Below are 72089 nucleotides of genomic sequence, written 5' to 3'. Positions count from 1 at the left end.
CATAGAATTCGAAATCCAAACTTATTCCTTTTTGATTTGATCCAAACCATCTTCCATGTAAGAAAGAAGAGAGGAGACCTTTTGTGAACGTGGGAGAGACCTGGGAGAGGGCTTTTATCGCACAAAATAAGTGGAGATTGGTGTTGAATAAGAGAGAGGGCATGGGGAAGGCTTATGTGGCGCAAAGTGGAATCCTAGTCTTACTAGGATTCTATCTCATGACTTGTTTTAATTTGGTTTCTCAAACTAAATCAAACCAAAATTAGATCAACCTAATTAAAATAGGTCTTAACCCATTTAAGAACCTAATTTAATCAGATTAAATTAGATTTAAATCTGATTTAATTTTCTAATCAAATTAGAAATTAGATTGACCCAAGTCCTAGTTGAACTAGGACTAGTTTTTTCTTGCACTTGGCTTATCTAATAAACCAATTGGACTTGATCCAATCAAGCCCAAAATAAATCTAATTAAATTATATTTAATTAGACTTAATCTCAGCCCATTGACTTAATCAAATTAAGTCAATTAGCAATCAAATTGCTAATTAATCCTCCTACAACACTTGCACTAGGTCAAATGCCAATCGTATTGATCATTTAACCTTAGAATGATTCTTAATCATTGATCAACCATCCGATTGGATCATGAACTCTAATGTGTGTGACCTTATAGGTCCGAACCTAAGCCGATAGTACAGGAATAAATTTCTGTACCAATCGAAGTGACCATCTAGCAATGATACCGGACGACCGGATAGGTCGAATGTGTAGAACAACATCCTTAGAACCCATGCGGATATAGTTTCCATATAATTCATCCCCTTGACCAAAATGATCATAGGACACCCCAGAGTTTAACTGTCAACTCTGATCAGGTTGTCCACATTGTATTTCAAAATATCAAATCCATCTAATGAATTACCCTGGTCAAGATTTTGCTAAATTGAAATACAGCGACTCATTCTTCTCCAACTCTTGGAGTGGTCAATCCCATCTCGATCACACTCTGACTTCGCAAGTACTTGACTGTGCCCAGAAGCCTTCCGTCTCTGAATTAGAAATTCAGTTAGTCCAGTACCAAAGCACAGTGAGTTGCTTGCAAGTCACTGAGGCGATCTCAAGTCTAAGGGACACTTATACCTATATCCCATCAGAGACATTCTCGACAGCAGAATACTCTGGAGTTGGTCACGTTCAATGATGATGTACCCTTACATCTCACCTATATGCCATACCAGTGTCTCCACACTCCTTGGTTAAGAGGACAACCAACCCATATGGCCTACAGTGACCTATGCTTGATAGAAGCTGTCGTCCTTATTAACAGCTTATCATTTGGTCGTGAACAGTTTTAAGGACTAATCGATAAATCCTCTCTTTATCGAACTTAAATAGTTCTAAGGAATTCATCATAACAACGGAGTTCATTAGAAGATGAAAGCTTATGATGAAGATGCCAAATATATTTTATTTATTAACAAATCAATTACAATATTTGGTTGCTCAACCGTCAACAGCTTGACGATTGGCTTTTTGAGACACATTTCCCAACACTTCCTTCCCTCCCCCCCCCACCCCCCCACGGGGACCCCTCCCAACTTTCTTTTTCTAAATAAGTCTTGGCACATGATCAAGCATAACATATAATGTCATGGCGTTTGCAGCAGCAGATACTCTAATCCATGATGGTAGTTGCCGGGTGACAAAGTTTGCACTTCAGAGTTGTTTGCATAAAGAAGAAAATTATGATGCATTACACGTCAAAGATTTATCTATGGTCTTGGTAGATAGAGTTGAAATGACATATAACGATCTAAAGCAAACCAGATACATGTTTCCATAGCGTATGTTATACAGATAATGCATTCAAAACACATGTTAATTACAAATATGTAGAAGAGGATATATAACTCATCCGAGCATATTCACAACATGGTTCCCATAAATGAAGAAGAGACTAAAAGAGTCAATGGCAATGAAGTTTGAAATATCTCATTTTCTGGGTTTCAACATGACATTAATCCCAAGAAAATTACACTAAGAAAAAAAATTACACTAAGAAAATTATATTAATAATCGAGCAAATTAACGGGGAGGGGAGGAGGCACTGGTGCAGCATAGTTGGTTGGGCTAGGGGAGGGGGTGCCAGTGTCACAGAGAGGGAGGGGGGTTGCTATTGCCAGAGAGGGGAGGAGAGGCTGTCACAAGCGAGCGGGCCAGGGGGAGGGGGCGGTGCAGTGCAGCGGGTAGGGCCGGGGGAGGGGGCTGCTATCGCCGGGGAGGGGAGGGGAGGCTATCATGGGCAAGCGGGCTAGGGGGGAAGGGGTGGTGCGGTGAGATGGCTAGGGCCGCAAGAGGGGGGAGGGGAGGGGAGGGGGGGCTACGGTCGTCGGGGAGGGTAGGGGGCTGTCGCGGGCGAGCAGGCCAGGGAGGACAGTGGCAGCTAGGGCTCGAGAAGAGGGCGTAGCGGCTAGGATTGGCGAGAGATTGATCGTCAATGATGGGGTGAGCTGGTGGCAGTGCTAGATCTGGGGGGTTGCGGGCGACGGTGGGGTGGGCCAGCGGTGGGGCGAGGTGGGCCGGCGGTGTCAATAAGAGGGGGCTAGGGTTTGGGTAGAGAGTGAGAGACAGAGAGTGAGAGACAGAGAGTGAGACCGCAAAATGTGGTGGGGTGGAGTTGAGCCTATCCTATGGCAGCGATTGAGTAATAACCACTGCTATAGGCCTACGGCAGCAGTTGAGCAACTACTGCTATAGACCTATAGCAGTGATTATTACGCAATCGCTACTATAAATGTAGAATATAATTTTTTTTATTTTTTTAAATAATATAATTTTAAAATTTAAAGTTCATCTTCATTGTTCATTATCTAAATAATTATTGTTAGAGTATCATCAGAAAAGACTGTCTCGATCCAATAGCCCTAGCTATGTCGATCAATAAAATTTGATTTCGATGGTCATGAATAATTGCATGATAATCTGATATATACAGACCATTGATGGATCTGAAAACTTATTGCGATGATGTCAGTGATATTTATAGTGCACTATCAAAATTTTACGTTAATCGGACATCATTATCATGATCAATTTAGCATGGAATGATTTTGATTGTTAAATGAAAAATGAGTGATCAAAAGGCCAAACAGCATCCGATTATAAGATAATTTTTTCGATAAATGATTTTTGTTACTACTTTAATCATTTGTATGGTGGTAATCATAAAATTTAAATCACGCATATATGAATAATCCAAAACTATATGTCTCTTGTTCCTTATTCTTAAAATCTTTAAGTAATTATACTTATGCTTTTATAAGATCTACTTAATGTGGATGGTTCATATAGATATAGTTTGGATTTTATGATCACCACCGTATAAATGATGAAAGAAGTAGTAAAGATCATTTATCTAAAAAATTACCTTAATCAAATGCTATTTGGCCTTTTGATCATTCATTTTTTATTTAGTGATTGAAATTATCTCATGCTAAATTGATCATGATAATGATGTCTAATTGAAGTTAAATTTTGATAGTATGCTACAAATATCACTCATCATTGTAAGTTTTTGGATTCATCGGTGGTCTCTATCTATCAGATCATTATATGATCGTTTGTGATCGTCGAAATTAAATTTTATTGATCGACATAGCTAGGACTATCGGATCGAGGTGGTCTTTTATAACGATACTCTAATAATAATTATTTAGATAATGAATGATGAAGATGGACTTTAAATTTTAAAATTATATCATATTCAAAAAAAATAAAAAAAATTATATTCTGTCTCTATTACAGTGATTGCGGAATAACTACTATTATAAGTCTATAGCAGCGATTCTGTAACCGTTGTCATATACTTTATTGCAGTGGTTCATCAACTGCTGCTATATCTATAACCTATGATAGTGGTTATGTAGAACCGCTGCCATATTTCTAACATATGGCAGCAATTATCACTAACCATGGCCATAGGTTCTAACCTACGGCAGCGATCACGTATAACTGCTGCCATAGGTTGAACGATAGCAGTCACATGTAACTACTGCCATAAGCTGACCTATGATAGCGGTTATCTACAACTGTTGCTATATGTCCAACATATAGCAGCAGTTGGTGATAATCGTTGCCATAGTCCCTATGGCAGCGGTTTTATAACCGCTGCCATAGTAATTGCTATCATAAATTTTTATTATAGTTGTAATTCTTTTTCTTTTTGCAGATGATGATCTTCTTGTTGATATCTTCGTTGCTTCAATTGATGATCCATCATCCTTTCTCTCATTTTGTATGAAGGATTTGAGACTATTTCATTATTTTCTTAGAGTAAAAGCCATTTGATCTCCACTAACACTCTTTTTGGAGTGATAGAATTGTAAAAGTTCCAATCGGTGGAATGATAGAATGAAGGGGAGTGTCATAACGACAACTAATAGGAGTAGTAACATTCCACATAGAAATCATGAACTTATCATCAAAATGATTTAAGACTATATAAATTCAACCCTTTATTGCAAGAAAATGTGGGGGAATATATTAGTGATGAATAATCTACCTTTTTCAGCAACTATTTTAAAATATGTAAAGAAAGATAACATAACTAGTTTTAATAGAATAACTAGTGGTTAAATGTTGAATTGTTTACACTGGATTGTAACATATTATGAAAGTATAGTTCAAATGAAATCAATTTCCTCCAAAATTTCAAAATTATTTGCATATTTCAAATAGAATAAATGCATAAAAAAATATAAAAATCCTAAATGTGACAATAATTTGGATAACTATTCCTCTATCTATGCAAATTATTTTGGTTGTGACAACTAATTATAAAAAAAAATTGCCACTACATTTCATAAATTTCATGTAGAAAAGCTAACATCTTTTGGACACCAGATATATATTAAATGAATTTCACATACCGATCATGTGAGCAATAGAGGAAGCTTATTGGATACCAATATAATATTTTAATACTTTAAAATTTATAACTAGACTTGAGCATATTTGGTTGCTCTTCTTTGTATCATAGTTTTCATAATTCTAATATATAACACAATATTACATAGTACATCAACAATAATAACTACATTTATAAACACTGTTCTGTTTTTTTTTTTTTTTTCCTACTCTGAGACACAAGAAAGTGCATTCACTGAAATAATTGCATAACCATTTTACAATAAATTATTAGCCTCAAAGAAGAAAATATAGTTTAGGTCTACTAGAAGATGTAAATTTTTTTTCCACTCTGGACTTTTTTTTTTCATATATAGCAAACTTTGATAATTAATATTAAGCAATTTACTAGGGGACATAATTCTTATCTCAAAGTTTGTTATGTATGATAGGCAGACCTAAAACAAAAACTTAGTTTTCTCTTGCTAGAGGGTTTGAACACAACTTTGGTGAATTAAAAAGGAAAATACTTCTCCTTCTCCTCATTTACATTTGTCAAATTATTCGAGTCATGTTCAAGCCCCACCAACACCCACCTACCTCTAGTTTCATGCCATTTCTCAGTTGCCACATAGAAATAAATAAATGAGTGGATAATAAAGCAAGAACAATGCTTTAAATAACCACATTATAACCATTATAACAATTGTTATAATAATTTCAGTATCCCTCCTCCAATAATATGGAAAGGATAATGGTTGATATAATGTAATTAATCGCTCTTATTTTCATTTGTAATGTTCTCTCAATTAAAAAGCATTTCTTCTCCAAATTAAATTTTTTGCATCAAATTTTCCTTCAAAAGAAATTGTATAGTCTAAAAATAATAATTTTATATAGTGAATGGAGGAATGAAAAATAACACCATTATTTTCCTATGATAACATATTATTTTTCACCGTAACACTAAATGATAGTGATTATTTTAATGACAAAAATTTGAAAAACTAATTTTTGGAGTAAATAATGGCTGTTAACTATTGTGACATCTAACAATGGTTTTAGTAGGAAATTGTTATGATAGACTCATATGGTTATTGAAAACTTAAATGAGAACTGTTATAATAGACTTATGTGGTTACTAAAAAATTGAATGAGAATGTAGGTGTAATAGTACTTTTTGAAAAGGCCAAGAATCTCACTATATTTTAGGCCAACATGTAGCAAGGAAATCTTTTGATATTTACACCACAAACCTAGATCATGAGCTACTTTGGGTTCTAAACTAAGGAACAAAAGGAAGAAAAGTAGCAGAACACCATGCACTATCTCTATCATCTGGCGCACCTCTATGCTTAGGGGTGGAGTCATGATTTTTATTTTTTATTTTATTTTTATTAGGTAAACATCTTTAGAAGATGATTTTCAAATCTTGATCAAATCCATTTTAGCAAAAGTCAGTCTATATAAAAGCATCTCAATTTCTTAGTTTTTCATTCATAAAAATACCCATATTTAGATCTTTACATTAAAGATTAAAAATATTTTTGTAGTAACCTAAATTAGACTTCTCTCTCAAAAAGCTTAAAATATGCTAAACTATTATAGAAGGAGGATTTAAATGTTGTTAGACTTCAGAAATAAGAAAAATGGTCGAAACTATATGAAAAAACAAATCCACTTGTTACCTTTAGAGCCAAAAAGTGAAGAAAAAAATTTGATTTATCAGGAAAGAAAGAAAATCTAATTTAGCAAAAGAGATACTTTAAACCAAGAAAAGAAGGTAAAATACGATGCATATCATCATTGAAGATAAAAATGTTTAATGTTGAGTTAATTATTTTCCAATCCTTTTATAATTTAGACTTTTTAGAAAAAGCACTTAAGACTTTAATTCAATTATCTCAAATCTAATGTATTTAGTAATTATGTTCTAGGTGCACATACATTACTATAACTAGTGATATTTTCATAATATAAACTAATTTCAACTAATTTTTCCACTAGTTTTTACCATAAAATATAATTTCAACTATTCATAAATAGAATAATAGACTTCGCAAACATTTCTTAATAATATCTTAAAAATCTAAGAAAATAAATAAAATATTGAATAATTATAAGACATAAGCAGGAGCAAATAATGCCATTATTGTGCTTTTATATTAGCCAATATTTTCTATGTAAAAGGAAAGGAGGAAAAGAAATCTTTCAACTAACATGAAGATGGGATAAATTGTTCCCAAATGAAAAGTCAATCACGAATTAATTATTTTATGATTTTTTCTATAAAATTTTGATTGTACATTATAACTACTAATAATTTCATATTGGAAACCAATTTTACATATTAATGGTTGGAATAATGCTATTCTTTAGCATTATAGCAGCCTATATTTTTCTTTAAAAATTAAAAGTCCCTATCTGGTAATTAACGGCCCTTGTTATGCATGATAATGGCTTGGAAGGTGGTTATTTGAAAACCTATCCCAAATGACTGAAATTTATTTTATTTTTTTTTAATAAGATGGAGGAACCAGAGGTTATTCATTTAAAGAAGAAAAATTGAACAAAGATCGACCCCTCGTATACAACAACCTATAAAGACCTGGATGAAATTAAGGGGTTGATAATTTATTACAAAGCTAATACAAAGTTAAAGTAACACAAAGACCTGACAAACATCAATGACAACCGACTTGAGATAACCCAGCAAAATGATTGTAGAAGCTATTAGCAAAAGGCCTATATAAGGAGTAGAGAAACATGCAAAGCAAATGTTCAGCCAAGACAAAAGGAAGCATGATATACAAGTCACTTGAGCTGCTACAGTAGTATGAACTTTTGGAGAGTAGAAGAGGCCTGCTATAGTTATGATGAAGAAAATATTCCATTTGCACAAGAGGCCATCCAAAATTGCTAAATAGGGAAGTAGCATAAGAAGAACATAACAAAGTAATGTCATTTGATCACCCAAAAGAAATCCAAGTTGACTAAAAGAAATGTATTGATGGAACTTGAACTCAATGGCTATTTGTTACTTGAGAATGTTGTAAACAACTGAATCATTAGCAACAATGGAAATTAAGAAATAATTTGACATGAGATCAAAGTGTCCATTAAAAGTCCATCGTGAACCAATATCAGAAAGTAATATCAGAGAAAGCCGCAGTTAAAGACATATCAATATATTTGTTGTGAGATATAAACCACAGATGAGAATCAAATCCCACCAAGCAAAATGAAGAATCAAACCTGTTGAAGCTTGAGCTGATTGAAATATTTGAAGAGATGGAAATATTGTTAAGAGTAGTTGTATGCTGTGGATTTGAATACAATAGAAATAGAGATAACAAATGTTGAAATCTATTTAGGACGTGCTTGGTTAGAGAGAATTAAGGTCTAAAATGGAAATGAAAATAGATGACTCCTATTCCAGTCATTTGGTTTGGAGGAATCCCATTTCAATTTTGATTTCAAGAAGGAATGAGAGTGACTCAATCCCTCTAAAGCCCATTCTGGAGTCTATCCTATGGATTCAAAGCCCATTCCAGTACGTAACAAATTAGTTTCCTAAAATATCTCTCATGTTTAATTATTTTATCAAAAAAATCTGTTGCCTTGCTCCCGTCCCCTAAAAAAATCCAATGGACTCCCACGAACCAGAAGAAAAGATGGGAAACCCTAGCCTCTAATGGATCTCACGGCCCTCTCCCCTTACTCCGATGACCTTGCTCCAGCGACCAAAAGATAGTCCCCCACTCCATATTAGGTTTTTAAAAATTTAAAGTTAATTTTCAACTATGAGGATTATTTAATAATGAGCAGAAAAAATGTGAAGAGTGAAATTTATACAAGGTGTAGAAGTTGGATGCAAGAATGCAAGAAGATAAAGAAATTTAAAAGGAGAGCAAGTAAGCACAACACAAACAAAAAGATTTATAGTGGTTCGGTGCCAACCTTACACCTACATCCACTCCCCAAGCTCCTATTTGGAAATTCAAATCTACTAAACCGTATTCAACCCGAATACAACATCAGAACCTCTGAATCTAGCTATTCCAAGCTAGAACACTTATTTCTTGGGTACAAGCCAACCCAATACAATCCGATTCAAGGTTCGGATCAAGCTTTCCACATTTTAGAACCCTTCCAAAATAAAATATCAACTCAAAATAGAGTATAGCAGTTAATCACATAGAAATACAGATGTAGCTCCTTTAATGAGCGAATAAAGCTTTAAATACACTTTACATAAAGAGAAGCAAGTTTTTCTGATTTTCCTCAAGGTGGTTGAAGACTTGAATGAACTCTTGAGGGGTTGGTGAACTTGAAATAAAAGCTTCTTTAATTTCAAAAGGGCTCTTGCATAGGGTTGAAATGAATGTTTGAAGAACCTTTTCAAAACCTAGTTGATTCCCTCCTTTAAGTGCCTTTTATAACTTCAAATGATGGTGGAGAGTAATCTGGACTGAAATAGAGCCGTTAGAGCACATTAAATGGACATTAAATGCAGCCAAAATGAGCTGAAAACTAGCTGTTGCGAAATTTTTTCGTCGTAGGGGTCGACTCATGCTCATGAGTCGACTCATGGGGTCGACTTCTGTGGTACAGAACAGAAAATGACTATTCTGTAATTTTAACCTACACAGCAGTAGAGGTCGACTCATAGGGTCGACTCATGCTCAAAGATCGACTCACAGAATGTGCCAGCCAAAAAAATAACGTGCCGTTCAGCTCCTTTTGACATGAGTCGACTCATGGGGTCGACTCAAATTTATAAATATGATTTTCTTTCAAAATATATATCCAAAAATATTGAAATTACCTCCAATAGATTATAAATCTTCTGCTCTTGCTCTTGAGGCTTCCGAATCAGAACTTGATAAAATTATGATTTTACCTCTGAAATATAATAATTTTTTTTTCAAGCCAAAATCATTAGTAACCCCCTCAAATGCTTTGTAATCATCAAAATTAATTCAAAGAGTAACACTTCTGTTCTCCATGAGGAAGGGTCTGCCCATATTTATCTCCTGTGACCTCCTTGCCTCCATCCCATCTCTCGACTCCTATCTTCTTCACATCAACCTGGATCACCGATAAGTCTCCCCTCTCTTGATCTCTCTCTCTCGATCTCTCTATATATCCCGATGGATAAGAAAGGTATTTGAGGAAATGTCTACTTATTTTTATCAAAAAAATATTTATTATTTGCCTCAGTTAGAGATGTTTACATAGATTTAACTATATACATGTTTTCAATTTTTTATTTTAATGCATTCATTCAATGTATTTTGAATGTGCTGATTTGCTAGTGGCTTTAGTTAGAGTAGTAGAAATCAAGAGCCTATGGCAGTATTTATATGCTTGTTTGCTTGTATGTTGCATGTAGTGTAGAGCTAGGTTGAAGACAATTTCATCAGATGAGAGGACAATTTCATCAGATGAATGATTTTATCACATTGGACTTATTTTGTTCCTATTGACATAAGCCACTATTGTAGGGTTGGTTGGATAATAAATTGAAATGATCAGGCAACTTTCTTCAGATGTTGTTTTCTCCATGGGATACCTATAGGAGTATGACAAATTTATATATTTTTTTTTCTTATAATTCTTTTTTAAGTTTTGATTGAATAACTCTTCATCATACTAATAGTTTCTTTAGGTTTTCTTGAATCTTAAACATGAATAAAGCTTGCTATTTTTTTAGATTTTATGTTGAACACTGGAGACAGAGCCTTCTTTCTTTATTCAAATATTTCTTTAGAAAATAAAATTTTTATTTTATTGGTGTACTTTGCCATCAAATATTTTGCTATTTGAAACTTGTTCTTGAGTGCATATTTTGTCCTCCTTTCACACTTTCATTAGGACTAAGGTATGTACCCAGCATGCTTGATTTTAGTATTAGATATATGTCTTAGAAGCCAATACGGCTGACACATTATAATAAATCTAGGACATAATTTGATACTTAATACATTGATTTGATCAATAAAAGAATAAATTTTATTTTTATTTAAATATGATATATCTTTGAATCATTTATGGAATTAATATTTCGATATATATTCTAAAAGTGTTAAAAATTAGAGGTATGTATAATTAATTCCTAAATACTTCTGACTATAGTATCATCATAAGGATGGTGATTGATCCAGATAGACCGACGTACAGATCACTTTCTTCAAGATAGATGAATCTCTGATTTATAGTGTAGAGACACTGAGCGATGAGTGTGGATAGTTGTTAGAGAATAATTAGTACTGAATATGATCATATGAGAGATCACTTGAATTTTTACTCGATCGTCAGTGATCATCTTGATGCTGTAGTTGTGTGAATGATCTTTTGATCTGTGATGGTATGATTGCTCATAATGAAGCTGTTGAAATTTGACTGACACATAAATATGATCTCGTTGAGATCTTGTAGTGGATGTTAGCAACAGTTAGTCCACTATAGGAGTAGGATGCACATTTAGATGAAATCTATCGACCTCGATAGAGAGAAGTAGTTCTATAAAATTTGAGAGGCTAAGTTTGACAGTCTGTGGCCATAGTAGTGTGATTAATGAAAAAAAATTTTCATGAGGATCATAATTGAACTTGAGCTAATTGAATCTGTCATATAACTGATGATGAGATTTGATGATTTATCCATGACTTTCTATCTAGTCTTGACTTACCATAGAGGGACTAAAGCACATATGAACTACACCTTGAGGTTCTATTTCGATTCTACTGAGTTTCTACTACACACTGCTGGTGTTACTGATGGATTGTGAGAGCTCACTAGGGTTGCTTAGGGTCGACAATCCTTGATGAGTTAGAGTAAAATTATTCTGACTCATTGAAAAGAGTTTCAATGATACTATGATAAAGATTATGGCATATCTCACTACCAGATAGAATTGAATTTATGTAGTCACACAATAAAAAGATTAGATTTAGAATAAGCAATTAAGCTTATGAAGTCTTAATTGGGTTTAGAGAAATCTTTTGGGTTCTGGATAACCTTGCTAGCACATGGTTGAACCAAATTTTCTCTTTGTACTTGAATTATTTATTTAATAAAATTAATTTAAATTAATTATCTAATAATAATCTAAATGAATTAGATTCATTGGGCTTCAATTGTTTGGTACCTAGGATTTTGGATCATATGTATTAAGGGTTCAAACCCTTAATCAAATTTCTTGATTGTTTGCATTGGGGCACCACTTGATTTGATCAAGTTGAGCATGCCCACATGATAGAGGACGTGTAGGATCAGTAAAGGGTGTCCCTTAGGCCCCATGTGGTATGTGAAAAAGTGGATGAAAAGATTCCAATAGTTGGCACCTTATGGATCTCCTAAAGGAGGTCAAATATCTAAAGCTACAAGGATTCAAATATTTTTCCTATTTAAAGTGGCCTTCTTTAAGGCTTTAAGCATTAGATTTTCAGTAGCCCACACACCTCCTAAGAGTTCCCCATGCCTCTCCATTTTCTCCCTCTTGTTTCTAATGCCCAAAGGAGTTTGAGTTTTCCATCATCTCCATGCCCAAGGAAGCTTGGGCAGTACCTCTTGGTGGCTGATTTTTAGAGCTTGATTGCTGCATAATCAAGAAAAGGAGAGCAACAAGAAGAAAAGAAAAAGATCAAGGAAATGATCAAAGAGTTGATCGTGATCCAAGCTTTATTCAGATTTGCAGGATGATCATTCTTTGAGAAAAAAGATCAACATCATAGAGGACTGTTTCAGATTGATCCTACCCATAGAGGTCGGATACTTGTACGGCTAAAAGAGAGCCTGCCTTCTTCCAGATCTAGATTCAAAGAAAAAAATTATGAAATAGATATGTAATTTGATCATATATTTAATTTCAGCATAAAATTCAATATGTATTCAATTTTAGCATATGAAGTAGATCCTTGTATTCTATATTTTATATGTGCATGATTTAGATTAAAAGATATTTTAATATTTTACTCTACTATATTATTTAGAAAAAAAATTAAAATATATATGCATGTTCCTACACAAAATTTTAATAGTGGTATCAGAGCCACGGATTCATATGCATGAAATTGATATATATATTTTGAAAAAAATTTAAAATCTAATTTTTTTTAATACATGAGATATATAGATAATTGTTTTGAATCTAAAATTTATTTTAGATTTAATTTTTGGATCATATATTCGATATGTGAAGGCATGCATAGATCTAAAATTTATTCTAGATAGAATTCTAGTTTATGTATATGTTATATATAGATGCATGCATAAATTTAAAAATTATTTTGACTTAATTTATAATTCATATATGAGATATATGTTTGCATATTTAGGTCTAAAAATTAATTTTGATATGATTCATGATTTGTATATGAGATATATGATATCATGTTATGTTCTAAATTTTTGTTTAGATCTAAATTTTATATACATATATGAGATATATGCTTGTATGTTAAATCTGAAATTAGTTTCATAATTTAAAACTTATCTTTCATGCAAAAAATTTAGACCTAAAATTTAGTTTTAGAATCTAAAATTTATATTTGTGTATGAGAGTTTTGATCATGAAAAAATTAATAATTAGATCATGTAATTAGATTACATCTAGAATTTTTGATTTGAATATAACGGGTCTAATTCAATTAAGTAATTGATCAAACTGAGTTAAATATTGATTAGGATTAGATCAATTAAGTTTTAAGATCATATAATTATTGTTGATCAAATCAATTAAATTTCATATGTAGAATCGATTAACCTAAGGATCTAATTAGACTCGATGGCTTGAGCCTAATTCGCTTAAGCTAATATATTTGGATCAATTAATCTATTGATGTCTAAGGCAAGTAATTAAGAGGTGGTTATTTGATTAGTTCTGTTCGCTAATCTAACCAATTTATTAATATCTAAGGAAAGCAACAGAGGGACCCCCACCGATTTTCACTTACCTGGCCAATTTGAAAAATTGAGTCTTGAATAAGATTGGTTGATGGTTTGGTTTAGTCTATGTTAATTAGATTGATCATATGATGATTAATTAGATGAGACCTAAATCGAAATCTCTTCATAAATATTAAGTCCATATATCTTCCACCATTGTAGATGTGTGGATATGGTATTGGTATTGATTGTTCTTGGCTGGTCACAGTAATTCAGTTGCACCAGGAACACGCAACCACTCTATTAACAAAATATTACTCCAAGATGGAGATGGGGTTAGGCTCAATAACTATTAGGTGAGGGATCCAATGACGGCTTTGCACCTGCTTGTGAATGGTGGGTCGGATTTAACTGAGTGTGGTCAATAACTATTAGGTAAGTCCACATAACTTAGAGACTAAGTCACTGCAACATACTTAGAAAAGCATCTGGACAAAGAGTTATCTATGCATCAGTGTGCATATTATCAATAACTATTAGGTGAGGTGCATGGCATCGGTGGGACCGCAGTACCCACTAAAAATTCAGTTATCACGTTAGAATTTTTGCTTTCCACTCAGAGAGTGGAGGGATCTAAAAAAATAGTAAGAGTCATTATTTTGCTTCTTAAAATCTCTAGAGCAAATATAAATTTAAAGTATAAAAGTCTAACTTGAATCTTTACTCTCACAGTTAAATCATATCGGCTTCAAACCCTCTAACCCACATCTTTGAGTCCAATCATTTGATCGAAACTAATTTTAAAAATCAACTAAGAAACCTCCAGATTGTTCTGACTTCTAAAAAATTAAGTCATGTACTTGACCAAAAATATCTAACATTACCAAACCATCCTACTGCTGAGCAAAGAACAACATATGAAAAATGGATGGATGAAGATAGTCGGGTTAAGTGCTATGTGCTGGCTTCTATATCAAACGAGTTGTAGAGCTAGCATGAGTATATGTCCATTTCCAAGGCTATGAACACTCACCTATAAGAGTTGTATGGTGAGCAGAGCCATACAATGCACTTCGAAGTATCCAAGAGACTCTTCAATCTGAAGATGTGTGAAGGACAGTCGATCCATGAGCACTATATGACAGTGATCAAGGATATTGAGGAGATTGAGAAGCTCGAGCTTAATATGCAAAAAGAATTATCGATGGATTTGATCCTTCAATCCTTTATGAGTTTATATAGTCAATTTATTATAAATTTTTATATGAACAAACTGGATTGTACTATATCCAAACTGGTCAATATATTGGTTACTGTTGAGAAAATCTTGAAGAGTTCAAGAGATACTGTTCTCACTGTAGAGCAGACTTCTTCATCCAAGAGAAAGTTTGGTTAGAAAAAAAAGAGTAAACCCACGAAGAAACAGAAGAAAGAGTGCAAGATAAAGAAGGACATTTCGAAGAAGGCTGAAGCAAAAGAAAAGTATTTCTACTGTGATGTTGATGGCCACTGGAGGAGAAATTATTCACTCTACCTAGAGAGCCTAAAGATAAAAAAGGATGACAAACCTTCAGAAGGTATGCTCGTAATTGAATCTAATCTTATGATTTCTTCTATTTCTAGTTGGATATTAGACTCTGATTTGAGTGCTCATATCTGTACTTCAATGCGGAGTCTAATAGAAAGTAGGAGGTTGAAAGAAAGTGACATGATCCTTCAAATTGGCAATAGAGTAAAAGTTGTTGCAGAAGCCGTTGGTATTTATCCTCTTCGATTACCGTCAGGATTTAGATTAGATTTAAAAGACTGTTATTTTATTTCTATAGCTAGTTGAAATTTGATTTTCATATCTATATTAGCACATGATGGTTTTGATTTTAATTTCAATAAAGACTTTTGTTCCATTTATTTATGAAATAAATTGATTGCACGTGATCTTTTAATTGACAGTCTTTATCACTTGCATGTGGATATGAATGTGAATTTAAACGAGCAAGTAGTGAGTGCCATAGGTTAAAAGAGACCTAAAGATAAAATTAATCAAAAGTACTTGTGGCATTATAGACTAGATCATATTGGAGGCATCATAGATTAGATCATATTGGAGAGGATAGGATAAATAAACTGAAAAAGAATGAGATCCTTAGCTCTTTTGATTCAGAGTCATATCTAGCTTGTGAATCTTGTCTTTGAGAAAAAATAACCAAGTTATCCTTTGTGGGATATGGGAAAAGGAACATCGAGTTATTTATCCTAGTACACACCGATATATGTGGGCTATTTGATGTGCAGACCAAGGATAATTATATCTATTTCATCACCTTCATCGATGATCTATCACGATATGGGTATGTATATCTGATGAGACACAAGTCTAAAGTCTTTGAAAAGTTCAAAAATTCAAAAATGAAGTAGAGAAACAAACAGACAAACGCATTAAGATTCTTCGATCTGATTGAGGAAGTGAATACCTTAGTCAAAAATTTTTAGAATATCTTAAGGACAATGGCATAGTCTCTTAATGGATTTTTCTTGGAACATCTTAGCTCAATGGGATATCTGAAAGGAGGAATAAGATTCTGTTAGATATAATCAGGTTCATGATGAGCTTTACTGATTTATCCTTATATTTTTAGGGATAAGCTTTATTAACTGTAATTCACTTATTGAATAGAGTTTCATCAAAATTTATTTCTACCACACCATATGAGATATGACACAGTAAGAAATTGAGTATAGGCTATCTTAAGACTTAGGGATGTTCGACCTATATCTAGAGATAGATTTGCTGATAAATTAAAGGATAGATCTGTAATAGCTCATTTTATTGGGTATCCAAAAAAATCAATGAGATACTACTTCTATTTTTTATAAGATCACAATGTGATTGTGAATAGAAACATCATATTTCTAGAAATATAATTTATCCAGGATGGTGGTAGTGGGAGATTAGTTGAGCTTGAAGAGAAGGTCTCTGAAGAGCAAAGAGCTATGGATTCTCAAGAACCCATTATTCATGAGCTAGTAGTTGATGTTCCTCCACCACTTTGTAGATCTAGCATGATCTCTCATTCTTCTGAAAGGTACATGGGTATACTTATGAAGAAAGTAAAGAAAATATTTTTTATGGAAGATTAAGATCATCGTGATGATCTTAATACTTTTGATGAGGTAATGTCTGATATGGATTTTGAGAAATGGTTAGATACAATGAAGTCAGAAATTAACTCAATGTACTTGAATCAAGTATGGACCTTAATGGATCTACCTGAGGATATAGTATCCATTGGGTATAAATGAATCTACAAAAAAAAGATAGGTGCAAATGGTAAGGTAGAGACCTATAAAGCTAGGCTTGTGGTAAAAGATTATAATCAGTGCGAAGGCATTGACTATCAAAAAATTATCTCATCCATAGCCATGCTAAAATCTATCTGCACTCTATTTGTTGTTGTAGCTTATTATGGTTATGAAATCTAGCAGATGGATGTAAAAACTGTCTTCTTGAATAGATATCTTGAGGAAGATATCTATATGAATCAATCTTTGGATTTCACATCTGATGATGGTGATCACCGAGTCTGCAAGCTACAAAGGTCTATATATAGATTAAAACAAGCTTCTCAAAGTTGAAATCTTCATTTTGATGGAGCAATCAAATCATTTGATTTTGTCAAAAATAAAGAAGAACCTTATGTAGATAAGAGGGTCAGTAGGAGTACAATAATATTCCTCATACTGTACATTGATGATATCTCCTTATTGAAAATGATATTTTCATACTGATCTCGATCAAAAGATAGTTGTCGAAGGAATCCTCCATAAAAGATCTAGAAGAAGCATCCTATATTCTTGAAATAAATATCTATAAAGATCGATCTAAAAGAATGCTAGGCCTGTCACAAAAGTTGTACATAAAAAAAGTACTGAAGAGGTTCAGTATAAAAAACTCTAAAAGAGGATTCTTACCTCTTAGGCATGGTATTCATCTTTTCAAGATGATGTGTCCGACCATATCTAGAAAAATTCAGTGCATGAGTAGAATTTTTTATACCTCGATCATAGGGAGCTTCATGTATGCCATATTGTATACTCGACCTGATATTACCTTTACTGTGAGTGTCACGAGCAGACATCAGTCGAATCTAAATGAGGAGCACTAGATAGCTGTGAAAAATATCCTTAAATACTTGGAAAGAAATAAAGATTTATTTTTGATCTTTGGAGGAGCTTCTGAGTTGCGAGTCGAGGGATATACTGATTCAAACTTCATGTTTGATCCTAATGATAGAAAGTCTACATCAGGATATGTGTTCACATGCAATGGTGATGTAGTTGGTCGAAAGAGTTTTAAGTAACCCATTATAGCAGATTCGACCATAGAAACTGAATATATTGCTGCTTCAGATACTGCAAAGGAAGACTTCTAGTTCAAGAAGTTCATCGCAGAGCTTGGGATAATGACATCGGATGCCATACCACTTTATTGCGATAACAATAGAACCATAGTACTTGCTAAGGAGCCGAGGTCTCATCAAAAATCAAAGCACATCGAGCAGTGATTCTATATCATACGCGACTACCTCGAAAAGAAACATGTCAAAGTATAAAGAATAGACTCCACAGATAACATGGCAGATCTATTACCAAAGCAATTAAGCCAGCTAAAGATGGAAGTCCATCTTGAGAAAATTGGACTTAAATTGGTAGCTAATTAGCTTTACTCTAAGTGAAAGATTGCTAGATGTATGTCCTAGAAGCCAATATGCCTGAAATATTATAATAAATTTAGGATACAATTTTATACTTAATATATTAATTTGATCAATAAAAGAATAAATTTTATTTTCATTCAAGTATGATGTATCTTTGAATCATCTATGGAATTAATACTTCGATACATATTCTCAAGGTGTTTGAAAATTAGAGGCATGTATAAATAATTTTTTAATACTTTCGATCATAGTATCATCATGAGAATGGTGATCGATCTGGATAAACTAGTGCACAGATCACTTTCTTCCGAATAGATAAATCTTTGGTCTGCAATGTAGAGATATTGAGCGACGAGTGTGGGTAGTTATTAGAGAATAACTAGTACTGAACGTGACCATATGAGAAATCATTTGGATTTCTACTTGATGTAATAGTTTTGTCCTCCTTTTTTTTTTAATTAGGACTAAGGTATGTACCCAACATGCTTGGTTTTAGTTGGTAGTATCTAGCTTTATGTGCCCAAAGGTTACATGCATGCTTGGTCTTTTAGTTATCTTACTTCCTATTCATATATGATTGTTAAAAGATATCCATGCAACTCTTTGTTTTGGCATTTTCTTTAGCATTATTACACTTGTCATGCTATCTATGGGTTAAGACAGGTACTTTGTACATAATTCATGCCTTTTCTGGTTCCATTTTGATGCTTTGCCTTTGGCTATTAAGATTATGTTCTCTTCACTAGAAATATGTGTTCTCCTATAGTTATCTTGCTTTCTATTAGTGATATGATTGTTGTCCTTGTGATAGTTCTACTAATGTCCATCTAAAATGACATGTCTATCATTTATTTTGGATGAAGATCCTTAAGTATGTTGTTATAATCATTTCTTTTTTTTTTGATAGAAAGAGTATGTTGTTATAATCATTAAAGTCATGATTTATAATTATTATAGGATAGAATTTGATGAATGTAGCCAAGTTAATCATGGTAGAGGAAAGAACTATGAAAAAATGATGAGGATGCGGTGTTAGTGGAATGCCTTCAGGAGTTGTCCACTGATCCCATTTGGAAAGAAAAGAGTGGTTTTAAGAATGTATATATGAACAAGTTGGAGAAAATGATTGAAAAAAACTTACTTGGTTGTGGTTTGAAGGTTACTTCATATATAGAATCTAGGATAAAATATTTAAAGCAAAAGCATAGTGCTACTGTAGAGATATTATTGCAAATAGGATGCATATGGAATGACCAAAAGAAAATGATCTCTTGTGATAAAACATGATATATGGAGTGGTACAAGGTATATTTTATATATATTATTTTTGTAATTTAAATAATATTGGTTTATTATTCATCTCTTACTCAATATATATGATTTTTTAATGACAGGTGCATGAGTCTACCAAAAGTTTATGGAAAGTAGCTTTTCATCATCTAGATATACTTGAAGAGATCTATGAGAAGGATGGGGTGATGGGAAAGGGTGCTGAAACATTTACAGAAGCTATTGAGAATATAGAGAGAGAAAGCAGACAACTATTTTGGATGATGAAGATCTAGTAGACTTTAGCATGGATGAGGATGATGGAGGCCACTTAGATATGCAGCCTCTTTCCATAGAGAGGGCACCTGGTATTAATTCGAGGAAGGCAAAGAAGTAGAAAGTTAAATAAGGGATGGAGGTAAAGATGGCAAGAGAATCCGAACCAATGAAGGAGACTTTAAAAGCCTTGTCTATGACTCTTGGGATATTTATATCGCACATGGATACTTATTTTGGTACCATAGCTAAAGCAATAACACATGAGTGGGAGATGGCTAAGAAGAATACAGTGAGAGTAGTGGAGGAGCTACTTATATTAGAGGCATTGATTAGTGGTGAAGTGATAAAGACGGTTGATATTTTTGCAGTAGAGCCTAACAAGAGCGTAGTATTCTTCTCCCTTCCACCACATTTGAAGAGGCAGTATGTGCTTGGCCTTCTTGACTTAGGCATTGGTGGGTCAAGTTTTAGACATTAGTATTTTGTATGATGCTATTGTTGATGGAGTGCTTAACTTTTTTTATTAGATTTTACGAAGTTCCATTTCTATATGTTGTTATACAGAGCAAGCACAGCTATAGTAGCTTTGGTTCTTGGTGATTAGGCTTTTTTTATGGTTTTGTCAATGTATTATACTTAGCCTTGTAGAATTATTTGTATCAACTTTGGAGTTTACTCAATTTTTAATATATCACATTTTCATATATTCAGTATATCCTTCTTAGTTTTCAATGTATATAGTACAATGTAAATAGTTTTTGTCTCTAAATCAATAATGCCAGGAGCTCCTTATTTTGTTTTTGGGTAAAATAAGAGCTCCTCACTTTATCCAAAAAAATACAATACTTCTAACTAGTAAATCCTTTACTAAAAAAATCTAACTAATTATCATATTAAATTATATGCAAATTTCTTTAAAAGATGCTTTTGATACTCATTGTTGAGTGTTTTAGAACTAAGTTGGAGAGAACCACCTACATAGATTAGCCCACTAGTCTATTAGTTAGATTTTCTAAATTAATAAATTATAGTTAATTTCAAATTTTTAAATTAATAAATTATATTTAATTTAAAATTTCTTGATATATATTTTTTAATATTAAATAAGATGAAAATATTAAAAATATTTGAAAATAATCATGTCTTGGTCAGGAGACAAGAATAGAAGAGAAGAAAAAAGAATGAGAGAGAAAATTAATACTTTTCCTTAGTTGGTAGATTTTTCATAAAAGAAAAGAAAAGAAATGGAGGGAATACAAATCCCCTCAAATTTGTAGTTTTTTCTCCTCCAAATCGAGCATATTTGGAGAGAAAGAAATTGGAAGTTAGTAAATTTTTAATAATTCATATCTTATCCTTTTAATAATGAAGACTAAAATTAATATTATATTTCAATCGTATGGCTTATTTCAAGTCCACCTTAAAGCCTCCCATTGATTGAGACTCCTATGGATGGAAAAAATTATTAATCCTAGATTGATTATGATGATAACAAAAGCATTATAAATTGTTAAGTTTCTAATATTATTTATGAAGATGTGTAGTTTTAAGTTTCAAGAAGCTTATAATTTTCAACTATTTTCCAACATTCAAATGAAGAATTACCACCCAAGATCCTAGTTATGAAACACTAGATTAGACATACCCTTCAAAGAGTTTTAATGAGGAATAAATCAAGTTTAGAAGGCAAGTCTATCCTAGAAATCAAATTGAAGAAGAAAGACTGAAAAATAATATTTCGCATACAAACTGAGCCAATCTAGTCGAAAATTGAGCCAATCTAGTCTAAGTAGATACAGAAAATAGAAAGCACAAAAAGTCAAAATTCAAGATCCAGGGGATTTAGCCGATCTAGTTTTCAACTGAGCCGATCCAGTGAGCAACTTAGCTGACTCAGTCAAAAAGATTGCCGACCAAGTCTAAAAATACATCAAAAGATAGAAAGCCTATTTTTCAGTCTGCTGTGACTAAGTTGATCTAGCGAAGAATAGAGCCGACCTAGTGAAGGACTGAGCTGACTCAGAGAAAAACTAAGCCGACCTAGTATCTGTAACGGCTAATTTTTGAAAAAAATAGTTTTTTATCCCATGCGCCCTACAACGGCTATCTTTATATCTTCAACTGGTAGAACACTTTTCAGAGGATCTCCAGATGATTTTAAGTGGTGGAAAATATTAGCATTATATAAGAAAATCTTTGGAGCATTGAGGAGTATCTTTTTGAACCCTAGTGAAGAGCTTTGAAGTATTTTTTAGTTTGTGAGCTGAATAGTGAAAGGAAGGAGTGTTTTATTGATTTTTTTTATGTCTTTCTACTATCTTCAAGTTAAAAGAAGTCAGAGAATCAGCATTGAAGATCTTCACCCACATCTCTCAAGTATTCAAGGAGAAGAAGTCAAGCAACCATCAAGTAATTTAGATTTTCTTCTCTTGTGCCTTATTGTGTTCATTTTCTGAACTTTTATTCTTGTATTAACTATCTTTAATTTTAAGTTTCTTAGGATGAAAAACTTGGATTGGTCCAAGCCTTGAGTTGGATATTATATTGGTTTGATTGGTGAGCCAAGGTTAAAACCAATCGTGGTTGATTGTTAGTCCAAAAAAACAATCATTTTAAGGTTCTAGTTAGTGAGCCTAGGTCAAAACCAACTGGATTGGATTGTAAATTCAAAAAAAATATTCTGACTGTAATTAAGCTTAGTGATTATAGTTGAATTTCTAAGTGATTTATTTAGAGAATAAACATAGATACTGAGTTTGGCACCGAACTACTATAAAATCATTATGTTTGTGATTGTGCCTTTACTATTCTCATTCACTGTATATTTTATATCTTATTTCATTAAGCACTTAAGTAGTATAATCTGCAAAAGTATTATTTAAATTTTTTTTAATACCCAATTCATCCCTCCTCTTGGGTAGCCATCTTTGGACAATAAATGGTACCAAAGTAGGTGCTCTAATATTAGTTGTTGATTCAGTGGTCAAAGAGCTAAAGATTAAATAGCAATTCTAATTGAGACTTCATTGGTTGAGAGGCAATCAACCAATAAACCTCCTCTTTTCAATGAGACTAACTACACCTATTGAAAAGCAAGAATGAGAATATTCATCCAAGCACAAGATTATGACATGTAAAATATCATAATGATAGAACCACACACACCCAAGGTCATTGTTGATGGAGTGACAATCTCCAAACCCGGAAAGGATTGAGATGAACATGACAAGAGATTAGCTCAATTTAACGTCAAGCAATGAATGTTCTATATTGTACTTTGGATGCAAATGAATTTAATAAAATATCAATATGTTTATCAGCCAAAAAAAATTGGGATAGACTTGAAATCACCTATGAGAGTACTAATCAATTCAAAGAAACAATAATAAATATATTGGTATATAAATATGAGCTATTTAAAATGAAACCACATGAAATAATCATCGAAATATTCACAAAATTCACTGATATTTTGAATAGTTTAAAGAGTCTCGGAAGAGACTATACTAATAGTGATGTTGTGCATAAAATTCTTAGATCTTTATCAAAGAATTAGGAGCCAAAAGTGGCTGCTATTCAAGAGATGAAGGATCTAAATAATCTTACGATAGAGGAGCTGATTGGTTCACTCATGACCTATGAGTTGAACATGAACCAGGATAAAAAAGAAGAAGTGAAGAAAAAAAAGAGCATTGCACTTAAAGCTGCTGCCATGTATAAAGAAGATAGTGACTCCGAAAAGAACTCGAAGGATGATGAAGAGATGGCACTAATCACTAGAATGTTTAAGAAATTCATGAGAAGGAAGAAGAAATTTCAACCAAGGAAAAGAAGTTATAGCAAGGGAGAAGGTAGCAAAGAAAAGAAAAAAAAAAGGATCAAGCTCTTTGCTATGAGTGTAAGAAGTCCAAATATTTTCTAATAGACTATCTATTATTAAAGAAAAGCTCTAAGAAATCAAGGAAGAAAGCACTAAAAGCAACATGAAGTAATGATAAAAACTACTCTTCAAGTGAGGAAGAGTGTCAAAGAGAAGAAAAGATAAATCTTTGTCTTATGGTGTTGGAGGATGAGGTAAACAATGATGATTCAATTTCTGAATTTACTTTTGAGGAATTATATGATGCTTTCAATGATCTACTTTATGATTTTAAGAAGCTATCTCATAAGAACAAAGAACTAAAGAAAGAGAATCAATCCTTAAATAAAGATAAGGCTAAAGTAGAAGAAGATATGAAGAAACTGCAAAGTAAGCTAGATGAATTAAATGAGAAGAATGAATCCTTACAAGATGAGGTGACTAGATTAAGATCTATAGTTGATAGATTTATGCTAAGTTCTAAAAATTTGTAAATATTGATTGATAATTAAAAGATAATTTTTGATAAAGTCAGTATAGGATATAATCCATTAAGAAGGCAAAAACTTTTAAAGAATATACATGCAAAATCTTAAAATTATGGTAGAAACATTACTTGTTATAAATGTAATAAGATTAGATACAAACTTATAAAATGCAAAATCTTTAATTCAAACAAACCAAAGATAAAATAAATTTGGATTTCAAAAGAAACTATTTGTGCTAATCTTGAAGGATCCAAGTTAGCTTGAGTACCTAAATTTATTTGATTGCTTGTGTAGGTGTGCTTGGCATCTGTGAGAGCTAAAAGAAGGTGGTACCTTGTAGTAGATGCTTAAGGCACATAACGAGAGATAAGTCACAATTTATCTCTCTTGAAGCTAAAGATAGAGATGTAGTAATTTTTGGAGACAATAGTAAAGACAAAATAATTGATCTCGATAATATCTTGATAACATCCTCTACTTATATTGAAAATATTTTGCTAGTAGAAGATTTAATGCATAACTTACTTAGCATTAATCAATTATGTGATAGAGATTTTAATATTTCATTCAAATCATCTCATTGCATTGTAACTAGTTCATTTGATGAAAGTATTAAATTCATAGGAAAGAGATATGGCAATATTTATATTATTGATCTTGATGAACTTAAAAATGAAAATATTGAATATCTTGTTATTATGAATGCTAAAGTAAATGAATCTAGTTGAATTTGGTATAATAAACTAAGTCATGTAAGCATGAATTCATTGACTAGATTAATTAAACTTGACTTAGTAAAAGGTTTACCTAAAATAAATTTTGAAAAGAATAAAATTTACAAAGCATGTCAACTTGGTAAACAAACAAAATCTTCTTTCCAATCAAAAAATATTGTTTCAACTAGTAGGCTATTAGAATTACTTCATATGGATTTATTTGGATCTATTTTAACTACTAGTCTTGAAGGAAAAAGATATAGTTTTGTTGTAATTGATGATTTTTCAAAATTTACTTGAATTTTATTTCTATCATGTAAAGATGATGCTTTTGATATGTTTATTGATTTATTTAACAAAATAATAAGAGAAAAAAATATAATATTTTAAATATAAGAAGTGATCATAGAATCGAATTTGAAAATCATAAGTTTGAAAATTTTTGTTTTAAAAATAAAATTAATCATTATTTTTCAGCATCTAAGATACGCTAACAAAATGTGATAGTAGAAAGAAAGAATAGAACATTAATTAAAATGACACAGATCATGCTTTATGAAAGTAACCTCCTAAAATACTACATGTTATGTGCTAAATAGAGCATTAATTAGGCCAATCTTAAAGAAAACTCCATATGAACTCTTTAAAGAAAAGAAACCTAATATTTTATATTTTAAAGTTTTTAGATGTAATTATTTTATTTTAGTAAATGATAAAAATAAACTAAAAAAATTTGATGCAAAATCTGATAAGAGAATCTTTCTAGATTATTCATCTCATAATAGAGCATATAGAGTATTTAACAAAAGAACATTGACAGTAGAAGAATCGATGCATCTCATTTTTGATAAGACTAACTTTCTTAAAACAAGAGAAGAAGTGCTTGATGTGGATACAGAAAATCTTGAGAAGAAGTTGAAGGACATGAATATTGAAGATACTCCTTAAAAAAAAGAATATGTGGAGCAAGATGTTGAAGAATAAGTGCCATAACCTCAAGATGAGCAAGATATATCCAATTTACCAAAAGAATGCAGGTATGATCCCAAACACCCTAAGAAATTAATAATAGGTGATCCATCTTATCGTGTTAAAACTAGAGCATCAATTAGAGAAGCTATGAATCATGTTGCATTTGTATCATATTTAGAACCTAAAAATATAATAGAAGCTGAAAAGATCCTAATTGAATTTTGGCAATGCAAGAAGAGATAAACCAATTTGAAAGAAATAAAGTTTGAAAATTAGTTGAAAGATCTAAAAACTTTTTAGTAATTGAAACTAAATAAATTTTTAGAAATAAACTTGATGAGAAGGGCAATGTAATTAGAAATAAGACTAGATTGATTACACAAAGATATAATCAAGAAGAGAAAATTAATTTTGATGAATTTTTTGTACCCGTGGCTAAACTTGAAGTTATTAGATTGCTTTTAGCATTTGGTTGCTTTATGAATTTCATACTTTTTCAAATGAATGTAAAGAGTGTATCTTGAGTGGATTAATTGAGGAGGAAGTTTATGTAGAACAACCTCCGAGTTTGAAAATAAAAATTTGTTTAATCATGTATACAAACTTAAGAAAGCTTTATATGAATTAAAATAAGCATTTAGGGCTTAGTATGATAGATGGAGTAAGTTTTTACTAAACAATAATTTAAAAGAGAAAATATAGATAAAACATTATTTATAAAGAAAAAATCAAATGATTTATTGATTGTGCAATTGTATGTCAATGATATTATATTCGATGCTACTAATGAAGTCTTGTATAGAGATTTTACTAGATTTATGTAAGGTGAGTTTGAGATGAGTATGATAGAAGAGCTGAACTTCTTCTTCGGACTATAGATCAAGCAATCAAATGAGGAGATCTTTATCAATCAAAACAAATACATCAAAAAAATATTAAAAAAATTTGAGATGGAGAATGTCAAAGGAAGTGGCACCCTATGAGCACAAGTTGCAAGCTTGATTAAGATCTAAAAGAAAAAGTAGTAGATCCTAAGCTATATTGAGGTATGATTGGATCTTTGCTTTATTTAACTACAAGTAGGCTGATATAATATTTAGTGTATGCATGTGTGCACATTATCAATCAAATCTTAAGAAATCTCATATAGCTATAGTTAAAAAAAATTAAATATTTAATAAATACTCAAGATGTAGGTTTATGGTATTCAAAACAATCTTCATGAGACTTAATTGGATATAGTGATTTTGATTTTGCTGGTTGTTACTTAGATAGGAAGAGTATAAGTGGTAATTGTTAATTTTTAAGAGTTAATTTGATCTCATGGTTTAGGAAGAAATAAAATTCAGTAGCCTTGTCAGTGGTGGAAGTCGAATACATTGCTGCTGGAAGTTATTATGCTTAACTCTTGTGGATCAAACAGTAACTAGAGGACTATGGTATTACTTGTAATAATATTTTTATTCGATGTGATAATATAAGTGCTATAAACTTAACTAAAAATCCTATATTTATATTCAAGAACAAAACATATAGAAGTTAGACACTATTTCATTAGAGATCATATACAAAGTAATGATATAACCCTTGAGTTTGTGCCAACTGAAAATCAAATTGTAGATATTTTTATAATACCTTTAAATGAAGAGAGATTTTGTGCAATAAGGAAACAATTAGATTTATTTGATCTAATTTGTTGAATTGTTGTGTATAAATTTTATGATAAAATGATTGCCTTTAATATGATAAATTTTTTGAATTATTCATGTTTTAATTGTATTAGAAAAGACATATTTAAATTGCATTATCATTGGCCTTGAAACTTAGAAAATTCAAATTTATGCCAGACGGAGCCGGCTAATATTTTTATTCATGAAAAATTTAGTCATCCCAGTACTTAGTCAACTCACAATTATTTTGAGCCGACTAAGTAATTGGGGATCTTGTTTTTTAAACGAGATTTCCGTAAGACCTAGGGTGTTTTGTTTCTTAGCCGACCAACCTCTAAAACTCTAGAAATCCTAAAATCTTCTTCTTAGAACCCTAATCCACCTCAAATCAGAGAGATTTTTGGATCCACAGTGCCCAAGAAACGTGTTGCTCCAAGATTGAAGCATCATTGCCCCTTTTCACCATCAAGATGAGGGATTCACAATGAACGTCGAACCAAGTATCGTGAAGACTGCCCTGAGCCATCTCAGTCTTCTCCTCCTCCTTCGACAATGCCCACTCAGCCTCCTCCTCCGATCTCTCCACCATCTCCACCCTCTTCTGGGTCAAGGTCTGTCCGTTTCTCTTCTAGGACTGTTACAACCGGAAGAAAAATAGATTTTGATTTTTTAAAAAGTGAGGGTTTTAAGATTGATGAATGCTTGAAATTTCAAGAGTGAGAATAACTCTATTCTGATATTGAACTTCCAACCTATCCAAATTTAGTGAGAAAATTTTATGCAAATGCCATTATCAGACCAAAATCCTTTGAAATAAAAGTGAAGGGGGTTAAAATCAATTTATCTCAAGAAAAATTAGGAGTTTTGCTTAGAGCACCCACTGAAGGAGCAGAAAGATTAGATAATAGAACTATTGGGTTAAGATTTCTATTTGAAAGTAATGATGTAATGCATTTTGAGGAGATTCATGCTAGAGATTTATCTGTGGATAATAGACTTTTTCATCACATTACTACTAGAATCCTCCTTCCTTGGATTGAAAGATTTGATTTTTTCACGAAAAATGATATTGTTGTCATGTATCACATCTTAAGAAGAGAAAAATTCAATCTTCCAACTCTGATTTTAAAGAAAATGCAAGAAGCCTCTCAAAGGAGAAAGCCAACTTTGCCGTATGGAATATTTCTGACTCTTATTTTTTAAGATTTTGGAGTTAATTTGAAAGGAGAGCATATCAAAAAGCTTCAGCACTATGACACCTACAACTTGAAGTCAATGAAGAGGATGGAATTTAAGAAGATTGATGGGCAGTGGGTCAAGATAGATGAGGAAGGGGAAGAAAGAGATGTGCCAGAGCTTGTGTCACAGCATCCTGAGCCTGTTGCATCTTCGTCCATTGTTCGACTTGCTGAGAATCAGATTGAAGAGATTGTGCGGCATTTTCTGACCGTGTTTTTGATCATGTCTCTGGGTGTCTCTCTTCATTGATGGAGAATGCAGTAAGAAAGATTTTTGCTGAGCAGCATGCTTCTATACCTATGATCTAGCATCCTCCGCCCCTCTTGAGCCTAGCATAGATTATGTTGCATATAGGATGCATGTAGTTACATGATATTTTGAGCATTTTTGTTGTCAATGTTTTGGTTATGTAATGATCAAGTTTTTTTTTGGACTCAATGTATCTTTCTTTATGAATGAATGAAGTTTGCCTTTGTTTTATATAAAAAATGTTTCATTTATGTGTGTTGTATAATGTTTGATTGTGTTTATCTTTTTGATAATGACAAAAAGGGAGAGAAAAATGAGTATAAGAATAAATATCAATTAAAATTAAGAATTGAGCATTGAACATCGAGTATCAAATTGAAATTACAATTGATAAAATATAGTAATTTGAAACATTTGGCACATAGTATTGATTGAAATTAAATTTAAGTATCAATTGAAACTATGTTTGATGAAACATGAAAAATGTTAATTTGAACCAAATTATAATCTTAAATTATTAATTTGAAACTAATGGCACGTAGTAAGGGGGAGTATCACAAATTTTGACAAAATTGAAATTGAATTGAGCATAATTCTCATACTCAGGGGGAGCATGTGTAAATTGATAAAATTTGATTGTATATGTTGTGTATGCAATTATAGAAAGTGAAATTGATAAAATCCAAATGCATATATGCAGTAATTGAAAATAAATCAATTTAAAATTTGAAGGAAAGGTTATACTCAAAGAGTTTTGTCATCATCAAAAAGGAAGAGATTGTTGATCCTGGATTGATTTTGATGATAACAAAAGCATTTAAGTATAAATTGTTAAGTTTCTAATATTGTTTATGAGGATGTATAGTTCTAAGTTTCAAGAAGCTCATAATTTTCAAGTGTTTTCCTACATTCAAATGAAGAATCACCGCCCAAGATCCTAGTGATGAAACTCTAGATTAGACACACCCTTCAAAGAGTTTTAATGAGGAATAAATCAAGTTTAGAAGGCAAATCTAGCCTAGAAATCAAATTAGAGAATAAAGATTGAAAAATAACACTTGGCATGTTTGGCACGCAAACTGAGCCAATCTAGTCGGAACCTGAGCTGACCCAGTTTGAGTGGATACAAAAAATAGAAAGCACAAAATGTCAAAATTTAGGATCCAGAAAATTTAACCGATCCAGTTTTCAACTGAGTCGATCCAGTGAGCAACTTAGCTGACTCAGTCAGAAAGATAGCCGATCAAGTATGAGAATACATCAAAAGACAGAATGTTTATTTTTCAGCCTGCCCCGACTGAACCGATCTGACAAAGAACTGAGCCGACCCAGTGAAGGACTGAGCTAACTCAGAGAAAAGTTGAGCCGACCCAGTATCCGTAACGGCTAGTTTTTGGAAAAAGCAGTTTTTTATCCCATGCATCCTATAATGGTTATTTTCATATTTCCAATGGATAAAACACTTTTTAGAGAATCTTCAAATGATTTTAAATGGCGGAAAATATTAGCATTATGTAAGAAAATCTTTGGAGCATTGAAGAGTATCTTTTTGAACCTAGTGAAGAGCTTGGAAGTGTTTTTCAGTTTGTGAGCTGAATAGTAAAAGGAAGGAGTGTTTTACTGATTTTTTTATGTCCTTCCACTATCCTCAAGTTGAAAGAAGTCAGAAAATTAGTATTAAAGATCTTCACCCACATCTCTCAAGCATTCAAGGAGAAGAAGTCAAGCAATCAGCAAGCAATTTAGATTTTTTTCTCTTGTGCCTTATTGTGTTCATTTTTTGAACTTTTATTCTTGTATTAACTATGTTTAATTTCAAATTTTTTGAGGTGAGAAATTTGGGTTGGTCCGAGCCTTGAGTTGGATATTGTATTGGTTTGATTGGTGAGCCAAGATTAAAACTAATCGGGATTGATTGTTAGCCCGAAAAATAATCATCGTAAGGTTCTAGTTGGTGAGTCTAGGTCAAAACTAACTAGATTGGATTGTGAATCCAAAAAAAATAATTTTACTGTAATCAAGCTTAGTGATTATAGTTGAATTCCTAAGTGGTTTACTTAGAGAGTGGACGTAGGTGCTGAGTTTGCATCGAATCATTATAAAATCATTGTGTTTGTGTGCCTTTATTTTACTGTTCTTATTCAATGTACATTTTATATTTTGTTTCATTAAGCACTTAAGAAGTATAATCTGCATAAGTATCATTTAAATTTTTTTAATATCCAATTCACCTCCCTCTTGGGTAGTAGGGCTGGCAAAATATGATCCGACCCGCCAACCCAACCCGTATTTGACCCGCCATAAACATGTTTGGATTTAGACTAAACGGATTCATGTCATAAATGGGTCGACCCGTTTAACCCGTTTAATAAGTGGATCGGATATGGATTTTAGATATCTGACCCGTTTAATCCATTTGACCCATTTAATATTTAGGTTGGGTTGAGTCAGATAATTCATTTAACCTGTTTAACCTATTTCTGACCCATTTAACCTGACCTATTTAACATGTTTAATCCATTTAAGATCCGTTTAACCTGTTTCTGACCTATTTAACTTGACCCGTTTAATCTGTTTAATCCATTTAATCTGTTTAACCCGTTTAACCTAATTTTATTTATTTAATAAACGGGTTAAACGGATCGGATCGGATTACCTGTTTAATAAACAGGTCGGGTTCAAGTTTGCTGTTTAATAAACAGGTTAGGTTTGGGTTGATCATTTTCTGATCCGAACCGTTTATGATCCGATTCGTTTATGACCGGTCCGATCCGCTTGCCATCCTTATTGGGTAGCCATCTTTGGGTAACAAAAATCAATGAAAATAAAAAAAAATAGAAAAAAATTAAAAGGTAAGGTCTTTTTTTTGGATCTCTTTATCGGGTTTCTTAGATTCTTTTGAAGAATATAATAATAATAAAAAATTGTAATATTTTTTTTTTCTTTCTCCTTTACTTTCAACGAAGAAGAAAAGAAATTATTATTATTTTTTTTAATTCTCAATCAAGAAAAATTTTTTTTTTATAGTTCAAGAGTAAAAATAAAAATTTGAATTGATATCAATTTTTATTTTTAAATAAATTAAATAATAAAAATAAAAATTATTGATTCTAATTTTAATTTTGATTATAAATTAAATATTTTGAAAAATTTAATTATTTTAATTTTTATTTTAAATTATTTTGATTACGATTTCAATTGCGAATGGGTGTAGTATCCGAGGTAGAAGATATAAGTTGAATGTACTGCGGTGCATCCAGGAAACAAGCAGATTACTGTGACAGATTTGTACTGTGGTGCATCCAGAACCCTTTTGAACCAAGCAGATTACTGTGACATAATCTGTGACAATTTGTGCAGATTATTTTGTTTTATTTTACTTTAAAGGAGGGCGAATAACGCAAACATGGGTTCGATAAAACCAAATGGCTGCCCGAGTGGATTCGCTTCTGTTCTCGATCTTTCCCCACCGAAACTCACTTCCCGTTCTCCGTCTCTTCCATTCCCTGGGATCCGCGAGCAGCCGTACCATCGACCTCCGTCGCAGTAGCAGTAAACTGGTCTCCAGACGAATGGCGTCGGCGTCCAGCGACTCCCGAGCCCCTCCTCCGCCGACCCATACCATCACCTTGCCTGGTGGAGACGCCGTCCAGGTCGTGGCCGCCCCCGGCCTCTCCAATTCCGATCTCAGGTTGCCTTCCGATTCCATTTTATCTCAATCTTTGCTGTAACGGTCGCTCAAACGGAATTCGGTTCTTAGATTGTGGGCGAGAAATCGGAAAACGAGCCATTGGTGGATATGTACAGTATGCGTCAAAAAATGTGCTCTGATACCCAATGATATGAACCTCGTTGCTCATTGGAAATTACTAGAATTTAGATTCAAGGAACAGAAGGAAATATTGAGGAGCAATCTCTTATGCTGCTTCAAGATTCATGTGGGAGAAATTATATTGGAAAGGTGGATTAACTTTTGAGGAATTAAATTCCAAGATGATTTTGGATTTAGTCTTCCTTTTCTAGAAAGTCAGGTGATATTGTTTTAAAGCAAAAACAACACAACCCACTCACATCACAAGATTTTTTATTTTTTGTTTGCATTGTAGCTTTGGAAAATTTAAGTGTCTTTGCATGTGCAGAAGGTAGTGTATTCTTTTTCTATATTCTATTAGGTACCGCTGGATTTTATCCTTGCTTCTTCTACTTGTTTTTTCTTTTCTTGGGTTTCTTAATGGTGTAGATGTTGAGAGTTTTAACTTCCATGGAATGAGTAATATTAGTTTATGGTGAAGGAGATATGCATCATATAATCGAAGATCAATGCCTAGTAGCGGTTCTCGATTAGAGAGTTTTAACTTCTACTACCCTAGCGCTCCAAAATCCTCATTCTGCTGTAACACCTAGCCACCTACTTCTTGATTCTCTTGGAAACCTTTTGCTGGTGCACTTTTTATTACTACGACGTTCATCAAAATCAGTGTTTGTCCAATCACAGTTCTACCTTCTTTTATTTATTCCTTTTTTGAACCGCTCTATGTTTTAGATTATAGTAAAGCAACCATATAGGTAGTTTTTTTGGGTTATCAAAATCAGTATTTATCCAATCACAATTCTACCATTTTATTCTTTTTTTTTGTTTTAAATTTAGTGCTTTTTTATTATTTGAGTCCATTTAGGCACCCTATAGACTTACACAACCACAAATCAATGATCCCTTCATACTGAAAGGTAGTTTTCCTGTTTTGTCACCAATGTATGTGACTCACTATTTCCATCATGTGAATTTATCTGTCCATGTGGGTAAAGCCCTTTGGTGTTGCAATATGCTCCCAAAAGAAAGACCATAATGACCTCATTTTGGCATGCCCAAGAAAAGTAGAATCCTAAAGGGCCTTATGGTCTACTATATCTATGATCTTGCTTGTGCTTTTGATGTTTGTTACTTTGTTTGTAGTTGCTGCTTTTAATGCATTTAATGGGACTCAAGATCACATTCCTTATTTGAATGATTCCAGTTTTACTGAATGGAAGGAAACTGTCATGTTTACATTGGGGTTCATGGATCCAAAATTGGCTTGCTGAGTGGATGAACCTAATCCACTTATATCTAAGAGCATGACCACTTAGAAGGCTGCCTTGAAAAGTTGGAGTGTTCGAATAGGCTTAGCCTCCTGCTCATGCAGGCTTATTTAGGCAAGCACATGCCAGGCTATATTCCTATTTGTGAGGCTGTCAAGGAATGTATAAAGGTAAATGAGGGCTAGTTCTCCGGTTTAGAGAAAACTAAGGCCAACACCTTGATTTGCAAACAATCCCTTTATTTAGGCTCCCCAACTCTATCGACTCTTGGCATTTCCCCTTTTCTTCGTTTACTTGTTCCTCTAGTTCTTCATTTTTGTCATTTTTTCTCCAAGTTGGTTTGGAATTGTTCATTGCATTTGGAGGGGTTTTGATAAGAGAGAAAATTCTGGCTTGTGGGAAAAGATTTATACTATATTGGCATATTTTAGGTTTCTTTAATTTAAATTTCAGATTATGATTCTAGCTTATCTTTTTTCGAACCAAATTGTATTTTCTTTTGTAAATCTATTTAGGTTGTTTTGATTTTTTTATGCCTTATAAGATAGCATAGTAAAAGTTGTATAAAAGGAAACTTGTGGGTTTGATCTTTCAATTGAGTATTGTGTTGATGGAGAAGTATATGGAATGAATTCATTTCACAGCTTATGTCCTTTGGTCTAAAGGATATCTTGTCAATTTATGTGTGTGCATGGTTATCTATTTGTCGGTCCATCCATTTGTCTATCATTCTGTTTTCTCATCCATTCATTAGCCATCGCTCCATCTTTTTGTCCATCTATGGGTCCATAGGTTTGCCCATCAATCCATTCATTTGTCCACCTGTTCATTTGTCCATACATATACATATACATATACATATACATATACATATACATATACATACTTAGTCAATTCTTAATACTAATTTTATAATAAATTATTATTTTTATCTATTCAAGGTTCACGAAACTGGTATTGGAGCGTGTATTGGCTAACGATCGCTTTGACATAGTATAGGTCAGTATTGTACCATTCTAGGGTATGCTAATAATAGGGAGAAAGATGGGGAGAAGGAGAAAATGATAGAGGAAGAGAGAGAGGGAGGAAGGGGGAGGGGCCCTCTAAACCCTAGTCCTAACCCTAAGTGAGAGAGAGAAAGAGGGAGAGGGAGGGAGGGACAGGGAGAGGGAGGGAGGAAGGGGGAGGGGCCCTCTAAACCCTAGCCCTAACCCTAAGTGAGAGAGAGAAAGAGGGAGAGGGAGGGAGGAAAGGTGAGGGGCCCTCTAAACCCCAACCCTAACCCTAAGCAAGAGAGAGGGAGGGAGGAGGGAGGGATAAAGGGTGAGGGCTTACTGTTAAGGGGGATCGAGTAGTGTCCGACCATTGAAGCCCTCGAATGGTAGAGGGGGGGGGTTGCGAGTGGCCTGGAGGGGGGAGCGGGGTGCACTTCGAACAGTCATTAGCATTGGGGGGATGGGGAAGCATTGCTCTCAAGCTCTCTCTGGATGATTCGAGAGAACAGATAAATGGAAGTGAATTGAAAACTAGAATTGGCCAACTCTAATATAGACTACAGTGAACCATTTGGAGGGGTAGAATTGTGCCGATAATCGATCAGCCTGGTTCGATATGCCTTGAATTGGCCGGTTTGGTGATCCTTGGTTTTAATCTATTATTGCATTTGAGACTTGAAATTTGAGGCGTATTGGGAAATTGGTGAGTCTATTTGTCTCAACTTTGTTTGAAAATCATGCTGAGTTGCTAGTTTTTGTGTTTTCAGACATTACACATTGCTCTCAACTAGATCCTGTATCGTTCGATTGGCGGTACGAGTTGGTACGCCCTCGTACCAGATCATATCATACTAGATTTAAACCGACATAGAAATGAGGGATGAATCAGAGAAGAAAAGAGAGAGAAAGAGAGGGGGAGGGAGGGAGAGGGAGGAAAGGAAAGGGAGGCCAGCAGAGACATAGATGGTGGTCATCGGAGGGCTGTCGAGGCCTCTCGGGCTCCGTGGTCCTCCGCGAGAGAAAATGTAAGAAGAGAGAGAGGGGAAGGGAGAGAAGATGAGGGAGTGGAAGACGGAATAAAGGCCTTTGGGTGGCTGCTTTGGCCGTCGGACAGTCCTAAATTACCTCGTGGCCATTGCAAGTTCGAAATAGGGGTTCGCCCCTATTTCATTGTACTTTTTAAAAAACATGGTGCATTGTATTTTTAAAAAAAATCCATTGTTGGCTAATTATATATTGTATTTTTAAAAAAAAATGATGAAACAGGGGTTTGGTGAACCTTTGTTTCGAACCTACGGCAGCCGTGGGGCAATTTTGGGCTGTTCGATAGCCTCTCTGCCGCCTTCTGCTCTCTTCTCTTCTCTCCCTTCCCCTATCTCTCTTTCTCTCTCTCTCTCTCTTCTCACATTTCATAGAAGATCGGGAGCCTTGGAGGCCTTTGTGGGCCACCGCCGGCCTTTCCTTTTCATTCCTTTCCCTCCTCTCTCTCTTCCTCTTTTTCTTTCTCCCTTGCTCCATCTTCGCCGGCGTTCCGAGTTGAACGACTAAACTGCATTGGTGAACTATCGGTACGGTTCGGCATGCCCCGAACCATTCATTTGGGGGTGATTTGGCAAACCCTGGTGTAAACTTTTCAATGCCACCTGAATGGTTCGGGGCGGTTGGGCGAACCTTGGTGTAAATTTTTCAACACCACTTGAATCATCTCAATCGGAGCTTTGATGAAGAAGATATGATCAATAGAGTGAAGTTGTATCAATGCAATCAGTCGCTATGTTGGTTGAATAGATTGTGTTAGTTGAACTGACAGTGTCTTAGTACAATTCAACTGTAGTGTGTTAGTACAGTCATTTGAGTGATGGTGTGTTCAGGCAATGCATGGTGAAATTTTGTGTCAGTACATATTGTGTCTGAGTTCAACTATAATTGGATCTACATTGTTGATGGCTTGACACCATAGTAAGTGGCATTGGAAGGTATGGATAGTGTGATTTATGCTATCGAAAAGACTTTTCCTTCTAGAAAGCCATGCACGGTGACCTTTTCTATTCTAGGCATCTTTGGAGTTGTTTTTCTTTCTTTTTTTTTTCCTGAACTCCGAGGGTGTGTAGATGTTGTTAGCTTTGTAAGGGATCCTAGAGCTTGAAAATACCCTCTCTTGTTCTCAATTTTGATCAATTGAAAATTAATAAAGCTTCTCTTTTACTGGGTATACTTTGGTGTTCTCTTTCTGCATAGTGCATTTTGCATTTTGGGGAATGGCAATGCGGCTAGTAGGTAGAGTTCTTAGTCATGGAGCATCTCTCAAATTGGTGGAGTCCTTGGCATTAATGAGGCCTTCAAGGTGCGAGGCAAGAAGTTACTAATTATCCCTCTTATTTATTTCTTAGCATCTAGATCCTTGTCCATTAAATTTAAAATTCTATAATTTCTTTCAAAGTTCTTGGTTTAGATTTAATTTAATTGCATATCTTGCTTTAATATTCTGCTGGCTAACTAAATCTTGCACTAGGCCTCCAAGTCTAGGTCAAGAGCACCACTCACCTTTAAATCATAGGATTTTGTGGAATCTTCCATTCTTATGTTGAAAAAGATAAACACATGGCAGATTCCTGAACTTGTGAAAAAGGGTAAAGAATGGGGAAGGGCATCGTTAATAGAAGACAACCAACTCCCATAGAGAAACATGAATCCTTCTTGATTCCACTGCAGTTTTGTTTTGGATGCAAGAGGGAACCAAAAAAGAGCTAACGGTAGAAGAGTGTAGGCATCAAGAAGTGTGGACCAAGCAATCATAATCACATCCTAACTGATGGAACAAAAAACTTAGTAGAACAGGTGGATGATCAACACACCACCATGACAGCACTGCCATCAGATTATCTTCGTCACTACATTCCCTTCTTAGCTGGAGTGGTGGCCTCTAAAAAGTTATTTGATATCTTTGTCACTACCTTCCGTTCTTGGCCTGAGTGGTCGCTCCTAAAAAGTTATGTGACTGTTTTTGATTTTCCTTGCGAAAATATTTTTATGTTTCTATTCATAAAAAAGATTAATAGAGTCCTCAATTTTGGCTGAAACTCAATGTTTTGGTTTAAGTGAATATGCTTTTTCCAAGGTTGGTCTAATCCTCAATTTTAAACATTGATCACATTGTTCTCTGTTTTGTCAATGGCATTAAAAAATATAAATTCAGTTTTTTTTTGCAAAGCTAAATAGCTGAAATCTTCAGCTTAGGGTGGTCCATGTACTTTCAATAATCTTGATCCTGCTCTTAAAGTGTCTTATAATTGGGCAAGCATCGAATATTGCTACAATTGTCCATTAAAACTGGTTTTGAACTACTGTTTGTTATCTTTCTGAAATGAAAAGAAAAACATAAAGAAATAAATGATTCCTTATCTCCTTATTGCAGTATACACCATATTAATTTGTACCCATGTTTCCTAGGCATCAGGATGTCCTAATTTTTCAGAGAGCTGCTTTACCTTTCACACATCCTAATATGCTTCCTCACTTGTTCTTGATGGATAGAAGGGCTTTTTGATGTTCTAGTTTTTAGAGAGTTAAGTTTTCAAATGATTACATGGAAAGAATTGGTTCTTTGGTCGCATTGCATTTTGATACCTTTTCTACTACCCATGTTTCCTAGGCATCAGGCTGTCCTAATTTTTCAGAGAGCTGCTTTACCTTTCACACATCCTAATATGCTTCTTCACTTGTTCTTGATGGATACAAGGTCTTTTTGATGTTCCAGTTTTCAGAGTTAAGTTTTCAAATGATTACATGGAAAGAATTGGTTCTTTGGTTGCATAGCATTTTGATAATTTTTCTAGTAATTTTCATGCTTATCAATTATACTAAGGTGGGCTAAAATTGCATCATTACAACTTTCATTGTGCTCTTTATCACAGGAATGCTATAGATTCTGCTCTGTTTAGGCAATGGCTGAAGAATATGCAAAGTGAAATGGGCGTCTTAGCTCGTGGGCAGATGTGTTTAAGACAAGTGCACATTCAGGTAATTTTAAATTTCAAGACTCAAAAGGTAAAACACTTCGATGAAGCCAACTTTTTTAAAATTATTTTTTAAAGCTCATAGATGAAGTGTATGAGGGATATATATGCTTCTGTAAAATTCCATTAAAGCTTGTTCTTAAATCTCCATGAGATATATGATGCAAGATGAATCTATCTCCTATTGTAGTTAACCTTATAGGTTACTTCTACAAGGTCATGAATTTAATCTTCTTTTAGTCGCCTATCACATATCATATATGCAAGATGAATCTATCATATATCCCCATGAGATATATGATGCAAGGTGGTTTCCCTTATAGGTTAGTTCTACAAGGTCATTTTTCCTATAATAGAAAATTGATGTTACTGCCTTCCATTTGCTTACCTAGAAAATAGAAAGAAACAAAAAGCTATTACAATTCTTTTAGTTAATCTTCTAAAACATTAGAGGGAGAAATATCTTTTAAAACCATAAGCTTACAGTTTTATCAGTTGGTCTTGTCCCTTCTGTTTGGGTCGAGTCTACAGATCTAGTTTTTATTCTTTAATGTTTCACCTTTAGTGTTCGGTCTCACTTCAAAATTTTGAATTGATGCTGAATTCCTGATGAGTGCAACTTGAAGGCAGGAGAGGAATCTGATGTGAAATGTATATGCGGAGCAAACTTTTCAACCTCAAGTCAAATCAAGATGCATGCTGTATTCCTAAATATGGTCTTAAGCCGTTTTCTTTTAACTTTCAATCTTGTGACTAGGTTTCCGTAAAAACCAAAATCTTTGTTCTTCATACTTGGATGGCAGAATTAGCAGCATCCACCAAACATTCCCTGGTGAAAGAAGCCCTTTTAAACTACGATGGATGAACGTATGAGCCCTTTGCTTTAACTCACTTGTAGCTGTTCTGACTACAGTCGAAGAAAGGGAAAATGGTGGGCATGAGCTAGATAATTCCTTTTGGATAATCCAAAACCTTTGTTTCCTCTGTATTGTATTTCGCAAGCATTTCATCATCCAGGCTCTCGAGTTACCAGGAATTTTTATTGACTGTAATCTTGATGGCAGGGACTGGATATGTTTGGAAGAGGTGTTGGTTTTTTGAAGTTTAAAGCAGATGTGGTTGAGAAGGAAACAGGAAGAAAGGTAATGTGACCATCATAATGATTTCCTTCAGACTTTGAACTTCTTGAATATACTTAAATTATTTGGTATACATATTCTCTTATGAAGAATTTGAATCAATTTTGCTTAGACATTTTAAATGATTTTGGCCACTTCACTGAACTGTATCTCCTAAATAACTGTGTGTTATAAGTGAATGCATTTATAATTTTATATATTTCATATCTCACCAATATGTGTGGCGTATCTTGTTTAATCCAACTAGAAAACAATGGACTAGATCATGCCCGAAACTAACAAGAGAGGCAAGAAAATTCAAGTCCTTAAGCATGTAACCTGATGAGCTCATCAGGTGGAAGTTATGCTTTGTGCTTTATTTTATTGTTGGTACTAATTTAAGTTGGTCTTATTACTTCTTGGAGATTTTTTTAGTAGGGATGTAAGTTAAGATGCAGGGTGGGTGTCCTGGAAACCTTGCTGAAATCATATCTTAAGCATATGACCACTTAAGTGGATTTATATTGGTGCAATTTTATTTTGCGAGTTTTATAATGGACAAGCTTCCATAAAATTGTAGCTATTATTAAGGCATGCTAGAGGAGCAATGACCAAGATTGCCCCATCCAAAATCTTTAGGCCTCTCCTTTTCTTGTTGGTTGCCTTGGACGGATGTATTAATTTGGATGCATGGAGAAGTCAGATGTCCCATTTCCTTTCTTCTTTGTCCCATTCTTTTCTACTTCTTTATTCTCTCTTCTCTCATCTCCACTATCTAGATTTTGATGGGGTCCATTCTCTTCTCATGCTCTTCTACTAGATATCTTCTTTCAGAATAAAACATATTAAAGTTTTGGTGATATATATATTTCTTTCTTCTTTCTATTACCATTTTGTTTTCCTATTGGTATGTATCTTTATTGTCCTATTTATTCGGAATGAACATAATCTTCTTTTGTTGCCTTGAGAGTTTGTATGCAACATTCAAAGTCTTTGATCAAGGTCGTCAAAAAAAAGAAAAATCATTACACTCTAATTCATAAGCTTGTAAAGTAAAGTCGGTGGTACTATCCCGAACCACCTGGTTCGGGGTGTATCAAGCCATATTGGAGGCCAGCTGGGATGGTTCTGGCCTTTGGGTTGAGAAATCGACCGAGGGGGGGGGGGGGGGGAGACGGCTCTGGCCTTCATATCGAAAGCCCTCTCTCCACCCCTTTGCTTCTCTCATGCTTTGTCATTGTGTCCCTCCTTTCCTCTCCCCCTCTCTTTCCTTCTCCCTCTCGCTCTCTCCTCCCTTCCTCTCTCTCCCACTTTCTCCTCCCTTCCTCTCCCTCCTTCTCCCTCTCCCCCTTCCTTGCTAGTTTTCTTATCAATTTATATTGGAACGACATGATATGGCACGGGGGTATATCATACCATACGATCGGCCTATTGGTATGGGTGTCAGTTCTAGTACTGCAGACTTGATTTAAATCATTTAATGGCTTAAAAACTATTAACGAGCAAGATGGATAAAAAATTAAAAGAAAAATATAAACTATTTGACATAAAAGTAAGATTTGAAATCTCGTGTATCAAGTTTTTATCTTTCATGTATCGGTGTGAACTGAAACAGTATGTGTTTGTTGAATTGGTATGTGCATGGTTACTTTGGGCTAATATGGCATACTAAATGGAATTGAGATGGTACAATAGGCTTGGGATTTCAAAATTTAGATGAGGTCAAGGTTCGTTGAACTAGTACCGAGAGTTATACTAGCCAGCAATTGATTTGTATGGTATCAATATGTACTACGCTAAGCAGACTTGAACTAAGGGAAGGGAGAGGAGGAGAAGGGAGAGGGAGAAGGAGAGGGAGGGAGAGTTGGAGAGAAGGGGGAGTGAGAGACATACTAGTTGTTGTCATTGTAGAATGAAACCCTAACCAGCCAGCTTCATTGTGTTGTTGCCATCCCAGAGAGGAAGATTGGGAGGAGAGTCGAGAGGGAGGGAGAGGAGAATCAAGATCAAGAGATTGGGAGAGGGAGGAGAGGGAGGGAGAGAGGGGTACCAGTTGTCATCATTGTGGAACAGAATCCTAATCCTAGCTAGCATCATCGCATCATTGATTCATCATCATCCCAGAAAGGAAGATTAGGAGGAGAATCGAGAGGGGGAGAGAGGAGAACCAGGATTGAGAGAGAGGGAGTGAGGGAGAGGATCGAGAGAGGGGGGGATTTATAAAAAGATAAATTCAGTTGAATCAAATTGACTAGTTAAGTCATCTAAGTAACCAATCGATCTAGTTTGGTATGCTTCGATCTATTAGGGATGGTTTGACGGTCACTATTAAGGTAATAGTTACTATTTAGAAACAATACATAACCAAATAGAATAATGATTTTTTCCGTATATGAAGTCATTTATTCAATTCTCTCTCTTCTTGATAGCCGCAAGTTATTTTGGAGGACAAAAGATAATAGTATAGATATTGCAAAATTTACTAAAAATTAAAAAGTGCTATCAATTGCTAAAAGATGTCGACAGTTGTCGGCGAAAAACAAGGAGGGTAGGCATTGAGCTGTAAACCATCCGGAAATTGAAAACATATAGGGTGGATAGGCTAGCTTAAAGTAATGTAATTTAAAGTCAATGCTTGGAATGAAAAAGAGCCATCTTCATCCTTGGGAGAGAGGCTAATATTGCTACATGTGGAAGTCGGCGTGTTATGCTGACATTTGTGTATACTCTTTTCATGTGGAACTCGACATCTTTTGTTGAGAACTTTTACTTTGTTTGTGCTCGTTTCAAGAAATGGGTTAGTGGTTATTGTTCTTTCATAAGGAACTAACTGTTGGAACTCTTGCTGAACCTCCTCATCTTTGAACCTTGATTTCCTCCATTCCACTACTATCTGCTTCTTGTGAAACTCTACAATTGGTGACTTGTGCTACTTTTGCCCGCTACCCTGCCTTGAAACCCCATGGATGGTGTTCCATGGTGATGATTGAGCAACCTAGCTGGTTGAGTGGAATAGCGGAGGCACAAGAATGGTGGCCGGTGGAGCAGAGAGGTAGGAAGATGTCAATGAGAAGTGGGGGAAGAGGAAGAGAGGAGGGGAGAGTAGCCTTGCCAATCGGTGAACTGAGTTGCGTGATAAAGGATATTGGTAGAGCCATTGAAGACCTATAAAAGGTATCCTCAAACTAGTTCTAGTGCTGAAGCCTTGAGTTGGAATGTGTTGGATGATGAGGGGCCGTCTTGGGACCTTGCTTAGGATCTATTAGTCATGATAGAATCTTAATTTTATATTTTTAGAGTATTATAATGCTGGTCCAGTTTTATTGATGTTTTCTTAAGTTTCTAGAGTCGGGTATTTTTGTATTTTTCTGTGGATTTTCTGGACATGGGCTGTCATATGGTTCATGGGTTGTCTGTTAGGTCTATTTATGTTTTTGGACTTCATTTATGTTCTTTAGTTGTGTTTGATAAGTCAAAATTATAAATTTGTTATGTGGAGTCCAAGTCCCAGTAGGAGCAGGAGTATTAGAACTTTATAAATAGGGTTGTAATCTCTCATTATTAAGTCAAAATTTTAGAGATTTTTCTTAAGAAATTATGCTTTTTTTAGAGTTGTGTGATGCAATTCTAACCCTAGGTGTGATGCCCACAGGATTCTAGGTGTGATGTGTAGAAAATCTGTCCTTTTTTTCTTTAATTACTGCATCGTAAAACCTCAAATTCAGATCTGATTCCATTCCAATAAACCTTGGCAACCAGAAGCAGCAAACCCATAGTCACCCATCTATCGATTAGCCTTCAAATTCACAAGGCGGATTTTTTTTTTTTTTCATTCCCGGTTTTCTACTTCCAACTCACATAAAACCCTCAAAACTTTATCTTTGATTCTTTTTGCCTCTATTTTGTACCCAAATCGCTCCCCATTCATACAGCAACATAAAGGCTAGCTTCTTACACAATTTCCCTATCCTTTTAGCCCAAAATGATCCATTAAGCATCCATGAATTTTCAAGGTTGTCTTACATCAGTTTGGTATCAGAGCTGAGGTTTGCAAAATGTTGACATGAGAAGGCCTTCTAGGGGAAAGATTGACAGATACCCAGTGAGAAGAGATGCTGTTCAGAATCGTGGAGCAACTAGATAGGATAAGTGCTCTATTGGATGATGTTGAAAGCTGGATTTCTCAACCTAGTAGCAACTCGACACCTTAGAAGGTGGGATATCCACTTGGCGTGGCTGACGTGATAAAGTCTTTTGCAATGCTCAGCCATTTCTTAGAGACTTAAACAAGGTAAAACGAACCATCCGGTAATGCTGGGTTCGGGGTGTACTGAGCCAAGTTGGTCAATTACTGGGATGGTCCAGTAGTTTTGCTCCATAAGGTGCCCGAACTGCCCTGAAGTGAGTGGAATCAGGTGATTCTACTTGGTCTGTCCTGTTTGAACCTTTTAACTTGTTCCTTCCATTTTTACTTCTTTTTTCTTTCCTTTTTCTTCTTTTCTTCCTTTCTTTTTATTTTCCTTTTCTTTCTTTGTTTCCTTTTTCTTCTTTCTTTCCTTTCTACCTTCTTTCCTTTCTTGTTCTTCTCCATCTCTTTCTTTCTATCATTTTTCTTTTCCTTCTCTTCTATTCTTTCCTTTTCTTCTCCCTTCATTTCTTTCTTAATAAGCTGACGTTTGTGCTTGATATGTCTTTCTTTCAATGATAGATTGATGGGAGTTTAGCACATGATCATTTTGGTCAGCCTTTGGCTAATGTTACTGCTAGTGTTCAAACAGAAACATGTATGCATGCTATTTTACAATGGTAGGGGCCCAGCTAATGCTTAGACTGTGAAAAGTTGAGGATGATCTGGAAACCATAAAGACAATATGATGCCAAAGAGGTTATTCTCTTCTGAATATTTGGTTAGGGACTTGTAAAAAAGAGTGGCCAAGCAAACACATAAATTTACACTCTTCTCAATCTTGATACATGGTTATACTTAGTCCAACATTATGCATTCACAGTTAACTTCGAAATAATTTTTGGTTTACCAAATTTACGACAATCTTTAGCATTAAAAATTATTATCTTGATAAAGATAATAGAAAAGGAGAAGATTAGTTTAAATCAGATGATACATTATAGAGACAATCCTTCTGCCAAAAGCCAAAGATGCAAACTGTTCCAGTGCTTATACATTATTTCATTACAAAGGGACTTCAAGAAGTGGCATACACGATCAGTTATCTTCTTCTCTGCATTTTAATGAAATTAATTAGGTGCAGAAGAGCTGGAGCTGACTAAACAGATTGAGTATACTGTTGGATTTGGTGAACAATAACTAGTTAGTTTCTAGAGAGAGTAATTGACCAAAAATATTTCAAGACTAAATCATTTCCACTGTGACATATTCTGAAGAAGAATAAAAGCATAAATGGGACTATTCAAGTATAACTAATACATTATCGATAAAGGGGAGATGTGTTTTCAGAGTACCATGCAGTTATTAAATACTATAAAAACTTAAAGAAAAAATTTACTAGTTTTAACTTTTAAGATAAGCTTTACAAACATGAATTTGAAAATTAGGTATCGAGGGCTCATGCATATAGTGACCAAACAAAGATGATAGGAACTAGAAGTAAGATCAATAGAGAATAAAAAGAAATATTGATTAGAATGTTTTGGAAACAAAGATGATAAGAACTAGAAGTAAGATCAGGAGAGAATAAAAGGAAAATAATGATTAGAATGCTTTGGATGTGCATATATCTTTCTTTTTCTTCTTCTTTTCTTCCTTTCATTCTTTCTTTTTCTTCTGTTTGCTTTCCTTTCCTTTCTTTCTTTCGTTCGTTTTTCTTCTTCTTTCCTTTCTTTCTTGTCTTTCTGTCTTTTCTTCTTTTTTTCCTCTTAAACATTCATAAACCTAGAAAAAACCTCAAAAACAAAAAAAGGAGGAAAAAACAAAAAAAAAAAATCAAAAAATCATGAAATGCTGTACCATGCCGAACCGGCCGGTACATCCCGTACCGAGCCGGACCGGCGAAGAACCAGCATTGTTCGGCTAGTTCAAACAGTATATCGACGGAGGAGGGAGGGAAAGAGAGAGAAATTGAGAAAGAGAGAGAGGAGCCACTGGAGGCCGATGGTGGCCAGCTACGGCCGTTGGAGGGCCGTGGAAGCGTCCGCGGCTTGTTGGTTCGCCCGATAAGGCTTTGAAATGAGCGAGAAAGAGAGAGAGGGGGAAGATCACCGGAGATGGGAGCTTGCGGCCTTGCGGTCGCGGATGCGGGCTTTGTCGGGGTCGAAAGAAGGGGGTGGCAGAAGTGGCGCGGGTGGAGTTGCGGTCGCGGTACAGGGGCTGTTGTCCTTGTTCACGCGACCCCCTTTTCTAAAAACGAAGATTAACAGTGAAGTCGGCAAATCATTTGTCGACATCACTGTTTAAAAGATTTTTTAAAAAAACTAAAATCAATGAAGCTGACTGCTTTACTTAAGTTTTGGTTTATAAAAAAAAAATCGTAAAATAGGGGCGTGCCCCTGTTTCATGCTCGTGGTGCCGCACGCATGGACTGCGCCGTCCGATGGCCACGGTGGCTAGTCGAAGGCCGTCCGACGGCCCCGCCCCTCCTTCCCCTCTCTCTTTTTCTTTCTTCCTCCCTTTCTCTCTATTTCTCTATTTCTTCTCTTGGTTCAGGTCTCGTGCCTTCGTCAGTTCGCTGCCAGTTCAGTATGGCACGGAACCATACCGAACCATATCATCGATCGGTCAAAACGGCCGTCGGTACCGAAACGATGAACCTTGCAAAAAATATTGTATTGTACTGAATGGTATGCATTTGCATATCAAATGTCGGTACTGTATGATTTAGTATCTAGCTGCACCGTCCAGGTGTCGGAATAGTATCTGGGATTGAAACAGGAAACCTTGTTGGTTAAAATTGTTCCATCTGTAATTTAGTTCTTGCAATGCTGACATGACTATTTGACTTTAAAGCTATGACTGATATAGAGTTATAGAACCACCTAATCATCTAATCACAATCCTTCATCTTTTAGTCGCCCTAAAATACTAAGATAATGATCTAAATTACAAAACTGAACCTAAGCCACCAATGAAATAGAAGAAACACACAACTTCCTGTTTGCATCGTCAATATCTGATCTTCTATCTTGATCGACCACAACTCTCAGCTAATATGTAAATGTGTCTAATATAGTTTAGCTTAACCCCAAAACCCCTTTGGACAAATGTTGTATAAGCTATCAACAAGTAGGCACATAGACAACTTTGACAATCAAGCGACAGTTTATAAGTAACATTATTGTGTAATTAAATTATTGGTAGCACATTATTTGTACATTTTGTAATGTTACTTATTGATAATGATCTTCTACCTTGACAATCAACCAGCAGTTTATATGGTACAAGATGGCAAGAGGTGTCGAGTGTCAGTATGATATGAGACTTCATATTGGTTCGGTATGGTATGCTTGGTATGGTACGATACCAACCATATGGCAAACTTTGCTTGTATTTGCATGTATTTTTTATTTTCAATCATTAAAAGAATAAAGTCTGCTTGCTTGTGAAACAAATTTTTACCTTTTAGGCTTTTGGCTATGGTATGTGTATTATACACATTAATGCAAGGACCACCGAATCAGAACTGGACCTCGTGCTGGCTGGCTAGCGGTATGGTTCGGTATGGGTCCATATCGGTCCGTGTCAGGTCGAACCAATAGGGCAGAGAAGGGGAAGGGAGAAGAAATAGAGGAAGAGGGGGGTAGAAGGAGAGGGAGAGGAAGAGAGGGCTCATGGTGACCATCGATCGTCGGAGGCCATCCAAGCTCTTGCCGAGCTCAATAAGGATGGAGGGAGGAAATAATAGAGAGGGACAGATGCTTATTGGATCCCTTTGATGGCTGGCGAGCCAGCGCCGAGGGAGGCTGAGACCAGAGGAGGGCCTCTGCCCTCCTCTAGTTGCCGACTTCATCGTATTTTTTTTTTTTATAATTTTGGCCGACTTCAACTGAAATTGAGGTCGGCAACTACATTGCCGATTTTGTCCGATAAAAAGCAAAATAAAATATGAAACGGGGGCGAATCTTTGTTTCGAACTGGAGGGTGGAGGCCCTTCTTCAGTCTCGGCCGTCCAAAGCCTCCCTCGGCATTGGCTCACTGGCCGTCAGAGAGGTCGCGGTAGCATCGCTGGCCGTTCGGAGGCCTTAGAGGGCCTTCGATGACTCGATAAGCATCTTCCCCGCTCTCTCCTTCCCTCTCTCCGCCCTTATCAAGCTCAGCAAGAGCTTGGATGGCCTCCAACGGCTGTCGGTGGCCCTGTCTTCCTCTCCCTCTCCTTCTCTCCCCCCTCTCTTTTTCTCTTTGTTCTCTCTCCCTTCGAGATGGCCCACTGTGCTGTTTTGTATGTCAGAACCGGATCGGTATCCTACCGGTATGGTTCGGCATGGCCTAAACCGTTCGATTTGGGATGGTTCGGCAAACGTTGCATTAATGGTTCAAATGTGGGCTATACTGCTATATTACATGCAAGGACTCGAGTCCCATTGGGCAAGGATGGGGTACCTCCTGAGTGCTGGGATAAGACTGTCCTGCCATTATCCCAATGTCTTGATTAACACGTCTTGCAACATCCCCTATCCTAAGTATTAGGATGGGGTAGGACAGCAGTGCATCCTGCTCAATGGGAAAATCGGGACAGCTCCGTCCCATGAGATTTAAAATCTTAATTACATGAACTCTTGGATTTGTGTTTTGGGAGCTAGTGCTTGTCAAAGTGTCATATCTTGTCAATATCTAATAATTTCTTGTTGTAGAGCTATCTCTGAGTGTCATGCCAGTATCCATGTTCAAGTGTCTAATGTCCGTGCTGAAACTGTAGGATCAGGATAACATAGAATATAGCTACAAGCAATATTCTAGTTAGCACTGGTAAGTAATGTTTATCGAGAGTGGATAGAATATTAGTTGCTACACCATTAGGTGGATCAAGTGTACCAGCTGAATTGAAAACATCAAGGAAGAGGGAGATAAATAGAAGAAAGATACAAAGATAGGATGAAAATAAAAACTTAATTCAGTATGGAGCTTGAGTTCGGACACCCCTAATGTGCTGTACCAGCTGAGGATGGAAAGTTTATCATACTAATGCCATGTGATATATCAATATGATCTATTAATTTAAGAATGTTTTATCACTGGTTGTCATCCTATCAAAGTCATGATTAAACTATATGCTCAGGACAACCTGGCATTGACTTGATGCCTGTGGTTATCTGTGTCTGTCTATCCTCCATTCTTCTCTGTTTATCTATTTATCTTTGTGTGTTGGTGTCATGTTGGTGTATGCCTCTACATATATGCCTGAGTATGAATGCATGTGTCTGGGTATGTATTGCGCGTGTTCGTGTGCTTGTTTGTTTGTGTATGCATGCGGACTCGTATATCTTTGTTCGTAGATACGTCCATCTGTCCTGTGTGCATGTGTTTGCTTGTGCATCGGGATGCACATAATGTGCACGTGTATAAAACTTGTAGTGAATAAGTTAACAACATTAATAAAGTATTTTTTTTTTTGTATAAACCAATGTAGTAGTCCAAGGCCCCTGGTTCTTTAGACATCCAAAACTGTATCACTTTGTCTCATGATCAAGATTAATATACATTTTCCATTGAGTAATAATGATTCAGGACCTCAGGTTGTTGGCTGTTTTATAATTCAGACATTATGAATTAACATAGTAGATCCTTTATTACCATATTAATCTTTTGAATTCCTTACATTAGCTGGTAATTATACAGATAGTATGCTATCTTCGTTGTGTTTGCATTGCATTCCTGGTGGCTGTGAACAATAGAAATGTACTTAGATTTGTCTAAGATTATGTTTTGGAGGAGACTTAGACCAGGTTTATGCCATTCATTAGGATTATTTGGTTTTTAACATACTCTATAATGTGAATTTTGTGGATGATTTTGATTGTATCTTTCATGTCCACAACACAGGAACTGGCACTCATGTTGGTAGGTTGACGGTATTGTTTAGTATGATACCATGCCATCCTGTCAAAACCAGAGGGGGAGATGAGAAGGAGAGAGAGGAAAAGAGAGAGAGAGAGAGAGAGAGAGAAGGGGGGGGGGTGAGGGAGAGGGACGGGGAGAGGGGGCTTGGAAGCTTCCTTCTGCCAGGCAGAGTGTTTCATTCGAAACAAGGCTCGACCTATTTTTTTAATTATCATGCCGAGTTCATTTAGAGAAGCAAAAAAAATAAGGAAAATAGGGCCGAACCCTATTTTGTTCATGCGGATGACTAGAGGAGAGGAGGGCTTTCGAGCCCCCCCCTCCTCTCGGCATCTCTCTCCCCCCTCCCTCTCCCTCTCTCCCTCGCTCCCTCCCTCTCTTTTTTCCTCTCTTTCCTTCTACCTCTCTCCTTCCATTGTTGATTCTCTTTTTGCTTGCTAGAACTATCCCAATCCCCCACCGATATGGCTCAGCATGCTCTGAACCACCTAACCAGGTGGTTCAAGATGGTTCCACCGTCCATTACTATCCTTCTTTAATTGTTACCCGTTGACAAATAACACAATTTCTGCTTGATTTGTCAGAGACCTGTTTATTTGTAAACCAGAAATTTGCAAGAACCGAGCATGAACTAACTAGGGTGCATAGACCTAGCCCTGTAGTTTGCAAAGGCATGTCTTACATTGCTTCTTTTTGCAAAGGACATTCTTAGAAAGCAGTGTAATAGTTCTTAAATGAGAACCTCTTCTTACATTTGGTGCTTGATGAACACATAATGCAGAACAACTATTTGCAATTCATGCAGGTACTATATTGATGCAAATGGGCTGGATTTAAAGTTTGAATGCAAACTGTATATTTGAGCTCAAACCATAATGCTCCAACTCACAATTTGGAGAAACTTTGAGACAGATCTAGTTTCTCTTCATAGAGGTTCCGCTCCATTTTGTTGAATCTATTATGCAAATTGGTTAAAGGTTTGCTACCTGCAAGGCTGCACCCTACCCGTATATCTAAATATTGGGCTACATTGGGGTTAATCGGGTTGGGTTTGTCAAATTTAGGTCTGTCCAACAAAGAATGCCTTCAATGGAAATGAGGTGAAATAAGGATTTATCTTTTTGTTCTGCAGACTCATAGCACGAAACAAATTTGGAACCAGTTCACATAAGCATAAGCCAGAAGTTAATGTTTTCTTGAAAGCCACTAATTGGCCTATTTAGAGCAGAACTTTTCAAATTATGTCAACACTAACTAGTTATTTTTTATAAAAAGCACTTAATTTACTTTAAAAGCGGGAGAAGTTTTTTAGGAATTCAATCTGTTAAGATGCATAGATAATTACAAAGCATCGCATTAGATGAAATATGGGAAAAGAAATGCTATTGTGGAATAGTGGATATAGATTTTTTCTGGAGTTTGGATTGTTGCATTTGTTGTGGTACATGTCACAGATTAGTTGATATAGATATATACTGGATTTTGCATTTGTTGTGGGTGCATGCCACAGCACTGGATGGGGGCTTGTTGTCTTAAATATGGTCATAAATCCCTTCGTGCATCCATTTTACAGGTGCCTAAAAAATTCAACACTCAAAGAGATAATTTATAATTTTTTTTTATACATGCATGCTTTCACACATTTCAATATGTTTCTATCTTACATGTATTGTAATACATCATCTTTTCCATCTATAGTGACCACTTACTAATGTTGGTCTGCTGATGGGATCTATTGCACTATGTTTATATGTTATATACGATTTGTTTAGATTCCAGGAATTGTTTTTGCACGGGGACCTTCAGTTGCTGTGTTGATTCTTTTGGAGTCAGGAGGGGAAACTTATGTGGTTCTTACTGAGCAGGTATATGCATAGGTTAAAGTGAAATAAGCGTTATTTTTTGGTGAATAACTTGATGTTTTGGTCTACATACATACTTTAAAGAAGGATATATTCTTTTCATTACATTTTCACCTCTGAGCAGCAGAAATATTTATTTAGTCCACATAAAATGCTCCCTGATAAGCACTTGTTCCATTTTGCTAGTTTCTGATCAGCTCTTTCGAAAATGTTAGGTTCGTGTTCCTGTTGGAAAGTTTATATTGGAACTACCAGCTGGCATGTTAGATGATGAAAGAGGTGATGTTGTTGGCACAGCAGTCCGTGAGGTAAAATATATTTCTGAAGCTCTATATTCACATCTAAATTTCCTTGTCTTTCCTAACATGGTCATGAAGTGTATTTTTGAAGATGGAACATTGGGATAAAATATGAACCACTTATTTGCCTTCAAGAGACATGCATATCTGTGAAACCAGTCGTGTCAGTGCATGCACCAGTGGAATCTCTGGAGATGGATATGCTGGATACAATAAATCTACACAGTTCACATGTGAATATGATGCATTTACATGCAATATACATGCCATATACAAAGTATATCTCTGAATCTCATGATTTATTATTGGTTAAGTTTTGCAAGATTGTGCTAAAAAGGTCCACTGACTATTTAATATTCTGGGCGACAGTAAGAGATGGCTATTAATGACATATTTGGGCAGATGAAGTAAGTGCGCAATTAATATAATTTTGATGCTTCTGAAAATGTGGGTTGGTGACGATTCAAATGACATTCTCTCTCTCTCTCTCTTTTTCAATTTCTTTTTTCTTGGTTCAAATGGCATTTTTATTGTCATAGAACGAACTTTTAATGCATACAGCAATGCTCAAGTCAGGAAAAATGAACTCAGGCAACCTTATGAAAGCATCAACAGTTTATTAATTTATACTTGAACTGGGTGTCGGGAGAGAATGTCTTGTTATGCTGTTGATAAGGCAGTCCTTAGGGAAGACATGGAGACCAACACAAATTGCCTGCTTTAAGCTTGTTAAATTGGCTAGGTGGTCCTAGGTATTGACCCTCTTTGAAGGCCTAGGCAGAATGCCTAGGCGGCTAGGCCGGTTGCTGAATAAAAATATTCCTAAAAGTTTAATAAATTTTATGTTTTTACATATAGAGTTACATGTAGTTCATAAAAAAGCACATCAAAAGAATATCTTATTGATGGAGAGTGGGGTTGTTGTTTCATCTTATGACTCTTTTTCACAAGTCTTTATCTATATATTTTGTTTGCACATTCTCTGCATGCATATCAATTATTATTGAAGCAAGTCAGATGTCATTGTAGAGGTTTACAATTCTGTCAAACTGCATGAGACTTGGTCAAGTTTGAAACCGAAAGTAAGCATGATTATTACTCCAGTTATGTTCAAGGTTCTCAAACTGCTTAGGAGTTCATAAACAACGACCTCATCAAGGTTTGCAATATTAACTTAAATTGTCTAGGTAGGGGCATACTGTACCAGACCAGTGCGGAATTGGGTTAATACTTAGATTTGGTTTGGGATTCGATAGGAATAGGGTCCAAACGAAGCAGAACCATCTGGTTCGACTCGATATGACTCGGTTCGAGTTGGTTCCTATTGTCCCATAACTTCAAAGAGAGGAGGCATTGAGATACCTTTTACCTCTCTTTTGTTTAGAGTTCAAGAAGGCAAGAGGTAGAAGGTGAGGGAAATTAGCTCCAAGTTTAGATTTTTGGTCTTTTCAACCCTAATCCAAGGTATAATCCTATCCTCTATTCTTGTTTTCTTTTTATAAGCCGAAAATGACAAAATAATGCCAAAATCTTGTATTTTGGCGTGATTTCATAATTTATTGTAAGGGTGATCTACATATTGAAGAAGAAATAATGATTTTTCATAGGTCATGTAATTTTCACAATAAAAATATATTTTTATTAAAAAATAATAATCAGAAAATTTTTAAATTTAGAAAATAGTAGCGTGCTTGAGGATGTGATGCTACCTGCTATTTTTTTGATAGCAATTTATTTAGATTTGGGTATTGTTATGGCTATCCAATCATGAGTTCAAATTTGAACAAATTTTAAAAATAAATGGTTTATATATATATATATATATATATATATATATATAGTACTCATCAGGGGTGCAAATGAGTCGAGCCGCTCGCGAGCTACTTGAGCTCGACTTGACTCAATTATTATCGAGCTCGAGTAGCAAGATACTTGGCTCATCTGCTCACGAGCCTACTCGAATTTATATTCTTAATAATATTATTTTTACTTATATAATATATATATATATATTAATATATATTATTAGTATACTAAGATTCGATTTCGAGTTCGAGTATGACTCGGTTGATATTCGAGTCGGATCGAATCGATCTCGAGTATTATCTATTTTTTATTGAGCTAAGCTCAAGCTTGAGATATTTTCGAATCCGAATATTTTGAGTCGAGTCGAGTTTGAGCTTCCAGCTACTCGACTCGGCTTGACTCGATTGTACCCTTAGTACTCATGATATGGGTTTACATTAATCCGAATTAAAATTTTTTTCTTAGATATTTTAATTTTAAGTATTAGTTTTTATTAAAACTAATTAATAATATTTTTATAATCAGAAAATATTAAAATCAGTATTCTATCTAGATAATTTTGAATTATTTTTTGAAATACTACTGTGTACAAATCACCATTTTCTTAAAATTCTTAATTAACTTTAAAAATTATTAATTTAACTAAGAGTTGTGAAAATATGATAATATATTTGTACCTAGGACATTTTTAGGCAAATATAATACTTTTATTTACAATTTTTTATAAATTACTGCATTTATTAAATAAAATTAAATAATATCATTTTTTTGTTTTACATAATATGTTTAAATGTTATAATAATTTTTTAAGAAAAATTGTAGATCCATTTTGTATAATTCTTGTAATGGATGAGGTGGTTTATGATGTATGGTGTCAAATAAATAAATAAATATATATAATATGAATTCAAGAAAGAAAGACAAGGAGGTTGATATTGGTTGGTATCATGGTACAATGGTGACAGGCTGGCTGCATTGAAAGTATAAAACATGTGCGATGTATAATAGAAAAGGAAGTGGCGTGACTAGATTGAAGTTGCATTATGCCAGTAGTTTGATAAAAAGAAGCACTTTTTTTTTCTTCTCCTTCCTTTCTTTCCTCTTTCTTCTTTTTTCCTTTCATTTTTTAACTTCTTTTCTTCTTTCTTTCCTTTCTTTCCTCTTTGTTCTTTTTTCCCGCATGCATAGGTTTTGGAGTCTGACATTGTCGCATAGGAATGGGACAGATGGCATGGAACCCCCCAACCCGCTGAGACTCAAAACCTTGTCATATTATCCCTATACTCCATCAAACAGTCAAACAGAAAAAATGGTAATAGATGGACACCCCAGCCCCTCACCCCCCAGCCCCCCAAAAGTCCTAGAAGGTCCTCTTTCCCTCTCCCTTTCCCTCTCTTCCCCCAAAGCCTGAAGCCCAAAGCCCTAGATGATCCCGAGCCCCTTGTCTTTGTTGCTTGGCTGCTTCCACTGGGATGGCAGATGCCATGAATGGGAAGCAGGATTCCCAGCCCCTTGTCTTCGTTGCTTAGCTTGGAGGCTGGTGTCGAGGCTTGGGACGAGGACAGAACTTGGAAGAACTCCCCTGACCTACAAGGTGCACCCTCTCCCTTCTCTTCTCTCTCTCCTTCTCTCCCTCCCTTCTTGTCTCCTTCTCTCCCCCCCTCCCTCTCCCTATTTTGGTCTTGAAGTAGTAGTTCTAGATGAGAGCCTTGGCTGAACCAACCAGCTACCAGTTCCTACTGCACCATCTAGTATGGGCTGGTATGCTCAAGGTTTAAACCTTGATTTTATTTTCTATAAACCATTGCATGGCATACATTTCTAACTGATTAATGTAAATGTCAATGAACTAAGGTGTCTAGGTTTATTATGTTTCTCCTTATTTTGTTTGGCTGTAACATTCTGTCATCTATTAATATCAGACTTGTTAATGATTGTAGATATATTAGAATACCTTCATTCTTGTTCGATGTACCTGAAAGGGACTTTCTCTTTACCAAGACTTGGCATTTATAGGGTGTAGTCCAAGTTATAAACTGAGGACCATCTGACAGACTATGCATTCATCTCATGATCGAACTGCACACAGAATCAGATATGAGCATCTGATTAAAATGCATTTTTAAATTTTGGGTCTTCTATAGGTCCTTCTAGTTGCTAAAATTCTTCTAGTAAACCCATAACTTAGTTTCATGCTGATACTCATGTTGCATTGGGATAGCACACTATTAGGGTAAATGAGGGGTTGAGTATCATAAACTAAACAGGCATGGACAAGAGCTGACATGTAAACAGGTAGATCCTTGCTAAATGCCAACATGCCACATGTCGCAAAGATGAAGTATTGGTGGAGCCATTATAATGTACCTCACGATAAAGCCATGGCATACCCAATAAGAGGTGACACACTTTCACTGGTAGCAAAACACAGTATTTTATCAATACACACTTTGGCTAGCAGCACATCACAGCATACCATATCAATAAGCCCTCCAGTAGTAAAAGTGATCCAACACCTCTTGTTGAATTTGAGATTGATGTTATCATCTAAGCTATTTGTAAGGATTTGGATGCAGCTCTATCTTTAGTTAAGCTTGTTAATTGAGTCCTCTGACACAATGGTGCAGCTTCATGAGTTTAGTTTTTCCCTACTTATTCAACTCAATATCGTTGTTCAATGTCTAGGAGCATATTTAGTTTTTCCCTAGTTGCATGTACTATAGTCCTATTATTCATGAAAATTAATGGTATTTCATAATTAAGAATTTGATTAAATGTAAATATGAGATGTCCATTACTGGAAAAGGCTTCATGACATAGTCATTTTCGGCATTTCTTATTGTGTACTCCATATATATTTTTCTTTGTGGTGGATTAAAAATTCTTTGACTTCTGATCTCTCTCCCCCCCTCGCCTCACAGTCTCACTCTCATATCTTTTTTATGAACATTTTCTTTTGGGAAACTTAATACCTTCTCCTTTATTCGACTTCCATCTCACACAATCCTTTATGCAGAATTTACATTTAGTCCCTTTACATAGTTAGTCCTATTTCTTGCACACAGTTTGGCCAGTTTTGTGCTGTTAAGCATGTTTTGTATTCACTTATGCATGGGCAAGGGAATAAATGTGAAATGGGCATCAGTACCAAAGACCGGACATAAATTTTCAATCAGCAATGAACAAATGTAAAATGGAAGTCAATCATGGGGCCAGACCACAATTTCCCATATCTTTTCATGATTTCTATTTTTATGGGACATCAATTACTTGTAGTAAAGCTGAATCTATTTTATCTTTGAACATATTGTCAGCATCACTAAAACAATGCAGTAGAATCTTCAATAGTGTGGTAGTTCAAAAGTATGTAGACTATTATTGTACTTAATAAGAATCATTTTCACTATCAGTTTGTGATGTTTTTTGTTAATTAACCATTTACCTGAAAGCTTAGGTTGCTAGGGGATGGATTATCAATGTTTACTAGGTTTAACACCCCTCTTATGTTCAACCTAGACCAAGAATGTTGAGTGATAAACAAGTCAAGACACAATTGATGATGACAATCGAGTTATCCTTGTTGAATCAAAAATATATGAATGCACAACCCTCATTAACTGTAGCTTTGATACCATGCTAACTAACAATTTCATCCCAAAAGCTCAAGCTGTTACAGAAAGGGTCAGCAATGTATATCATGCTTGACACTCAAGCACTCTTAAATTCTCATTATTGACCTCTACAATGAATGCATTTACATTCTATAGTTGTTTTTAACATTATTGAGTTTTTGGTATTAGTCTTATCTATCATCGCTGTTTCATCAATGATGGATATTAAATTATCATGGCAGGTTGAGGAGGAGACGGGGATATGCTTAAACATTGAAGATATGGTTAATCTTACAGCATTTCTTGACCCAACAACTGGATACAAAGTTTTTCCATCACCGGTAAGTTATCCACTTTATTTCATCTAAAACCTGATGTATCTATTTCGAGCATCAAAAGGCATACTTCATACATCTTGAATGGGTCATCCTAGATAGGGCGAAGCATATTTTCCATGAGGAGACATAAGTGTTGTGAAATCAGTCTGTCTCAGTGGGAGGAGCCTATTTAGTCTATTCATTTACAGGTGGAAACAAAAGAAATAATTGGATGTCTTTTTTTTGTGATGCAGTCCTGAGGGAGACTAATCATTTGGAGCTTTCCCTTAAAATCATTTTTCTAATGATGGTTTTTTGTTCTGTTATGCTCTTTAGTTTTTTTAAATAAATAGTGTTGGACCAATTAAACACTTTGCTGTTGTGTTTGTGTAGGGTGGATGTGATGAAGAATTGAGCCTCTTTCTATACAGAGGGCATGTCGAGGAGCAAATTATAAATTCATTGCAGGGAAAGGAAATGGGCCTTCGGGACCATGGTGAACTGATCAAGGTACATGTGGTTCCTTATGATAAGCTTTGGCGTGTGACAGCTGATGCAAAAGCTCTTGCCGCAATTGCTCTATATGAAATGGCCAAGAGGGATGGTCTACTGCCTCAAAGAAATATGCAGAATCTTTCTACATAGACTAAAGAGAAAGTCTTGCAGTTAAAATGACTTCTACAGAACCATTTGTTTAGAGAAACTGCTTTTGCTGTATGGCGCTGCCATGATGCTTGAGTTGGACGATTCTCAAAATGTCAGAGAAAGCATTAACCAATATATATCGTTTTCTTAAAAAATTTTGGAAGTGGAATGGAAATAGCCATCGAGCTCCTGCATTTCTTTCTCTGCAAAATTGTAAATTATCTTTTATAAATATGATCTGCATTTCTTGAGGGTGTCAGCCTGCCAAGCTGGTGATTCTCTTGCTGTTGATCCGAGTAACTTGGGATCATATCCTACCTTTACTACATTTCTTTGATCTCCATGAAATTTCAATGAACTTTGCCTATCTTTATTTTCTTAAAAAAAAAGAAAAAAGGAAAAAAAGAGCTGCATCTCTTGGTTTAAACCTGCAAACTATACTTCTTTTTATTTTACTTTAATTTTTCAGAAAAGCAAAATAGTTTCTATTGTTCTTGCTAGTCCTCCATAGTTTGCTGCTTGGTCAGCAGCAATGCTGGTGAAGCAGTGTCGCTCAAAGACTGTCAAGTTGCTGTGAATCTGCCACGTCCCAGTTAAGAGTTCTAGTCTTCCCGCCCATACTTGTCAAAGTCTTGCCGCTGGATTCCCGTGTGCCCCCTACATTCTGGGATCACAAGATGAACCCTGCTGCGAATTTATGCTGAAGGGATAGCTGCATTGGTACGCCTTTCGTTCCCTTTCTTTCTTTTCTTTTTTTTTTTTTTGTTTCTTTTGATCAATAGTTGATAAATATAGTCACACCTTACGAACTCCTCATTAGTGTTTTTTGAAACCATCAATTAGTTTTAGTTAAATACATTCTGGGATCACAAGATGAACCCTGCTGCGAATTTATGCTGAAGGGATAGCTGCATTGGTATGCCTTTCGTTCCCTTTCTTTTTTTTTGTTTCTTTTGATCAATAGTTGATAAATATCTAATCTATTCAGGAGTCACACCTTGCGTACTCCTCATTAGTGTTTTTTGAAACCATCAATTAGTTTTAGTTAAACAACAAATAGTCAATACGTTTATGGGTTGCAAGCCCATAATTTACCCTGCCCTCGTTTAAGGACCTACAGAATTTTAGCTTCTCACTTATTAGATGTATGGAAATTGTAGCCTTAGATTAAAAAATACTGGCTTCGAGAGGAATCCTACTTAAAAATATTGAAATAGCTAGATTGAATCTTTTTGACAACTTCCTCTTAACATCATTAGCCTGGTGAATTGACATGAAATGCTTTATATAAGTTTCAAACACTTTGGATCTTGCAGGTTGGAAGAATGAATAGCCAAGGATAGAGTTCATTTATGCTTTTTGTTAAAATGGCAGCGTAACCGAGGTATGTAAACGCTCGAAGTGTTCGCAGTCGTTTGTTTTATACCAAAAATTGTTCATTTAAGTTATCAAATCATAAGACCAATTTGCATGAATGGTGGTTTCTTTAGGGGACGAAAAAAGGCTTCCACAAAATTTAACATTATTAGCTAGCCAAACTGATATAAGATAATGAAATGTCGGGTGGACTTTTGCCCACCGTTTTGATGTAAAAACGCTTTTATATAAATTTCAACCATTATGGATCTCTCTGGTTGTGAATTATGTCATCGTGGAGTTTCTTCCACGTTTCATCAAATTGCAACATGACTGAGCATTGTTCATTCAAGTCATCAAACTCTATAATATCTATCTATATAGTTATTTAATTTTGTTATCTTGTTGGATAAGGTCAATTTAGATATGGATGGTGACTACCAATTCATATATGGATGGTATTATCTTTGGCTATGCTAGCCAAACAATACTAAAACTTCCTTCACTCGTGACTAAAATGTCGGCAGACTAAGATGGACACTAGAGCGCACACAGCTAGTGCTTCAGATAGTGCTGCTTTCTGCTTCTAAAGGTTCCAAAAGTCACTAACTTGCGTCAATCAATGATTGGATGCAAAATCAAGGAACTAGACCCAATAATAAGTGAACCATCTACTCCAAGATGAGTCCTCCAAGTACTCCTTTGAGTGGTCCCTTCAGTCCTATAGTTAAACACTCAAAAAGAATGTGATAGGTGACGAGTCTAAAAGAGGTAACCAATGACCATGGCTCGTGGTGGTTAAGCAATACCGTTGCCTGGTCCACCATATTACCTTCATTCTGATAGGATCTACTTTTATAGTTGCCATGACCCTCACGGTCTCCATTCTAGTTTTTATCAGCTTCTTTTCTAGAACAACCAAAGCAATTACTTTCAATCACTCACCCACTGCAAAGTAGAACGTCCCTCTCTATGCTTATAAAAGAAACGTTTGGAACATTTAGCTAAGAAAACGATGAATACGTATCACAAGAAACTCCAACTGAAGTGGAGAATCTCCCTTTTCCTTTTATTCTAAAGTAGACTCATCCAACAAGATACTGTTGGTTTGATGAAAGATGAGTTAATAGGATCCTGCATTCACACTGATGTCCCATTTGTCTTCATGGACACCCCATGAAATGGATCAAAGTGCAGGCCCACCGCCGATATCAGCGGCACCCCCCGTGACGCTTTGATCCACACCTTCACCTTCTTGGCTTCTAATGGTGTCTTCAGCCGGTGGAGCCGCTTGTACCCCACCGTCGTCCCGCTCGCCACTGTGTTCCCATCGGCATACACCTCGTGCTGCATTATCCTCTGCCCCATTGCAATGGCCTCCTGAATCCTTACCACATTGAAGCTTGCACTTGGATCCAATCTCTTCAATTCAATCCAGTATCCGTTCCCATCCTGGTCCTCCTTTGGAGCCCAGTAGGTCTGGTCATCGCCATCTAGCACGTTCATGGCTGCGAAGCCGCCGCCCTTACCGCCTCTCTGGCTGCTGGCTTTTGCTTTGCTTCCTTGGGCTAAATCTTTGGAAAAGATGCTATTGATTGCCGAACGGAATTGTCCTAACCTCTCGATGTCGGCCTCGGAGATCAGGCCAGTGGAATTCGGCGGCACGTTGAGTAGAAGAACACAGTTCCGGCCTACCGATTTATAGTATATATCTAGCAACTGGCTCAATGGTTTTGCAGTCTCATTCTTGTGCCAGAACCAGCCCGGCCGGATCGAAACGTCGCACTCCGGTGGCACCCAGTCGGTTCCTCTTGCATCGCCGGTGTTCAGATAGCTGAATTTAAGTCGGACACAACAATCATTTACTACTAACAACCCTTGATGATGAATGGATGGAAATTGTTGATTCAATGAAGAGTGAATTAGGACTCACTTGACTATACTAGCATCTCCAATCTTCAACATGGTGCGGTTAACAGTGGACCAGCATGTAGTCCCTGCAAACCCCTTCTCGTCGCCGACCCACCTGACATCGGGACCGGCATCGGAGAATATGTTGATGGAGCTTTGCAGCTCCTTCACCATTGCAAACCAATCCTCGAAGTAGTACGTCATGTTCTTCGCATTCTTTCCCTTGGCGCCGTCGAACCATATCTCCGATACGCTCCCATATCTAACACCAAATTAAGAACTCAGACCAGAATCCAAAACCTCAGTCGTTTCGGTGGTAGCGATCGAACTAGCATTTCTCACCTAGTGAGCAGCTCTTGGAGCTGGGCCAAGTAGAACTCATTGTACTCAATCTCAAGACCATAGGACTTCTCATGGCGATCCCACGGGGAGAGATATAGCCCGGCGTCGATCCCTCTGGCACGAGCAGCGTCGACGAACTCCTTGACGACGTCGCCTTTCCCTCCTTTCCATGGGCTCCGTTCGACGGAATGGTCGGTGTACTGCGACGGCCAGAGGCAGAAGCCGTCGTGGTGCTTGGCGGTGAGGATGACGAGGGAGAAGCCCGCGCCGGCAGCAGCATCGATCCACTGTTTTGCGTCGAGCGCGGTGGGGTTGAAGAGCGACGGGCTCTCCTCGCCGGTACCCCACTCGGAGTTGGTGAAGGTGTTCATGCCGAAGTGGAAGAACATTATGAGCTCCCGGCGGTGCCATTTCAGCTGTGCCGCCTTGGGGATCGGAAGGAGTGGCAGCGGCGGCGTTGCGAGTTTAGATTGAATGGAGTGAGATTGGTGAAGTAAGATGGCGATCAGGAACCATAAACTTCTCATCCTTCTTTCTCTTTTCCTCGATGTTCACCCTTTTGGTGGTGATGATACAAGGAGAGGAGGATAAAGAAGTGGGAAAAAAAGATTCTTGGTGTGGTGTGGGGCGAGAAGTGGACAAAGGTCAGGGAAAAGAGGGGGGTGGGAATGGGAGGACGGTAGGAAAGGCTTGGGGTGGGAGGGATGTGGTTGGAGGGTTGTGTGCGCGAGGCATGGACGGATGTTAACATGGGTCACGGGTGGGTATTTCTCTGCACGTTGAAGCAGGGCGAGGGAAGTTTGGAAAGGAAAATGCTTAAAAGTAACCTAAGAAACTCCACACAAAAAGTCACTCAGCTAGTGTGGTGTCTTGTCATTGCTCTTTGACTTGGTATTTGCGGGGTTATCGTCCGGATCGTCCCCCAATTTGGAGGTAAAATCGGAATAAACTTAATGATCGATCACAGCCATCGATATGGTGAGACTGCTGTGATTACACAGATCCAACAAATACATGCAGAATACCGCTCCTCATATTGTGTGAGGCCAAACAATCTAGCTGTCATACAAGATGTAACCGGTCGTGATTAATATTTGCTAGCTGTCATTCCTTTTTCTTTTTTTTTTTTGTACAATTAAGGATTTGCCTCTGGAGGAGTTATAGAATTTAAATTCAAATTCAATGTAAACAGTGTAGGAGATTTGGGTTGTATCTTTCACATTGTAGGATGATTGATCATCTTTCGCGAGGTCAAACATCATTCTTTCTTGCGAAAGATGCAACCCGAGCCCAATAGTGTGGACCATGTGGCTTAGGAGGCATTGCTTGATCATTCAAGGATTATTGTTCAAGGAGATAATATATCCTGCTAGGGGACTACATGGCTACAAGAGATGGGAGATGTGACAGCGGTCCGGCATGCACGACTCCTCTCCCTATGTGCAAAAGATATACCTTAGAGGATGCAGATTCAATGGGATATTCATTGATTCATTAGCAGCTGCTTAAGCCTCGACACCTTGACCATAATGTAATTAAGATTATGAAAATTTATGAAGATTAAGGAATTTTTTTCTCTTGCTCAATAATTTGCTTTTCACTTCCCTATTTTTTTCCCATTTTCCATTTGACCTTGTCGATGCGTCGCCATAATTAGAACATATAGTGCAAGAGATTCTACTCTATGATTAGTGGCATATGCCACATCTGGTAGCTTTCACGTGGGCCATATAGTCTTGGAATTTTTATTGGATAGAGATCATCTCCATCCCTAAATTCGATCGGAGAGAGCCTATCTTGCAATTATCAACTGTTCTTCCAATAATCCACCATCCATAATTGGTGAATGGTCAAAAGTGTATAAAAAGAAAAGATGGATTAGGTCCCAAATTCGCGGGAATAATATTTGGGCAGATGCTTGAGAGGCTGAAGCGAGAAATTATTTCCCAGAACTGATCTACGAGCTTGGCTGTAGACTGGACCTATAACAGCCTTTCATGTTAGGTTAAGGAGAAAAAAAAAAAAAAAAAAAAAAAAAAAAAACAGGAAACCAAACTGATGACACGGTTATACCCCTTCACTTTTGTTGTGTTTGGGGTTGTCCCTCGAGTTACCATGGTGCTCGATGACGAAGTGTCGATGGAGCCTCAATTTGCTGGTTACCAATTGGATTTTGGATATCTTGTTTGACTTCACATTATAGCTTTTGTAAATAGAGGAAATAGACTTTCCCCTGAAACAAGGACTGTATGAAGATGGACGAAAAGCTTCAAATCTCTCTTTTATCGGGCTTTTAGCTTTCGCAATTTTGCAAACAAAAATTGGTTTTGTGAGACCACATTATTCTTCATGTCTGATGACGTTGCAAAAGCAAAATAGAGGAAGACGTTTGCAGTGGATCTCCACATTAATTAATCTCATTGCCGTGAAGAAGTAGGAGAGCAACCTTCTTTAGTGGCTACTAACGTCCAATAATATACCAATCCTTGCATGAAAACGCCAGTTCTCAGCTTCTTCTTTGCCAACAGGACATTGCTTTCCTATCTTTGCAGCAACAGTTATAGGCAATCTTTCGTGTCAAAGTATTCATCTGGGAGCCCATGTAATTGGATCCATACTTCCACAGACTAACCTCCTTGTTGTGTTAGTGTATTGGAGGTGCATTAGTGGGGAACAAGGTCTCTATTGAAGGACCCATGACCATAATTCCAAACATTGGCAAAATCGAGATCATCTGAAAACTTGAATAGGAAAGAAACTTATGGGATTCAGAGATAATGAACCTTATTTTTGCAGTACTCCAAGCCTTTGTACTTTCCTTAAAGACTATGATATTTAGAACATTGTCCTGTCATAATCTTACCAGCCATAGACAATTTCCAATCTTCGGGTTTCTGCATCTTTTTTGACTGAAACTTTGTCATTGGAATCTTTTTGAAACAAATATGGGAAACTTAAGATAATATATTTATTAAAAAATTATAGAGACATCTCTTCATATTTGGATTATTGATACTCAGATTCTAAAAATTTAAAAAACATCAATTACCCTTAAAAGTTTAAATTCATTGTAGTCTGGCTCAATTGTTTATCCCGTTATAAAACATTATCGCTTAAGGATCACAAATTAACTGATTTTTTATAAAATTTTGGGACCGTCTTTCCCACTAAGTTAACAAGAGACTCTTGTTTTGGCAAAAAATGAAGGGAAATGATGAAGGGAGATGGTGCTTTGAGATATATACCAGTGAATGATAAAGAGTGGAGTGCTTTGAGATCCATGCAAATAGATGGATGACAAAGGATGGAATGCTTTAAAATACATACAAATAGATAAATGATAGAGGATGGTATGCTTTGAAAATTGTGCAGATATATGAAGGATGATAGGAGTGCTTTGAGATTTGTACATGTGAATGGATAAGAGGATCAAGAACTTTGAGATCTATGCAGGTCGATGGATGATAAAGGAAGTAGTGTTTTGAGTTTGTGCAGTGGATGGATGAAGGAAGACGAACCACTTTGCAAGCGGATGATGACAAAGAATGAAGTACTTCAAAATCTTTGTAGGTGGATGAATGATAGAAGATGGAGTATTTTAAAATTTGTGTAGGTAGATAAATAATAGAGGATTGAGTATTTTGAGATCTATACAGATGAATGATAGAAAATGAAGCGCTTTAAGAGTTATATAGGTAGATGAATGATGAAAGATAAAGTACTTTGTGATCTATGCAAGCAGATAGATGATAGAAGATGTAATACTTTGAGATTTATTCAGATAAATGAATCACATATGAAGTGCTTTGAGATTTTTTGTAGGCAAATGGATTAACTTTGAGATCTATGTAGATGGATGTATGATAAAGAATAGAGCTCTTTGAAATCTATATACGCAGATAGGTGATTGAGACTGGAGCACTATTTATATGTATTGGCAAATGAATGACAAAGGATGGAGTGCTTTAATATCTTTGTAGGTGGATGAATGACAAAAAATAGAGCACTTTGTGGTTTGTATAGATAGATGGATGACAGCAAATGATAGAATTAAGATCTATGTAGGTACATGGATTATAAAGATGGAGTGCTTTGAGATCTATGCAGATATATGAATGACAAGGACAATCTCTTTGAATCAAGGATATTTTTATCTTTTTATCACTTTGTTAATGGCATAGAATTTAGATAGATGGTTGGGCAATATTGCAACAAATTTGAAATTTTGATGGCTAATTGATACTTTTAAGTTTTTGGAGTCTAAATATAAATAGCCCAAACTTAAACATATGTCTCTACATATAATTTTTTTTTTATTTATATCTTTATATTTTCAACTTAATCTAGCGAAGCCTAAGCAATAAGCTAAGTCTAGCTTTACCTCCATACTTTGCAAATTAATAGACCCAAGCCCAAGCTAATCTTTTAGCCAAACATAAGTTAGGTCACAAATTGCTCATTCATTTATTTGCCATTCTTAGAGCATATTATGGTACAAGGATGATACCCACACGATGTAATGAAAACTGAAATAGAATTTGATGATAATAGAATAATAAGAGGAACTTCATATTGGGAAATATATCCTAAAGCTAATTATATACTAAAAAATACTCTTTGATTGCATTGATTAAGGAAGGCTCTGATACCATTATTAGGAACCGGGGAGCACAATGGAAGATAGAATTCAAAATAATTTTCTTAAAACTCAAATCTCTTCGAAAACCCAAAACCTTAGAACCCCCTTAACCATGTAGTAAAAATAATTAATAGGTATAGAACTCATACCTATCAAGTCGATAAAGAAAGGGAAGAAGCTGGTAATTGATTCAATAAGACTCTCAAGTATGAGTCCTCCAACCTTCATCCACATAAGAAGTTGATCAAAGAATTACTCCGACAGAACCTTATCTATGAACCGCTTCACCAATTGAGCCTCTCAGCCTAACCCGGACCAAGACCCCTCTCAAAAGAACCCTTAGCTTTTCTTCTTCACTCTCTCTACTCTCTAAATTGCCTCTTACTCTCTTCCAAAATCTTATCTTAAAATCAGCGGACTTGTCTTAATAGAAGAACTATGTCCTAACAAGACAAAGAAGAGAGAGGGATTGATTTTGTTTGAGAGTTTGAGTGCCTTAGACTCTCAGAATGAGTCCTATTTATCGGAGTAGAAGGGGCATAGAAAAGGACTCAGATATGACTCTTTATGTGTCCCTCAAATCAGCATATCAAAAAATTAAGTTACTTATTTGAGAAGGACTCTTAAATTTTAGATATGTTGATTCAGGTTGTTTTGGTCGCATCCTCCTGCAATCGGATTAGCTTTCAATGCCCTTTTTTAAATCAAAAAATTTCTAATTTTGCCACCTGGAAATCCCTTTGAACAAGGATTCTGATGGCATAAATTTTGAGGAGTGACTATATTCCAACAAGAGAGAATTCTAGTGTGAAGTTGTGACTCCTCGCGTTACTTCATCCCTTGTGTGCCAAGAATTAAGGGGCATTTGATGCCCCATTTGGCCATGGCAAACTTTAAAATTTGTACCACTCAGATAGAGGACTGAGAGGGCTCCACATGGGTCTTGGTTTCAAATTAAAAAGATTTTCAAAACCTCTTAACTGAACCAAACAATTCAGCACATAAATTTTATGGCGTCCCATCTATGTTTGGCATCCATTCAAAACTCCATGCAATTTTAAATAAAAATCTTGATCCTATCAGAATTCAAGGGGCATGGGAAGGTTTCCTTATCTATCTAAAAAAATTACTTAAAATAAGTGATTAATATGGAGAAGGACTCTTGGTCCTTTTGCATGTAATTTTTATTTCATTGTACAAATATGGCACGCCCAGAGTCCAAGCCCCTTTGGACTCTATGATATGGATGTGGATAAGACTTGAGCATGCCCAAACTTGGCTACCCCCTTTAGGCTTGATCCAGTTAGGGTCCTAGATAAATAGATAAGCTCAATTAAATAAGGTTTAAGCTAAATCTAATTTGGCTAGGAGCTTTAGTTAGCCAACAAGTGCTAGCTTGTTAATTAGCTACCCAAATAGGTTCAATTGATCCATAAAATGAATCTAATTGATTCTTTGATCAATTTTTTGATGTATGTGACCCATTGGGTTCTACATCTAGCTGGCAATAGGTCTAGATATATGTTGACCAAGTTAGATTAGAGCCGATCTAATTAAGTTAGGTCAAATCACATGCCAACCCAAATTGTCCAATTAGAATTTTTTCTAATTGACTCATAAATTAAACTCTTTAATTTATGAAAATCTATAAGGCAAAATTAATTTCTAGCAATGTATTATACCTATCTAGAAGATGTAAAATATATTAAAAATTTTAAAAATATCCTTCAATGGCAAGTTATCGTGTAATTCAATCCTTCGATCAATCTTCATCTCGAATAAATGATGGGTATAGAATTAAGTTGAACCCTAATACTTATTCATGTGGATCTCATCCTGCTAATGAAGACTTGATTAAAGAAGTATTAAAAATCATTTCTAATCTGTTTCTACTTTGATCAAAGACTTTTTGAGTCATCATTTGATGAGATAGCTTAGGATGACAACTCCTTTTACCAAGAGTGATCGATTCTTTGTTGACCGAAGTCATAATCTTTATACACAATTCACCATAGCCAAAACACCCTGTTCATAACTTAATCATGAGTGAGTATGAACTAACATATGGGTTCATAGAACAAGAGCTCATGGTGGTCTCAAGTCTAAGGACCAGTTGCACAACTTCCACTTAGAGAACCTTCTTTTGATATGTATGTAAGGTTTCGATAAGAAGTTCTCTTTTAGTAGGTCAATTTAGTAAACTCATTATCTAATGAGCATCCATATCTTTATATTAGTGTTTCACACAAGTGGCTTATAAGATCAGCCACTCTCTCTATAGAGCATACATAGGATGTACCAGTCTATCTGGAATATTGATTTCCGACTCAATACTCCAATGACTAAGAATGATTTTGATTAGAAGTTTAGGATTTTGAATTTTATAGGCATGACCACTTTATGACCCTAAAATTATTATCCTAATCTATGAGGTTCATCATTATCTTTTAAACATAGAAAGACAAAGCTGTAAATGATAAATCAAAGAATGCCTTTATTAATATGTCAATACATGAGTTGGGGTTTTACAAAGATAAGTGCCATTGAAATATAAGTTCGATTGACTTTAGGGCACCTATCTTTCAGGACCGCACTTGTAGGCCTGGGCTCCATTTCCTCCTTCTGGTTTGCATGTTGCAGGCCCCGCTGGTCTGCGTGCTGTAGTTCCCCCATCGCTCCGCATTTTTAGGCTCCTCGTGATGAGCTCTTCAAGCTAGCTTCTCTGTGTCTAAATTTTTGCTCTTGTGGATCAAATTCAAGATATTTTTTTTAATAGTATGTGTATGAGATATACCAATCTGAAGTCTTTGAGATGTTCAAAGAATTCAGATATGAAGTAGAGAAGCAAATCGAAAAAATTTTAAAGGTACTTTGATCAGATCGAAGAGAATAATACCTAAGAAATTTTTTGGTTATCTCAAGAATATGGCATAGTCTCATAATGGACTTCACCTGAAATACCCCAACTCAATGGATTTTCAAAAAGGAGAAGTCGAACACTATTGGCTATGGTTCGATCCATAATGAGCTTCACTGATCTTTTTGTTATTCATTTAGGGGACATGCCAAGCTTACCACTAATTACATAATGAATTGGGTTCCTTCTAAATTCATTCTTATCACACCATATGAGATATGACATGATAAGAAATCGAGTCTTGATCATTGCAAGATTCGAAGATGTCCGATCTATGTCAATCGACAGTAGGTGGATAAGATAGAGGTTAGATCTATAAGAGCTTGTAAAGTATCCAAAAAGAGTTTTGGGATACTAATTTTGCCTTCCAGATCATAATGTGATTATGACCCGATGCACTGTCTTCTTGAAAAATAATTTATCTATGATGAAAATAGTGGGAGGCAATTATAGCTCGAAGAGAAAGTCTCTTAAGAAAAATAATGAGTCATAGAGCCTATAGAACCCATAGAGTCAGTAGATGGTGTACCTCATCTATCTCGTAGATCTAGTTGCATCTCCTATCCTTCTGAAAGGTATATGGATATGCTTACAAAGGATATAAAGGAAATATTCCTCATGAAAGATAGAAAATATGGAGATGATTCCTGTTGGTGCGAAAATCTGCTTGCGCCGAAGAAGCTGGAGTCGGGGAAGCCGCGGTCGCCGCCGGGACCTGCAAAGGAAGTCTAAACCAGAGGTGGGGTTGCTCTGGCAAGACCCTCCGACGCTCAAGTCAGTTCTCTACCTCAACAAGAATGGAGTGCTCGAACGGAGAATTTAGCAGAGTTTTGAGATAAGAAATGAGCTTATAGAATAACGTATCTGGGTCCCCCTTTTATAGGCGGAGGAGGCAACGGATTGATGGCGATATTTGTAACCGTCTGATAGTGGGCCGCCCATGGTCAGAGGAATTTATTGTGAAGGGTAGTGGAGTAGACCCGTGGCTATTGCTACGGCCTGCCACGTAGAGCCTGTTGCAGGTGGTGGAGCGGCGTCCGTTGCCGCTAGTTGTCAGGGAGTAGTGGAGTCGCGCAGCACCTGCCGCAGGGAGCGGAGCAGAATCGTGGCCGTTGACACAGTCTGTCAGAGAGTAATGGGTCCGCCGCAGGGAGTGATGGAGCCGTGCGAAATCCGCTACAGGAAGTGGAACAGGATCATGATTGTTATTGTGACCTGCCAGGGGGCGCGGATCTGTCGGTTGAAGCTCGACAGCGGTCGGAGTCCGGCCTCTGTAGAGGTCCGGGCAGAGTCCTCCTTGCAGTTGGGGTCGTGGGTGGAGCCCGGCTTCCGTGAGAGTCCGGGCGGAACCCTCTCGGAGCTGAAGTTGCGGGCGGAACCCGGCTCCCATAGGAGTCCGGGCGAAATCTTCCTGCAATCAAGGTTAAAGGCGAAGTCCGGCTCCCGTAGGAGTCCGGACGGGGCTTACTAGCAGTTGACGCTGAGGATGGAGCCCGGCTCCCGTAGGAGTCCGGGCGAAGCTTTCCTGCAGTCAAGGTTAAAGGCGAAGTCCGGCTCCCGTAGGAGTCCGGACGGGGCTTACCAGCAGTTGACGCTGAGGACGGAGCCCGGCTCTCGTAGGAGTCCGGGCGAAGCTGTCCTGCAGTCAAGGTCGGCGGCAGAGCCCGGCTCCCGTAGGAGTCCGGGCGGAGCTTTCCTGTAGTCGATGTCGGCGGCGGAGTCTGGCTCCCGTAGGAGTCCGGGCGGAGTCTGCTTGTGGCTGAAGCTGTTGGCATCGAGGATGAAGCCCGGCTCCCATAAGAGTCCGGGCGAAGTCTCCCTGTAATTAAAGTCAGAGGGGAGGTCCGGCTCCCGTAGGAGTCCGGACGAGGCCTACCAGCGGTTGATGCTGAG

At 36.0% G+C, this 72089-nt stretch overlaps 2 protein-coding genes across 2 annotated transcripts; one reads left to right on the top strand and one right to left on the bottom strand.

Annotated features, from left to right (window-relative positions):
- Positions 1–32662: 32662 nt before the first annotated feature.
- On the top strand, positions 32663–59368 carry LOC105054694 (nudix hydrolase 14, chloroplastic). The gene is given in 8 exon segments (XM_073246768.1): positions 32663–32680; positions 32682–32947; positions 39245–39350; positions 40411–40488; positions 52264–52356; positions 52569–52661; positions 58312–58410; positions 58780–59368. Coding segments are annotated over 8 exon segments (1005 nt in total). The 3' UTR covers positions 59032–59368.
- Positions 59369–61405: 2037 nt separating this feature from the next.
- LOC105054693 (alpha-L-fucosidase 1) lies at positions 61406–63306 on the bottom strand. The gene is made up of 3 exons (XM_010936264.4): positions 62641–63306; positions 62321–62560; positions 61406–62221 (listed from the first exon to the last, which is right to left on the bottom strand). Exons 1-3 carry the CDS (start codon positions 63165–63167, stop codon positions 61528–61530), a joined length of 1461 nt encoding a protein of 486 aa, XP_010934566.1. The 5' UTR covers positions 63168–63306; the 3' UTR covers positions 61406–61527.
- Between the last annotated feature and the right edge of the window lie 8783 nt (positions 63307–72089).

Source organism: Elaeis guineensis, chromosome 12 (assembly GCF_000442705.2).
Source record: "Elaeis guineensis isolate ETL-2024a chromosome 12, EG11, whole genome shotgun sequence".
NCBI classification, from domain to species: Eukaryota; Viridiplantae; Streptophyta; class Magnoliopsida; order Arecales; family Arecaceae; genus Elaeis; species Elaeis guineensis.
This window is presented reverse-complemented; position numbering and strand designations above follow the sequence as displayed.

Bases quoted from the DNA above. Each gene is read 5' to 3' on its own strand.
- LOC105054693 (XM_010936264.4), bottom strand. From the start codon at position 63,167: ATGAGAAGTTTATGGTTCCTGATCGCCATCTTACTTCACCAATCTCAC. The intron at 62,561-62,640 runs GTGAGAAATGCT...ATTTGGTGTTAG, and splicing joins CTCCAAGAGCTGCTCACTAG to ATATGGGAGCGTATCGGAGA. The intron at 62,222-62,320 runs GTGAGTCCTAAT...ACTTAAATTCAG, and splicing joins GGAGATGCTAGTATAGTCAA to CTATCTGAACACCGGCGATG.